At 34.8% G+C, this 72,089-nt stretch overlaps 2 protein-coding genes and 2 pseudogenes across 4 annotated transcripts; 1 reads left to right on the top strand and 3 right to left on the bottom strand.

Annotated features, from left to right (window-relative positions):
* The first annotated feature begins 27,057 nt into the window (after positions 1 to 27,057).
* LOC143558224 (small ribosomal subunit protein eS19z-like) lies at positions 27,058 to 28,581 on the top strand. Its single transcript, XM_077047105.1, has 4 exons — positions 27,058 to 27,196; positions 27,863 to 27,953; positions 28,052 to 28,235; positions 28,324 to 28,581. Exons 1-4 carry the CDS (start codon positions 27,113 to 27,115, stop codon positions 28,394 to 28,396), a joined length of 432 nt encoding a protein of 143 aa, XP_076903220.1. The 5' UTR covers positions 27,058 to 27,112; the 3' UTR covers positions 28,397 to 28,581.
* A 1,751-nt stretch (positions 28,582 to 30,332) lies between these two features.
* LOC143558222 (F-box protein At5g39250 pseudogene) lies at positions 30,333 to 31,839 on the bottom strand (annotated as a pseudogene). Its single transcript, XR_013139700.1, has 2 exons — positions 31,744 to 31,839; positions 30,333 to 31,130 (listed from the first exon to the last, which is right to left on the bottom strand). The product of XR_013139700.1 is annotated as an F-box protein At5g39250 pseudogene (transcript).
* Positions 31,840 to 35,134: 3,295 nt separating this feature from the next.
* On the bottom strand, positions 35,135 to 37,446 carry LOC143558231 (UDP-glycosyltransferase 83A1 pseudogene; annotated as a pseudogene). Its single transcript, XR_013139703.1, has 3 exons — positions 36,761 to 37,446; positions 35,417 to 36,284; positions 35,135 to 35,141 (listed from the first exon to the last, which is right to left on the bottom strand). The product of XR_013139703.1 is annotated as a UDP-glycosyltransferase 83A1 pseudogene (transcript).
* Positions 37,447 to 48,235: 10,789 nt separating this feature from the next.
* LOC143558230 (uncharacterized) lies at positions 48,236 to 53,202 on the bottom strand. Its single transcript, XM_077047108.1, has 9 exons — positions 53,003 to 53,202; positions 51,172 to 52,130; positions 50,977 to 51,080; positions 50,666 to 50,903; positions 49,862 to 50,562; positions 49,722 to 49,770; positions 49,400 to 49,635; positions 49,172 to 49,279; positions 48,236 to 48,564 (listed from the first exon to the last, which is right to left on the bottom strand). The coding sequence occupies exons 2-9, from the start codon at positions 51,979 to 51,981 to the stop codon at positions 48,345 to 48,347; spliced, it is 2,466 nt and encodes an 821-aa protein (XP_076903223.1). The 5' UTR covers positions 51,982 to 52,130; positions 53,003 to 53,202; the 3' UTR covers positions 48,236 to 48,344.
* Between the last annotated feature and the right edge of the window lie 18,887 nt (positions 53,203 to 72,089).

Here is a 72,089-nt window from a genome sequence, read left to right as displayed (position 1 = left end):
ATCGAACCAACTTCACGAACTCTCCGATAAGGGCTTTATCCGTCAAAGCTCTTCTCCTTGGGGCGCTCTTGTCCTCTTCCAGAAAAATAAAGATGGCTCGTTTCGCATGCGTATCGATTACCGTGAACTCAATAAACTCGCCATTAAAAATCGTTACCCTTTGCCTCGAATCGACGACCTCTTTGATCAACTTCAAGGCGCAACTTGCTTTTCCAAAACTGATCTTCGATCGGGTTATCATCAATTGCGTGTTCATGAAGACGACATTCCTAAAACTGCTTTTCGTTCTCAGTATGGACATTACGAGTTCCTGGTTATGCCTTTCAGATTGATCAATGCACCCGCTATAATTAGTTTTGTTTCCTGAAAGCAAGTGAAATAGATTTCATGATATCTTCATACCACTATGAAAAACCTTATCTTCTATTTTTTTTGTATGCATTTAATTTTGGATTTTTCTTTTGAAGCAAACTCTCTTTGGATAATATTATGTAAGTTGATTTGAAAGCACATGTACCTAAAGGGCAAGGTTAAAGACTACAAAGATTCTTGAGTGAAAGTAACTGATTTGTTTTTATTCTTTTTGAAATTGTTTCTAACTTTCACGTGAACCTGTTGCTAAATGTGTAAACATTGTACCACAGTGTGGAGGTAATAAAATATATATTTACATATGTTTAAATTTTTGTCTGTATGTGCACATTCAAACTATTACAATCAACGTTTTGAAACCCGGCCCGGCTTGTCAGAACCTGCTTTTTCAAAATTGATCTTCGATCGGGTTATCATCAATTGCGTGTTCATTAAGACGACATTCCTAAAAATGCTTTTCGTACTCGGTATGGACGTTACGAGTTATTGGTTATGCCTTTCGGATTGAGCAATGCACCCGCTATAATTAGTCTTGTTTCCTGAAAGCATGTGAAAAAGATTTCATGATATCTTCATACCACTATGAAAAACCTTATCTTCTACTTTTTTTTGTATGCATTTAATTTTGGATTTTTCTTTTGAAGCAAACTCTCTTTGGATAATATTATGTAAGTTGATTTGAAAGCACATGTACCTAAAGGGCAAGGTTAAAAGGCTACAAAGATTTTTGAGTGAAAGTAACTGATTTATTTTTATTCTTTTTGAAAATTGTTTCTAACTTTCACGTGAACCTGTTGCTAAATGTGTATACATTGTAACACAATCTGGAGGTAATAAAATATATATTTACATATGTTTAAATTTTTGTATGTATGTGCACATCCGAACTATTACAATCAACGTTTTGAAACCCGGCCCGGCAGGTCGGAACTTGCTTTTCCAAAATTGATCTTCGATCGGGTTGTCATCAATTGCGTGTTCATGAAGACGACATTCCTAAAACTGCTTTTCGTACTCGATATGGACGTTACGAGTTCTTAGTTATGTCTTTCGGATTGAGCAATGCACCCGCTATAATTAGTCTTGTTTCCTGAAAGCATGTGATAAAGATTTCATGATATCTTCATACTACTATAAAAAACCTTATCTTCTACTTTTTTTTGTATGCATTTAATTTTGGATTTTTCTTTTGAAGCAAACTCTCTTTGGATAATATTATGTAATTTGATTTGAAAGCACATGTACCTAGAGGGCAAGGTTAAAAGGCTACAAAGATTCTTGAGTGAAAGTAACTGATTTGTTTTTATTCTTTTTTAAATTGTTTCTAACTTTCACGTGAACATGTTGCTAAATGTGTATACATTGTAACACAATCTGGAGGTAATAAAATATATATTTACATATGTTTAAATTTTTGTATGTATGTGCACATCCGAACTATTACAATCAACATTTTGAAACCCGGCCCGGCCGGTCGGAACTTGCGTTTTCAAAATTGATCTTCGATCGGGTTATCATCAATTGCATGTTCATGAAGACGACATTCCTAAAACTGCTTTTGGTACTCGGTATGGACATACCGAGTTCTTGGTAATGCCTTTCGGATTGAGCAATGCAGCCGCTATAATTAGTCTTGTTTCCTGATCTTCTACTTTTTTTTTGTATGCATTTAATTTTGGAATTTTCTTTTGAATCAAACTCTCTTTGGATAATATTATGTAAGTTGATTTGAAAGCACATGTACCTAAAGGGGAAGGTTCAAAGGCTACAAAGATTTTTGAGTGAAAGTAACTGATATATTATTATTCTTTTTGAAATTGTTTCTAACTTTCACGCGAACCTGTTGCTAAATGTGTAAACATCGTAACACAGGTTGGAGGTAATAAAATATATATATACATATGTTTAAATTTTTGTATGTATGTGCACATTCAAACTATTACAATCAACGTTTTGAAACCCGGCCCGGCCCGGCCGATCGTAACTTGCTTTTCCAAAATTGATCTTCGATCGGGTTATCATCAATTGCGTGTTCATGAAGACGACATTCCTAAAACTGCTTATCGTACTCGGTATGGACATTACTAGTTCTTGGTTATGCCTTTCGGATTGAACAATGATCCCGCTATAATTAGTCTTGTTTCCTGAAAGCATGTGAAACAGCTTTCATGATATCTTCATACCACTGTGAAAAACCTTATCTTCTACTTTTTTTTTTGTATGCATTTAATTTTGGATTTTTCTTTTGAAGCAAACTCTCTTTGGATAATATTATGTAAGTTGATTTGAAAGCACATGTACCTAAAGGGCAAGGTTCAAGGCTACAAAGATTCTTGAGTGAACGTAACTGATATATTATTATTCTTTTTGAAATGGTTTCTAGCTTTCACGCGAACCTGTTGCTAAATGTGTAAACATCGTAACACAGGTTGGAGGTAATAAAATATATATTTACATATGTTTAAATTTTTGTATGTATGTGCACATTCAAACTATTACAATCAACGTTTTGAAACCCGGCCCGGCCGGTCGGAACTTGCGTTTTCAAAATTGATCTTCGATCGGGTTATCATCAATTGCATGTTCATGAAGACAACATTCCTAAAACTGCTTTTCGTACTCGGTATGGACATTACGAGTTCTTGGTTATACCTTTCGGATTGAGCAATGCACCCGCTATAATTAGTCTTGTTTCCCGAAAGCATGTGAAAAAGCTTTCATGATATCTTCATACCACTATGAAAAACCTTATCTTCTACTTTTTTTGTATGCATTTAATTTTGGATTTTTCTTTTGAAGCAAACTCTATTTGGATAATACTATGTAAGTTGATTTGAAGCAAACTCTATTTGGATAATTTATGTTCTAAAACGAGATGGACAACTATATTATCGTAAGTGATATATTTGTTGATAAAAAAATATAAAAATGTTGGCTTTAATGTCGTTTTAGTTATTTATTAACATATAATATGAAGGTAAAAAAAATATTATTAGAACATTTATTAAAAGTTGAGTGAACAAATTGAACTAAATTTAAAAGTTGAGTAACCTAATTGAGAAATATTGAATGTTGAGTGATTAAATTAAGACAAAATTAAAAGTTGAGTGACCTAATTGAGACAAAATAAATATAAGTAATTTAATTACAGTAAACTTGAAACTTAGTTACTATTTTACAAAGTTGTCCCCTCTTTTTTTTTCAATAGTTATTTTTTTGTTGTTTTCTTTCTAACTCCTTTACAATATATATATATATATATATATATATATATAAAAAAAAGGAAAGTGAGAAAAAGAAAGAAGAAAGTGATCAAGGCTCGACGGCTGAGGATCACTTGCATGAGAAAACCAAGAAATTAAAAATACACGAGGGTTGTGATTTTAAAGTATTCAAGGTTTATAATCCCAAAGAGTTCCATGGAGATAAGGGAGCGATAGTTACCCTCCGTTGGTTGGAGGAAATGGAATCGATTGTATTGATTAGCAAATGTACGGAAAGGGAGAAAGTTCAATATACCTCTCAAATTTTTAAAGGGGAGGCACTTGAATGGTGGAATACCCTGATTGGAATCAAGGGTAGAGAGAACCTGTATAATTTGGATTGGACAACATGTAAAGCCATGATATTAAAAAAGTTTTGCCCGATTAATGAAATGGAGCAAATACAAACTAAGTTATGGAACCATAAGGTTGTGGGAACAAACCTCAAGGAATATAACACCAAGTTTCTTGAGTACTACAGAATTGTACCTCACTTGGTCACTCCTGAAATCAACAAAGTGACACGATACATTTACGGGTTACTAATCGAAATTCGTGACTTAGTTTGTTCACATATTCCGTCTACGAAGGAATTTGCTATGGAATTGGCAGGATACTTGATGCATGGGGTGATTAGGAACCGGGATGAAAGAAAAGATATGATGGCAAGACGCCAATTGGAGGAAATGTTAGGAAAGTGGAGAAGAAGAGGGAAGGGGCGTTCGTGTATACTCGCCCTGTTTGTAAGAATTGTGGTAGAAGACATTTTGGAAGATGTCAACGACCCCTAAATACCATCGTATGTAATTTCTGTAAGAGACTGGGTCATGTTGAAGCTGACTACAAGAAAAAGGCAGTGGTGTGTTTCGATTGCGGTGAAAAGGGGCACTTCAGTACAAAGTTTCCGAAAAAGAAGCCGACAGTGGCGGTTGGTGCAAGTGGCAGCGGTACCAAGACCGATGCCAATAAAGGAAACGCTCGTGTCTTTATGCTAGACACCCAGAAGGAAGCTGATATACCGGACGTGATCACCGGTACGTTTCCTATTAATAATGTTTATGCTAGGGTTTTATTTGACTCTGGTGTGAACCAAAGTTTTATAGATTATAAATTTTGTAGCCTATTGAATGAACCCTTAGTTAAACTAGATAAACATTATGAAGTCGAAACTGCTGATGGAAATGTGAGTAGAATAACTGAAGCTTTAAATAATGCCACAATTTCGTTAGCCGATCACATCATACCTATACGACTATTACCTATGACGTTAGTAGGTTTTGATGTAGTCTTAGGTATGGACTGGTTATCGTCTAATCACGCACGTATCTTATGTAATGATAAGGCATTGACATTCGAACGTCTAACAATAAAACCATTCGTATCACCGGAGACAAAGAAGCAGGAAAAGTAGGAATCATTTCTAAGATAAAAGCAAGTAGTTGCTTAGGTAAGGGATGCCTTGCATTCATGGCCTATGTAACTAAAGAACCCGAACCCAAGAAGATAGGAGAGGTGCCAATCGTGTCCGAATTCCAAGATGTATTTCCTGATGAGTTACCAAGAGCCCGGCCAGATAGAGAAGTAGAGTTTAGGATCGACCTCATGCCAGGAAATTCACCGATAGCTAAATCTCCTTATCGTCTAGCACCTACGGAGATGAAGGAATTAATGAAACAGTTGGATGAGTTATTAGAAAAGGATTCATACGACCGAGTTCGTCACCATGGGGAGCTCCAATTTTGTTCATAGAGAAGAAGGACGGATCGATGAGAATGTGTATAGATTATAGAGAACTTAATAAGGTTACGATCAAGAACAAGTATCCACTTCCAAGAATTGACGATTTGTTTGATCAACTCCAAGGAGCAAGTTGCTTTTCAAAGATTGATCTTAGATCGGGTTACCATCAATTGAAAGTGCAATAGGAAGATATACCTAAAACGGCATTTAGAACCCGATACGGACATTATGAGTTCACCTTTATGCCTTTGGACTTACTAATGCTCCGGCAGCTTTCATGGACATGATGAATCGAATTTGCAAGCCACATCTCGACAGTTTGTTATCACCTTCATTGATGACATTCTTGTTTACTCAAGATCCAAAGACGATCATCAAGTTCATCTCAAGATCATACATGAAACCCTAAGGAATGAGAAATTGTACGCCAAAGTCTCCAAATATGAATTTTGGTTATCCGAAGTTCAATTTCTTGGTCATGTTATAAACGAAAAGGGTATTCAAGTAGACCCATCAAATATAGAAGCTATAACCAAATGGGAGAAACAGAAAACACTGACTCAAGTCCGAAGTTTTCTAGGCTTAGCCGGATATTATCGAAGATTTATTCAAGACTTCTCCCGAATAGCCGTTCCATTAAATTCACTAACAAGAGGGGACCGAAGCAAGAAGAAGCATTCGAAACACTCAAACAAAAGTTAACCAATGCACCTATTCTTGCTTTACCAAAAGGATTAGAAAACTTTACCATTTACTGTGATGCTTCGCACACGGGAATGGGATGTGTTGTAACACCCCGGCTAAAGCGGAATACGCCCGGGTGCGACGTGCAGATTGCCCAAAACACATGTAACACTATTAAGTGACAATATTATCATTAATTCATTCAAAAGCATCAAGTACACAAGTTTATCAGATGAACAAACACAAAGAGGAAGGAACAAAACAAACATCTTCTTGTTTATTATTTAAATAACCTAACTTCTAGTATCTTCGTCACTTCATCCTCTAATGAAAGTGCTTGTAGCATATATATATAAAATAAAGTCAACTAATTGAATAGCTGGTGAGTTCACACAAGTTTGGACATAACTATATAAAAATCTACAATTCCATGAAAACTCATGAAAAGCAAATAAAGTCCTTTCCAGTTGGGATTGCGCACCAACGTACTCGGATAATAGCGCAAGTAAGTGTCTTTTCTGTTGGTAAAAACCGACATACTCGGATCGGGGGTCCCTATTCCACTAATAACATCGAGGTCCTGAGTGCATAGGGGGCGTATGATCATACTTAATGAGGAAACCATGAGCACGTAATCTTTGAGCAAGTAAGCAAGTAAAAACACAAGTCCTTGTAACGAATTGTAGTTTGTAGATAATAAATAAACGAAATTGAATTGTTGATAGGATATATATGCTACCCCCAAAATATGTAAAACGTTAAAAAAGGGGTGTGAGAAAATCACCTTGATGTTAAAGACGAACTTGAAATAAAACCGTAAGTACGTAAATGAAATCGAAGCAATTGAACGTCACGAACTAGAATTAAAAGCATAAAAATTAATATTAACTAACAACTTATAAAAAAGTAGATATTCGTACAAGCACTATAAGTATTTTCTAAGAGATTCCTGGAATCCTTAGTATCCAAACAATCCCACGGATTATTAAAAGTTTGACCAAAGTTTGACTTTTCGTTGACTTTGACCAAAAGGTCCAAGTTGTTGACCATTGACTAAAAATATTGACCGTTGACCAAAATATTGAGCGTTGGCCCTAAATGTTGACTGACGACCCGTTGGTGACTTTTGACCAATTATCTAGACTTAAAATAGTCATAAGATATTCATAGTCGCAACCTAATAATCGATCATGTAACCTGCAGTTAATCATTTTTTTCATGCAACCCTATGACTAAGTCACACATTTACCAATTTCATTTCTCATAGGTAAGACTAACCACTTAGTCAAATAGTTCTAAGTTGACCCATAAAGTCAAAATTCAATTTACCACAATCAATCTATTACAAATTACAATTATTTTCACTAACCAATATATTGATCATCCTTAACAAGTTTTCAATCATCAAAACTGATTTTTCCAACCAACAAAAACTTGTGATTAAATTACCAAATAATTCACACATGTTCTTTTATTTATTTTGTATAACATATATTTTTCTTATAATTTTTCAATTCACACAAATATACAAAATATTCACACTCTACAACAACCTAATTTCAGTCTCTGTTTTAACATAGCAGTACACAAATATTTGCCAAAATTCTATATTTGTCCAATTGATTCAATACCAATTGGATTAGATTTCTACTTCAACTTATAACATTCTAGAAGTGGAATAACACTCATATCTATTTTCAATCTCAAGTTATACAATTTACAACACAGCTCAGAAAATTTCTCTTTCAATCAGGATTGCAACCCGATTTTGTAAATTAATAAACACTAGTAAAACAAAGTCCAAAAATTATGATTCTTGACTTTTTGAAAACTAGATTCAAAGTAATTAATCATAGTATCACAAATAAATCAGAAACACCAACGTATCATCAAGTTATACAATCTACAATCTAAAACATAGAATCTGTCAACAAGAAGATTCAAACCAAAAGTCACAAAAATCCTGAATCTTATATCCTTATGATCTTTAATCACCAAGGAACCATTTTTTATAACCAAATCTCATATATTTCATTATTTTACTGATTTATAAAATAATATTTATGTACAAAAGGTTTCTATATTTTCTTTTATGACAAGACACACAATTTCTTTTAAAACCATCAACTTGATCATCTTTTTATTTCTTATGATTACATGTGTTTGGATACTCAATCCCACAATCCCAAATCAAATAAACATAAATAAAATATATATTAACCATTCTTACTTACTTGCTTGATCAATGCTAGATCACTATTTGTTCCAAGAATCACCCAACTTGGTTATGATATTTTGAGAGTGTTTTAGAAAAATAAAATGTATGTGTGTCTGATGTGATATGGACGGCCAAAAGGAAGAAAAATAAAGTTATATCCTTAATTGTTATTTACTCATCATTAACACAATAATTAAGACATAATTAATTTTATTAAACTTTAGGTTATGTCATATTTTATTACATGTGACATGTTACATTCTATTATAAACATTTTATAGTAACCGTTTGTTGTGTACTAGTCTTTTTGTTACTTGTCATGTAATATATCGTAGGTTATGTTATTTTAATTATTCACTTCTCCTACAACATATAAGTATACAACAACTAATCATGTAGCATGTAACACAATTTCACCCACCACATATAATACATGTAACATATCATGTGTGACAAATTTATTATAATCTATCATATATTATAACATGTGTGACAAGTTTATTATTCTAGTTATCAATAACTAGTTACTCTCACTTAGATCACCAACGACACCACTGACTCAATGTATGCATACATGACACTATATGCATGGGAGTTCATTAACTTAGTTAACAGAATTAACTAAGTTTACTAACACAGTCAATAGGATTTAACTGAAAATTCCGGGTGTCACATTAGGGATTAGAAATGTTGAATGTATATTTTATTATAGAGTTGGATATTATAATATGTTTTTATACATATATTTATAAATAAAAACCGAAAATTTAAAACGAGTCGGATTATCGAGTTTGAAAAGTAACGAATGTTACATGTGTTTTGATGCAAGGAAAGAAAGTAATTGCTTATGTTTCGAGACAATTAAAGGTTCAAGAAAATAATTACACTACACATGACCTTGAATTAGGCGCTATAATTTTCGCGTTGAAGTTATGGCGACATTACTTGTATGGTGTTAAGTTCATCGTATACACTGATCATAAAAGTTTAAAGCATATATTTGATCAAAAGGAATTGAATATGAAACAAAGGCGTTGGATTGAAACGCTTAATGATTATGACTGTGAGATCATATACCATGAAGGAAAGGCAAACGTTGTGGCTGATGCCTTAAGTAGGAAGGAACATGAGAAACCAAAGAGAGTCCGAGCCCATAGATTGGAACTTAAAGTAGATTTAGCTAGTCTAATCAAAGAAGCTCAGAAGTTAGCATTGGAAGAAGGAAACATTAAAACCGAAAAAGAAAACGGTACAATTGATCAACTAGTCAAAGGAAGTGACGAAATACTAAGACTTGGTACAAGGATTTGGGTACTAATGGTCGGAAATTTAAGAGAAAAGATTCTTGAAGAAGCTCATAAGTCGAAGTACATAATGCATCCGGGAAGTGACAAGATGTATCACAATCTAAAAGATGATTACTAGTGGATCGGTATGACGAAAGATATTGCTCTGTATGTAGCTAAGTGCTTGACGTGTTCTAAAGTAAAAACTGAACATCAAAAGCCATTAGGATTATTACAACAACCAGAAATCCCAATATGGAAATGGGGTATGATAACCATGGATTTCATCATGAAGTTACCCAAAACTTCTCCCCAGAATGATACAATCAGGTTTATTGTAGATAGACTTACCAAGTCTGCTCATTTCATTCCAATTCAAGAAACATGTAGCATGGATAAGTTAGCACATCTATATGTCGAAAACATAGTATCTTTGCATGGTGTGCCACTATCCATCATTTCCGACAGAGATAGCCGTGTCACTTCAAATTTTTGGTCAAGTTTTCAAAAAGCCATGGGGACACGACTAAACCTAAGTACTGCATACCATCCCCAAAATGACGGCCAAAGTGAACGTACAATTCAAACTTTGGAAGATATGCTTCGTGCCTGTGTCATCGACTTAGGTGGAAGTTGGGACACTCATCTTGCTCTAATGGAATTCTCGTACAACAATAGTTATCATACGAGTATCCAAATGGCACCATTTGAAGCTTTGTATGGGAGAAAGTGTAGGACACCTGTATGTTGGTCTGAAATAGGTGATAGTCAGTTGTCAAGACCCGAAATTGTCCAGAGAACTACTGATCAAGTTATATAAATCCGTGAACGATTAAAAGCATCTAGAGATAGACAAAAGAGCTATGTGGACGTTTGTCGCAAGCCATTGGAGTTTAAAGAAGGTGATAGAGTATTACTGAAAGTATCACCTTAGAAAGGTGTGGTAAGATTTGGGAAGAAAGGAAAATTGAGTCCACGATTTGTTGGACCATTCAAGATACTTGATAGAATCGGACCAGTTGCTTATCTTGTAGAGCTACCCGATGAAATGAAACACATTCACAACGTGTTTCATGTATCCAATCTACGCAAACGTTTAGCCGACAAAACTCTTGCCATGCCATTGAAAGATGTTAAAGACAATGAGAAGCTTAAGTTTGAAAAACAACCGATTCAAATAAAAGATAGCATGATCAAGTTTCTCAGGCACAAGCGACTCAAGCTTGTAAAATTCAAATCGGATTCAAGATGAGTACCCGAGAATACGTGGGAGCTCGAGTCAGAAATGAAGAAGAAGTATCCATATTTATTCCAATAAATCTCGAGGACGAGATCATTCAAAAGGTTGGGAGGATGTAACACCGCGTCTTTAACCCTATAAGAATTCAACAAAAGTAACTAACTTATAAAATATAGGGATCAAAATGTAAAAATCTGAAACCTTCATCCATCGCGATACGCGATGGGGCAAGTCCATCGCGTAGCACGATGGCCTTGCACACAAACCCAGTTTTGGGCGGCGTAGCGATACGCGATGGCACACCCTATAGGACAATCGCGTAACGCGATGACTAGGTTAAGTAACCGTGGACACGTGTCCAACCACGTATTAACACGTGGCACGATATGACAGGCCACGTGTCATGAACAGATAAGGCGGTGTCAAAATGCGGCGTAGCGATACACGACGGGTGTGAGAAAACCCATCGCGTATCGCGATGGGTCCCAGAAATCGCCTATAAAAAGGGGGTGACGGGTTTAGATCTATTCTCATCCCAAAACACCTCCACATTCACACACTTAACCTAGAAAGGCGTGCCCTATTGCCGTGTTAAGCCGACGTGCTATTTACTTGAAGTTTGTGCAAGTAACGAAGTCATAATCAAGTAGCAATCACATAAGCGAGTAGATCAAGATCCTGCCTTTTTCTTATTATCATTCTAAGTATCCGATCTAAGCTAGGAGTTAAGTTTAAGTTATTTGAATTATAGCTTAGACAATCAATCAAGGCTATGGACTTTAACCTTGAAAGTATTTTGTAAACATTCACATTCATAAACGAGTTTTCAAAACGTTACTTCATAGCAAAGTAATGTTAACCAAAGATATATTTTGATGGACATGTAGTAAACTGTAAGGGTGATATCACTAGTAGTAAGTTTCTTGCCCAAGGAAAAGTAATTCGTACAAATCCCAATCAATCGAGGGACCCGTTTACTTACCTGGAGAAACTTACCAACGTGTTATAACCTATTAAGCCAAAGCATGAACGTCACATAAAAACAAAGTGTTTTCATTCAAAATCAAAGATAAACGATTTCAAGGTTAAGCTTAGCAATCATAGTGTAACATCCTAAAATTTTTATAATGTTAAATAAAAGAAAGTTATGTTTAGTGATTTCACGTTTTAGTTATTTAATGTCGAGTAAGGAACGGGTCATGGGCTTAGATTACGTAAGATGGGTTAAATGAGAATGGGCCTTGGGTCCGTGGGCTTGAGAGATATAAATACCCATCCCAAGCCCAAGATATCATTTTATTTCCATCTTTCTCTTTTACACACTCAAAAACACACACATACTAACCGATCAAGATTCGAAGCCGAGACCGAGATTTTGTTGATAGATCTGAGTTGGTAAGGTAAGAACAAATCCACCAAAGCTTATATTACTGAAAATGGTTAGGATTTGATGGGTTAACCGAACCCGAAACCCAAACTGCCCAAATCGGACCCCTAAAACGTCGATTTTAGGCCGATTTGATGGTTGGGATTTGTAGGCGCCGATCATACGATTCCGTGGGTACCAAAATCGAGTTATTTGGCTAAGAAACGAAGGAGTTATGGGCAAACAGATCTGCAGCGCGACAACTTCGCCTTCATCTGGGCAACTTCGCCTTCAAGCGATGAACTTCACCTGCAAGCTAAGTTCGCCTGCAAGCCAAGTTCGCCTGATGATAAGTTCGCATGAAGCCAAGTTCGCCTGATGGCAACTTCGCTGAAATGGTAACTTCGCCTAAATGGTAACTTCGCCTAAAAGCCAAGTTCGCCTGAGGTTTAACTTCGCCTAAAAGCCAAGTTCGCCTGAGGTTTAACTTCGCCTAAAAGCCAAGTTCGCCTAAGGTTTAACTTCGCCTGAAGCCAAGTTCGCCTAAGGTTTAACTTCGCCTAAAGTGAAGTTCGCTTAGAAAATAAATTAAAAACCTAATGGAAAATGTGTTAAGGCAGTTATCGAAAATAAAATTTTTCCAAGCTGACCTGGCAGCTTAACCCCAGCCAGGGGCTCTGCCCCTTGGACCCCGCTAGGGGCTGCCGCCCCTAGAACCCCGCTGCCAGGGGCGCTGCCCCCGGACCCCCGTTCGTTGTGGGTCATTTATAGATAGAAATACAAAACGAGTAGTAGTAGTTAATTGATATGTGTAAATATTATACAGTTAGCCGAGCCCAGTTAAAGAAAGGAATTACGATCAACGGCGAGCGTAACAGGATCCAGGTGAGTTTCTAGCCCCATTCCTTGTTATGTTTTCGGGGCTGTGTGCATACTTGATGTGTTGTTAATACATTTATCCTAAGTGATAAGTGTATGCCATATGTGATATATGTGATATGTATGAATGATTGCTTGATGGTACGTGAACGATCTTCGGATATTGCACGTACTGTCAGGTTGTAACGTTATAAATATGGTAAGTATGATATGTATGAATGATTGCTTGATGGTACGTGAACGATCTTCGGATATTGCACGTACTGTCAGGTTGTAACGTTATAAATATGGCAAGTATGATATGTATGAATGATTGCTTGATGGTACGTGAACGATCTTCGGATATTGCACGTACTGTCAGGTTGTAACGTTATAAATATGGCAAGTATGATATGTATGTTTATGTGTATGAACGTAATAAAGTTAATAGAAGAAGGAAATGACGGTTGTATGGTTGTATGGTTACGAAAAGGGTACCGAGCCCTAATAATACTCGAGGTATGATGTATGGTTGTATGGTAACGAAGAGGGAATTGAACCCTACTAATATTCGAAAACAAGGGACCAGACCCTAATAATATCTGTGATGTTAGGGACCAGACCCTAATAATATCTGTGATGTTAGGGACCAGACCCTAATAATATCTGTGATGTTAGGGACCAGACCCTAATAATATCTGTGATGTTAGGGACCAGACCCTCATAATATCTGTGATGTTAGGGACCAGACCCTTATAATATCTGTGATGTTAGGGACCAGACCCTTATAATATCTGTGAGGTTATAGGGCGAAAGGCTCTTTAAAACATATGATTATGAATGTAAAGAAAGTATGTAAGTAAGAAAGAAAGTATGTAAGTAAGAATGAAGGTATGAGTACTTATGTGTGTATGAAAGAAAGTTATGAGGTTAAGTACGTATGTATGTAAGAAGGTATTGTATGATATTGTATGATTAACTAGAACTCACTCAGCGTAGCTGACTTTTAGTATGCACGCAGGTGAGTAGGATGAGACAGCTGGCTTGAGTGGAGGACACATGGTAGAAGACTAAAGCCTGGCATCTGAAGATCTGATATGTTTTATAAGTTATGTTTTGATTTTGAAAGACAAGAGGAATGTTTTAAGACATGATTATGAATTGATATGTAATGTTTTATGAAAGTTTTATATTCCGCGTAAAGTTTTAATTAACTCTGATATTTAGAACTGTGTTTATGAGTAAATCCAACACGAAAGTAGGGTTACCGGTGACGGGGCCTTACACATAGCTTAATCAAAACACCATTCAGATATTTATATGAACCTATTATGTATATGTTAAATATCATTCTCAATCAATCAGTCAAGGTTTTCCAACACCAACGGTACAGGTGAATACGATAATCTTTTCAATCAATCAAAACATATTTATACTCGATAAGATGAACAAGTGTTTGTCTTAACGAATCAGTCAACGTTTACATGAGATTATGTGATCTCTAAAAACATTATAATACAATACAGAAAATAAAAGCAACTCAGACCGAGTACACATGTGTCTGGATCCATACATAATTGTTCAGCCTAAACAATCTAAGGCTAAGTGGCCGCGGGCTAACAGTCATAACTAGTTCTCCTTTCAGGGGCTACCATGGCTCGGGGAACCCTTGTGTGTGTGTAGGATAGTGGTACAAAGCCCAAAAATAAGTGTACAGAATACTATAATTGTATTGTAATGTCATTCAAATGTTTTATAGAGTCATACGTGTTCACCAGCATATAGCTGACGTATTTTTTCCAACCCATTGCAGGTAATTAAGCATAAGTAGCAATAGCAAGGATTGGAGTCTATATGAAGATAGAAGCGTGTTACGAGATGGCTCCATTTTGATAAACTAATCCTTGTAATATGAACACATATTTTGTAAACCGAATACTTGGGTATTTAATTCCCAAGTAAATTTTCAATGTAAATTATTATTATATTCAAACCTAAAGTTTTCCGCTAAACTTAATCCATAACTCTGATATATTTACAAAACAGGTACCAACTTTTGGTCACACACCCAGGCCCTAAGTCGGGGTTTGACAACACCCACGGAAATCCAATCTTTCCTTGGTTTGGCCGGGTATTATTGGCGTTTTATTCTAAACTTCTCTAAAATCGTGTTACCCCTCACCGCACTAAATCATATAGGAAAACCTTATGAATGGGGACCGAAACAAGAAGAAGCATTCCAAACTCTAAAGCATATGCTTTGCAATGCTCCCGTTTTAACCCTTCCCGATGGAAACGACGACTTTGTGGTATTTTGCGATGCATCCAATCAAGGTCTCGGTTGCGTTCTCATGCAACATGGTCAAGTTATCGCATATGCCTCAAGGAAACTTAAGGTTCATGAAAAGAATTACACGACTCATGATCTCGAACTTGGTGCCATCGTTTTCGCTCTCAAAATCTAGAGGCATTATATTTATGGCCCAAAATGTGTTGTATTCACTGATCATAAAAGTCTTCAACACATCTTTGACCAAAAAGATCTCAACATGAGACAACGTCGATGGGCCGAATTACTTAGTGATTACGATTGCGAAATCGCTACCACCCCTGAAAGCGAATGTCGTGGCCTATGCCCTTAGCCGTAAGTGAATGTAAAATCCGTTCTGCTTCATAGCATCATCATCCAAACCAATCTCCATGACCGTATCTATCTAGCCCAATGCACCTCCATTGATGAAGGCAATATGTATTATGAAATGTCATGTGGAGCCGAATTTCAACTCGAAATCAAACCCGATGGCTTGCTTTATTTTCTCAATTGTTTGTGGGTTCCCGATCTTGATGAACTTCGTACTTTCATTCTCTACGAAGCTCATATGTCGCGATATTCCATGCATCCCGGTGCGGATAAAATGTACTTCGATCTTCGATCCATTTATTGGTGGTCGGGGATGAAAAAGGACATGGCACTTTATGTCTCAAAATGTCTTACTTGCTCAAAGGTTAAAACCAAACATCAAAAACCTTTTGGTTTACTCGAGCAACCTCATATCCCCGTTTGGAATTGGGAATTCATTGCTATGGACTTTATCATCAAATTAACCCCCCCCCCCACTCAAAAACAAAATGATAGCATTTGGGTCATCATTGATCGATTAACCAAATCGGCTCACTTCATCCTGATCCGCGAGAAGTACTCTATTGAAAAACTCGCTCAAATCTATGTTCATGAAATTGTATGACGCCATAGTATTCCGTTGACCATTATTTCTGATCGTGATGCTCGTTTCACCTCCCGTTTTTGGAAATCGCTTCAAGAAGCTTTGGGCATTAGCCTCGATCTTAGTACCGCTTATCACCCTCAAACCGATGGCCAATTCGAGTGTACAGTACAAACCCTCGAGGACATGCTTCGATCTTGTGTTATTGACATTGGTGGAAATTGGGATTCCCATCTCCCGCTTATTGAATTCTCATACAACAATAGTTATCATTCTAGCATTGATATGGCTCCTTTCCAAGCTCTTTATGGTCGTAAGTGTCGTTCTCCGATTTGTTGGAACGAGATTGGTGAAACCCAAATCACCGGTCCTGAGATGGTCCAAGATACTATCGATCGTATCGATCAAATTCGCAAAAATCTCCTCGCTGCAAGAAGTTGCCAAAAGAGCTATGCCGACAAACGGCGAAAACCCCTCAAGTTCAATGTTGGCGACCTTGTCCTTCTCAAAGTATCCCCGTCGAAGGGGGTAGTCTGTTTTGGAAAGAAAGGAAAACTAGCTCCCTGTTTTGTAGGCCCATTCAAGATCCTCGAAAGAATCCGAAAAATGGCTTATAAGCTCGATTTACCACAAGAACTTGCCAGTGTTCATCCAACCTTTCATGTCTCAAACCTCAAAAAGGTGCTTAGCCGAAGGTAATCTTCACAAACCTCTCGACGAAGTACGTATCGATGAAACTGTACAAATGATCGAAAACCCCGTTGAAATCGTAGACCGCAATGAGAAACGAAACAAACGTAGCCGCATCCGTTTAGTTAACGTCCGTTGGGAATCACGGCGTGGTGCTAAATTTACTTCGAAACGAGAAGATGAGATGAATGAAAAGTACCCGCATTTTTTTATTACGAATTCATCTTAATTTCGGGACGAAATTTTCTAAAGTAGGGAAGACCGTAACATTTGTCATTTTTCGGTTTAAATTGCATTTGTATTTGTATCAAAAACCCGACCCGTATTGATCTTGCGGATTCGTCGTTATTAATAAAATGTTGGATTTTATATTCGTTTATGTTTCAAAAATGTCCGGTCAAGAGAACATCCTTTTCGGTATGTTAGAACACCTCTTTATGATGAAAAATGACTTAAAACAAACTTTAGGGACTATTATTGTCAACTATAAAAAGCTTGTTTGACCATTTTAATCAATCACATGATTTTCCCATATGAATGAACCATACTCTTACCATTATAAAAGTAAGGTTCCATACACCACTTTGGTTGTTCATCTTCTCTAAACTCTCTCTCAAATCCAAGTATACTTTCTTCAAGGTTCTTAATAATCAAACAACAACCATTCTTTAATTTTGTTTTGTTACTTAGTAACTGAAGCTTGTGGTACAACATATATATAATATGCACCCCTTGTTTCCTTCAGCTTTCACCTTCTCCGGCCATGGTCGGTTGAGGTGATATGCTACAAGGCAAGGCTACATGGAGGACTCATTATAGTCGTTGATTATACTATATTTCCATTAATGCTTACTAGTCTTGTTTATATTGTAAGTAGTTTAGTTTCTAATTCATGTTTAAAGAGTTCCATGGTATTGGGTATGAAGTCACTAGCCTCGGTTTTATCCCGAGTTGAGAACCGAATCAAAACCGAACTCTTGTTTACTAGTTTTGTTTAAATAGTTAAATAAACATGTTTATGTAAGATTTGAATATTATAACTTCTAAAATCATTTTTATAGTTCTATGGTATTTGGGTATTTGGGTATGTGGCAACCATCCTCAATATCATTCCGAGTCAATGACCGAACCAAAACCGAACTAAACCGAGTTCACTCGCTTAAGACACACAAGTGTGTTTTGGGGAACCGAAACTCATCTTTTATTCAAGAATGTATTTTAAACTAATTTTAAGTTATTTTCTCAACATACTTGGTGTGTCGGAATCCAACTTGATCTTATAACAAGTTTGGACCAGTGAAACCAAATACTCTCTTAACGGACTTAAGGTTCTTCACAATAGAACTATATACTTGGTTAAGTCTTTTAATTTTTATTGAGTTATCTCATAACATTTATCACTTTAGAAAGTTGACTTTGACTTTAGTTAATTATCTAGACTCAAATTGACAAATCCGAACACTCGAATAAATCCACGTTTTGGTATTTATATGACCAAGGTTTTTGCAATAGTGCATAATAATCCACATAATTACTTGACATAGGTTGAGTAATATTTATGAATGGAATACCAAGACCCGGTTTCGGGTAAACTTATTTTTTTAGAACATCTCTTTAATTTCTCAAATATTTACATTTTAAACCATAAACTTAATTTATTTACTTTACTTGTTATATTTTACTTTAAACCCTTTCAAGACTACCTACTAACTTATGACCCGTTTAATCTAGGTTTTGCTCATTAAACCGATCTCCGATTATTCACGAATCAATCTTTCAAGTTACTTAGTTAATGTGAGTACATTTCATCCTCCGTTTTCACTTTTATATTTTGGGGGTAACATGCATACTTATCCAAAACAAGAACGATTTATAATACTCTATCTTCAAACCACAAACTTTAGGGTGTATGATACTTAGAATACTTGCTCTATTGTGTGTTATATGTTTCATATGCTTTAAGTGCACAAGTGTTTATTTTTATGTTGTTGTGGAACGCTATAAGTATGATCATACGCACCCCTAGCTACTTAGCCTTGTGCAAGTAGCATAGGGCATCATTATCCGAGTATGTCGGTTGTTACCTATTAGAAATGATCCTCATTTACATATGTTTTATATACCACGATCGATGCTTTTATTTATAGTCTCATATACGTTTCTGGATTTTGCTCATATTATATATACTCAAAACTATGAAATTTCTCACCAACATACGTGTTGACAAATATTATTTTATGCATTGTTACAGGTTTGATAACTTGACTTGGAGCTTGAAGATGTCATTCTATTTTGATACCGCTAGGTTATTAGAAGAATGAACAATATTTATTTCTTGCATTTGATGTTTATTTGTATGAACAAGATGTGTTATTTTGGTAATTGAATGAAATTAATGAGTTGTTTAAATATTGTCACTTTAATAGTGTCTTGTGTTCTTGAACAATCTGTTACACCCCGACATGTTTCGCCGCCTTTAGTCGAGGTGTGACAATTTAATCCCCAACATTGATAACAAGATCATTTACTTTGGTGAATGATTCATTTATCATGAAAACCAACTCATAATACTGCTAAGAGAGTAGGAGTTGAACCATTTTAAAAAAAAAAAAAAAAATTGTTCGTGAATACGATCAACTTTGTGAGATTATCATAATATTATCCTCATCAATATTTTAGGTTCATATACTTGATTTAAAGAAAACCCACCACTAATGTTTTCCTGATCGTTATTTGCGGTTATAAATTTTCGCAATGTTTTTTTTAACTAGGCATGTTATTATTTATGTGCAATAATTTATATTATATTATTAAGCATAAGTGATGGACGAAAGAGTAATTTCATAATTAGATGACGATGATAGAAACGATATTTCACAATTGGGCAGAAAAAGTAATTTGCCGTTACCTCGTTTCATTCTTCAAGCGTATCGTACAAGTTTACGAAGCTTCATGTTTACTATAATTACTCTTCTATCCTTTGTGGATGAAAATGCTTATCTTTAATTGTCCATTTAATTGCTTAGAGTGGGATGCAAAAGGCTACTCATAATAATGATATGAAGGACCGATGGATGTATGTTGTGTTTAGACCTTTCAATAGTTCTTAATTACTCCTTCAATTTTGTTTCTTCAATTCACATCCCTTCAACTGCATTAAAGAATTGAAACCCCTACAATCACTCTGTAATAAAACACTGCAATTAATGGCTGCATTCAATTGCCGGCCATTATCAATTTTGTTGTTTCGGTTTTATGTTGGATGCTTATAAAATTGTGCAATGTCTTTCTTGCTTCTCATCATTGCTGCTTGACTTCACACATCCTCTCATGTAACAATTCTGTGCTCCTCCTTTTTCAGTTTATGTGATTCTGTATTTTCATGTATTCGTAATCAATTCATGTATTGAATTGATCCTCTTTTTTTCAGTTTATGTGATTCTGCAATTTCGTTTTATGAAGAGCTTTCAAATCAAATGGTCAACCAGGGTCGTGTGTTGTGTTGGATCTTTTTGCTTCTGCACATCATCAGGTTCAAAAGTTATTAGCAGACTTTGATCATTATTCATGGGTTTATCCTTTCAAATAATAACATTGTTTTAGTTTGATCGGGTAAAATTTGATTCTTGACATTTTAGTGTTCTCATTTGCAATAGTAGAAGTTGATGTTATTTATATAAAAAGATTAACAAGAAATAGACAATAAATAATTAGCTTAATTGTTCTAGCTTTTTAATTATGCTTTTCAAACTTGAGTTTCACGTATTTGTAGTTGGCTTGCACATTTTTATGCTATTTAAGCCATCTATAAAACTGAAACATGGCAACAACAATTAATATGGATATTTCCTTTATTTTTTTTATCTTGGCTTTCTTAAACGGATCATTTTATATTTAGGTATTATATTTGATTCCCCAATTGTAAGTTTTTACCCTATTTAACACACGTATTTCATTTCATTTATTAAAACACTGCTTTTTTTTATGTTAATTTATATGGATTAGAGTCATTGTTTCTCATATCATGTTCGGTAAATGACGATGTTTCCTCTTATTATCTATTTACATAGTTAGTATAAATAATTGTCACACTTTAAATTTGCAGTTTTAATAAAGCTACAAAGAAAATGGTTTTGGGTCACTTCAAGTATTAGTTGCTTAAAGAATGAAAATAACCAATTAATTACATTAATATAACTTCAAATAATATAAGGTCATTCAATCAGGTTTCTTATGACGTATTCGATTGTTGCCAATAAAATAACTAATCATTTTGTAAGTAATTTCAATATAAATTTTGTGTACAGAAGGTTGAAGAGCATATGACACCACCTGCAGTATGACATAAAAGGGGTTGTAATTACAAAAAGTCCACATGCATAAAAACAAACCTAGGGGGTGTTTGGGATTCCTTATTTTCATTAACTTATAACTTATAAATTTTTTGAAAAGTTAATAAGGTGTATAAGTTGTTTGGCTAACCATAAGGCCTTATGGATTTTAACTTATGGTGAAGGCAAAATAAAGGGGTTTTGAAAAGTTAGGAATCTCTAACTTATTAACTTAATGAGTTTGATTTACCTATTATACCCCTCTATCCCTCAAAACACATTACACTCATTTTAAAAAAAGTGTCCATTTTAGTCATTTTGGTTTTCCCAGCTAATCCAAACATTTTTTTAGAAACTACTTTTCAAAAATTAATAAGTTTATAAGTCATTTTAACAAAAAAGTCATTTTTCACTTAAATAAGCAATCCCAAACACACCCCTAGAATGCTATCAGGTGAATATGGATTAATTCATGTTAGGTGCTCTTTTGTTGTTTTTATTTCCTGATTGAATTTATTTGTTAGGCTAATGTTCAATGCTCTGAAGGATGCCAATATGAAGGATGGCAAATTATTCAAGGCATAAGAGGAGGTAACAAATAAATATTTGTGTCAAATATGATAAAGGCACTACTTGATTGATGATATGAAACAAATATATGAGACAATTTATGGATTACCTAATATGTCAGTTGAAACTTTACCATATGAACTTTGTTTTCACTCAGTTATGCTTTAATGACCTTTATGTTATCACGTCTCCTGCAGATTTTAGTGCCTAAAGGGCTTGCTTTTATGAATATAGCTTCGAAGTTTAGAAAATGTATCATGTTGTTTGTAAATAGTTATCATATAGATTCATTTCATTCTTAAAACATTAAGGCCAATTTTAATGGTATATGTGTAAATTGTAACTTCCATTAAGTTGTTTTTTATTGTTTTGTTTTGTTTTTCTCTTTTCAAAGTTAGAGTACTCTCTAATTTCAGTTCTTTGGCATTTCATATACGACACTAGCACTGTTAATACTTTGCTGTTAACTTAATGCAAATAATTGCATTATAAGCCACTCACAATTTCTATGAGAGAAGACTTATCCTTGAATTTTCTTTTGGTATAGTAATGCTTATTTTTGGGATGCGTTAATATTTGTTGGGAACGAGTCAAAACAATTTGAGCCCGCCAAATTCTATTTTTAATGCGTGTAACCCCTAGATCATTTTATTCAAAGATTTAGATTATTATTTACAACATTCAAAAAAGAATTAACTATCTAACTTTTTTTACAACCTTTTGTAACGACTAATAATTAATTAAACCCATTAAATATATTAAAAGAATTGTAATAGTGAATGAATTGTTGGGTTTATCTATATGTATGTTACCATATAGTGTGGTTAGGAGCGACAAAATGGTCAATTCAAGGACAAAAATAAGACACTGCCACACAAAGCCATGTAGCCGGGCTCCATTGATCAATTCCACGGTCTCATTCCCTTGCACTTAAATTCCTATAACCAAAAGTAGCATGGTCATATTTCAACCCGCCGCGAAGCGCGAGCGCCCTACTATTTTACATGCATTACCCATGTATTATTTATTGCTTTTTTTTTGTTACATTACTAAAATAGTTTTGTTATGATAACGCATAACCAGGTTGAACTTTGAAGATTCTTGACAATAGTATTCTTAATATTAATGTTTTTATTTAGGTCGATGTAATTGTTCAATATAAATTAATATATATATATTTCAAATGCCTACACCTTCTCTTGGAGGTTTTTTTTTTTTTATAAAACTCTATGCAATCTCTTCAAAAGTTAATGGGACCTGAAGACCCATGGATGGAAATGTGAGAACTATTGATTTACATAGTTCTAATATGATTCAAATATGTGTTAACTGATGAAAATCAAATCAAGTCAAATAGAAGAAGAATGATAAATTCCTAACAAATTTGCCAAAGTGGGCCGCTCAAGCAGGTTCGGGTCACTGATCAGAATGATTTCAGGCCAAAATTGGTTTTGGTCAATATGGGTTATGGGTAAAATGAGTTTAGTTTAAACAGGTCAATTAAAAAAAACTTCAACTTGATTCGGGTAAAAACGGATTCACTTAAATTCAGTTTTTAGAGTTCTGACCCGTATCATTTTTTATAAAAGTTGTTTTGATATTAATCAACATGAGGTATCTTAGTAATGAAATCCATTTTAAGGTATTCCCACTTCCAAGTTCCAAGTAGGAATATCAAGAGGTTATATATTTGTCGTATGTTTCTTGTATTCAGCCTTAACTTGTAAGCAAGTGTAACCCTTTTCAATATATGTAACTATGTCATATTTCATACCGGGCTACCAATAGACGTTTTTACTCTCTTGTTTGTATACCTTTATCTGAAAAATGAAAAGACTTAAATGAACATATTTTCTCTTTCTGTTAAATGAGGACCAGTGATGAGTGTGATGGTTTCAATGGTTTTTAATTTTTAGGTTGCATTGATCTTATATACCACATGTTAGTTGCAGATGGTATTTTGATGGTTAATTAACTTTATGAATGGTAATGTTGGTTGGGAGTGTGATATCATTTTGTGAGTTAAGTTAGAATAAATTGGTAACAATCAATTGTTCGACTTTTATTAGTCAAAGTGTATCTCTTGGAAAATCTGTAATTCGCTGCACATTAATTGTAATGGACGTTTTAGTCATACTAAAGTTTGTTGTTTTGTTAATTTTGGATTAATTTGTCTATGAAACAATGAGTTACGGGTTTTTTTATTGGTTTACACGTCAAGTTCATGGTTTGCGTCAGTTAATTTCGGGCTTTTTGGAGTAGTTGTTTTCGGACAATTTGTGCAAGGACAATATTGGAATATCAAGTATTCGATAACCGCATGTGTATATTTTTAAACTCTTTTGCAGCATTACATGTTATATTTTGATTACTAATTAGTCAATAGGGTAATTTCGATTCCACAGGCCATTTAATTTCGGTTTGTTTCGAGTCGAAACAATGGAACAATTTCTCCTGAAAACTGTTATGCGTCAACAAATTGAATCGGGTTAATTCTATTTTGGTTCAACAACTAAGTTGTTAACATGTCAATTCTGTTTTTCCAGTTTAGTTTAACTTTGTATCGAGTTACAAAATATTTTCAAGTGTATAAACATGTGTACAACATTCCTTGCCTCTATAACTTCCTGTAAGTACACTTTAAAATATTAAGTTGTTTTGAATTGCATTTTTTTGCTTAAAAAAACTCTAATAATATTCTTTTTAGATTGAGTCTTTAATAAAATCAGTTTCTATGCAATTTCATTTGAAAAAAAAAATTCTTTCTTATCAAATAAAAGGATAGATAAAATTCGTTTTAATCATTTTATATATAATAATTAAAGAGTCAATTGCAACAAATTCATATATTAGATTTTTTTTCTTTTTCAAATTGCAACAAATGTATGAAGAAGATGCAGAACAAATTGATTCACATGAATCAACACCGTCTCTAAGAACTATTCAGTTCAACAAAGCATACACTCATATGCATCATACAAACTACTACTACGATAATTTTTCGATCGATGGAATAAAGTGTTTAAAACCAGTAATGGATTGACTCATAATACACAACCAAATTGAACTTAACATAAGTTGGAAAATCCGCCGCAACGTGCGGACACTTATGGTAGTCATATAGGTAATTGAGTGGTGAAACTTATTTAATTGTTTTGTTATTCACATAAGTAGGATCATCTGATGCTATGGAACCGGGTATGTGAAAGTATGTATACACACGTAATGACGTAAATGAGTAAATTGTTATTGTAAATGAGTAAATTGTTATTGTAAGAGATTAAAAGAACATGGTGTTTGGTTGTTAAATGAAACGAATCACCTACTACATAACAAATCTCATTTCTTTAAACACATCAAAATCATTCATCAGCGGCTCTACTTTTTTTCTTCATTCCATTCTCTTTTTTACCGTACTTTCTCAACATCACCACCTAACCATCACCAACTGGCAACCACCACCACCACTACTGCTATTATCATTTTCTATTTTTTATTTTTTGTAAATCTTAGAGACAAAAGGTTTACGAATTAGTCACTCTAAGACGGAGTACCTCACTTTGATTTTGGTGAGGTAAATGACAATGAGGACGTTCAGATCACCATTGAAGGGCAAGCGGTCCCGCAGGTAACGAAGTTCAAGTACCTAGGATCATTTGTCTAGTGCGATGGGGAATTAGATAGTGATGTGGCACATCGAGTTCATGTAGGATGGTGTAAATTGAGAGCAACCACATGTATATTGTGCGATAAGAGATTCCCAACTAAACTAAAAGGAAAATTTTATAGGGTCGCAATAAGACCTACAATGTTATATGAAACAGATTGTTGGGTCATCAAGAAGACACAAGTGCGGAAGATGGAGGTAACAAAGATGAGAATGCTACGCTGGATGTGTGGGCACACAATGTTAGACAAAATAAGTCAGGAGAGATTAGGGGTAGCTAGCATATCCGACAAGATAGGAGAGTGGAGATTGAGATGGTTTGGACATGTTAAGAGAAGACAGACAACAAATCATGTTAGATCTGTAGAAAACATTACTATAGAGAGGATGAGGGGTAGAGGCCGACCTAAATTAACTTGGGAGGAGAGAATTAGACATGATTTGCTAGACCTAAACCTCTCTGATGACATGGTTGAAGATATGAATTCTTGAAAACGTAGAATTAAAGTTAAGGATTTTTATGGAGAAAAGAATACATTAGATGCTTCTCTTTACCTTATTTTTTGGGTCGCACACCATTATGTTATTTTCTTTTCTTATATTATCTATTCTTATCTATGTATGTATTCGTATTATTTATTTGTACTATGTCTAATTATATTATTGTTGAACTTTGATTTCCTCTTATATCACCTCATACATGTTTTTAGAGCCGATTGTCTCTTTGGAAGTCACCTCTCTATTTCATTGGATAGAGGTATAGTGTGCCTACACCACCCTTCTTAGACCCTACTTATAGCTTTGCTATTGGTGGGATTCTACTGGGTATAATTGATTGATTGATATTTTTTTATAAATCTTCTTTGTTTTGATGAAACATGGTGGGGGGGGGGGGGGTAATAGTGAAAGATGTAGTATGGAAAGTAAAAGTACAATTATATTATCCATGGTTAATGAACTTATTTACTTTTGCTAAATCACCACAACTTGAATGATGAAGACGGATCTGGCCTCGGTTGATTGTTTTAGGATAGATCAATTCTTGTAACATGTTTTTGTTTTGTTGTGTATATTATATAATATATAGTTACCCTATTTCCTATGCATTATGAAATTTTAAACTTACTTGACTTATCAATACTTGGGATAAATCTATACAAATAATGTGAATTACATATTTTGTATTTTACAAGGATGAGTTAAAATAATAAAAGATCGTCAATGAGCTTTAGCTTAATTAGCATTGACGTGGCAATGGAGATTTGTGTCAGAGACTATAAGGTCTCAAGTCCGAATTCAATTCAACATGCTACCTAACTATGTCTGCTACCATGGGCGTACGTACCATTGAATTACCCCGATGGCGATAGCCAGGTTATATTCAAAAGAAAAAGATAATAGAAGATTATTATTATTATTATTATTATTATTATTATTATTATGGTGTTAAGCCTATAACTTGGCTGAAGATGTTGGGCCACAGTCTAACACCGGCCCAAATTCAGCAACAATAAATAGTAAAGATTGAAGCAGCATAGAAACCCTAGCCAGTTGGTATATCTTCTTGTTCTTGCAGGGGTTCAACGCAGCAGCAGCAGCAGCAATGGCGACGGCGAGAACAGTGAAGGATGTTTCACCTCATGAGTTTGTTCAGGGCTACGCCGCTCACCTCAAGCGATCTGGCAAGGTTATATCCACAGCTTCAATCTATAATCAAGTGTTAAGCATATTTTATACTAACTCTGGTGTTGTGTTTGTTGCAATCTAGCTTTATTATTTTTTATTTCAAAGTTAGGGTTTCTTAGGTTAGAGTTATTGATCTGTTTTATTTAACTAATTAATCAAATTGTGATACATAAATATGTGGTTTTTGGTGTTCTGTAAACAACATAATAGTTGCATTTATTTAAGATAATCAGTTTTTTGAATAATTATGGTTGTTTGTTAAGTGTGTTGATTTAACTTTAAAAGTTATTCTCAGAAATGCATTGTTTGTAATATTTATATAATGTAGACATTCTTAATCGATGTAGTAGGTTTTTTATATGTACAACTGAATGAAGAACACTGGCAAGTCGAAAGCCAAGCGATGTAATGTTTAGCGTTGCCTATGTGTCAGCTTTATGTTTATCTATGACAATTGAATGTTTTTGCTCTTGAAAGCATATAATTTGTGCTGGAAAATGAAGTTAGGTTTCTATTTTAAAGTGTTTTTGATTATTGGCAAGTGCTTATTGTTATTAATCATGGTTTGTCATTTTTAACTTCTAAACATTATAAATACTAGCTACCAAGACATGTCAAGTTTTTTAATAATTGAAATATGCTATGTTGATGATTTTATATTTTGTAGATGGAGCTTCCTGAATGGACTGATATTGTTAAGACCGGTACATTTAAGGAACTTGCTCCCTATGACCCTGACTGGTACTACATCAGAGCTGGTGAGTTTAGCTTATACCAATCTATAAAAAACCTACTACATGTTTGATCTGTCTATGTAAATACTTGATTAAAGACTATTGCGCTTTTCATTTTGCAGCTTCTATTGCTAGGAAAATCTACTTGAGGGGCGGTCTAGGTGTTGGTGCTTTCCAGAGAGTTTATGGTGGGCGCAAGAGGAACGGAAGCGCTCCACCACATTTCTGCAAAAGCAGTGGTGGTATCATTCGCCACATTCTTCAACAATTGGAAACCATGAAAATCATTGATATGGATCCCAAGGGGTAAGTAAAAAACTAGTGAAATGATTAGTACTTGGTTTTAAAATGTTGGTTTGGTATTTTAAATTTTTTTTATTTTGTTGTGTTTTAGTGGAAGGAGGATCACTTCCAATGGCCGAAGGGACCTTGACCAAGTTGCTGGGCGTATCGTTGTTGCACCATGAAGAGCTGAATCATTTGATTCTGGTTATTATTTTTGATGTTATGTAGCTTTTTATAAACTTAGCAAAATTAACAAGTTTTGGTAATTTTTATTTCGAATTGTCTCTGTTTGTTTTCTTGAATTGGTTGGTACTGATAATCTTGAGTTGATCTATAAACTTGTTTGAATTGATTGCTGTCTTCATTTTAGGTGTAGTTTTAAAATTTTCTAGTGGTAAAAAAGAATTTTTGTTACACAAAATATGGGTTGGGTTGAACTATAAATCATATGCTAACTGCTAAGACCAATTGTTGTGGTTTTAACCACCGCTAAAATGTTTCATGTTGCCGCCGTGCCTAAGCAGCATGATCATTAACAAACCAATCTTTTCCTAAGGTTTGCTGATATGGACACTGTATATAGTTCTTGTTTGGTTGTGTAACGTATTGTTTGTGTTGTGGGTTGAGCTATTTGCTTGTCCCCCTTTCAGTAATATTGCTTTTGAAAAAAAAACCTTCAAACATTCATGCCCAAAATTAAATTACAAAAAAGCCCTTGGTGCCCTTTGTTGGCCACCGTGTGGTGGTGTTTTGTGTCGGGGCAAGCTGAAGTGGCAGGGCAATAACGCCCGTTACACTTGGTCTTAGTGCTATTGGAGTGAGCTCAAAAGTTATAGCATTATAAATTTATTTAACTTAAAAAATAGGACATGCATTTTTACTATGGTTTGGTGGGTGTTTGGTCTAGTGTGAATGAGCCCGAGCTCGACTTGTTTTGGCTTTTAAGAGCTTGAGCTTAGCTCGTGGGTTCTTTTTACAGGCTCTAACTTGGCTCGTTTATTATTTATTAATGAACTTATATAAGTTTCTAAATATTTTAGATATTTTGAGAAACCCTTAAACGAGCCTAAGCTTGACTTGAGCTCGTATAGTACCTTAAATGAGCCAAAGCTCGGCTCGAGCTCGGCTATGTAGTGTGAAACTAATATAGAAGTCCAAAGGAGGTAAAAACTTATGAATTCACAAGGCTCTTGCTCGGGCTCGATACCTAAATAAGCTTTATTTAAGGCTCGGGCTCGGCTCGGCTCGTTTCGAGCTTTCTATTGATATGAGCTCAAGTAACTCGTGTGCAACTCGGCTCGTTTGCACCCCTAGTGACCGGATTATTTATTCTCGGGTATGAATGTAACTATCCTAGTGCAGCTGAACTGCTTAAGCATATGAGCGAGTAAACTGATACTTTTGCACACATTTGTTTCATGTTTCGTCTCGGATCTTCTCATTCTCAAGAGAATAGTTAAATACATAACATTTATTAGACTTGATTCGCAGCCGAAGATCAATTCAGCCAGTGGGTTCATGAAGCCAGAAGCCTTCAAGCCCAAACTATTCTCCTTCCATTCCCTAAATGGCCTCTCATATACTACACTATAGTCACACTTCTAATTTTAGACTTGAAGGATCACTTAAATCCGGAAGTAGATTGAGATTTAAACAACTCAATGAACAAACAACCTATTAATTTCCTCTAATCAACATGCAATGATTCCTGGCTACGCAGTACACACGTCTTATGGTTACAACACTATACTCACCCCAGCCGGTAAAAGATGGTTAGATCAATCACTCTTTTTTTTTGTCAAGACTTTCGCACCATCTAAAACATATAAGAAAGCGATAAGGAGAAGAGCCTAGTGACTCGAAACATGAATCGTCGCTTGACACCAAAGCGACCATCCTGCAACACCTCACAGTCTCCTTATTCAACAACTTGCCTCGACTGCATTCAGTCGGGAACATATATGTAATTTAAACAAAAAAACCCAAATCTGTAATTAACTAACATTTATTCCACACCATTGCACATTGCCAACAGAACCAAACATTAACAGTTAAAAAACAACACAGGTTTTAATTTTTAAACAGCAACAACATATACACGTCCAAGATACAAACTCGAAACCTACTTTACTTCCAATCAAGCATATCCAACAACCAGAGTACTTCCTCCTCAGAATTCGCAGCATCACGGAAATCCATTTCTATCCCAAACACATCAATGTCACCGTCATCACCATCCTCAATAAACAACAAAGCAATCCAAGCACGAATCCCCGACACAAACGGGTAAGCAGGTGAGATCACAAGATAATCATATGCTAGTGCCCGACACGATGACCGCTCAATATAGTCAAATGTCGCGTCATGAATTACAGACGCAACTTTATTAGTATCTTTTCGTGACACAAGCACAGAAACACTAACCGATTGTGAATAAGGAACCGAAAACTGCGGTTTCACAGGCAGTGTTAGTTTGTACTCTGGACCCTCTAAATAATACTTCATAACCGGACTGATCCCAGGTGGCGGGGTCCAGTTGCCCTTCTGGAGGGCGGGCCCCGGGACAACTTGTGAGAAAAGTAAATTCCCGTCTGCCCAGAAGTCGATGTAGAACTCGAGGTCTTGTAAGGAGATTCTTGGAGGAAGGAGGGTTCGGTTGTTTTCACGTTTGTAAAACGTTTTGAATAGTTTGTGATAAGTTATTGGTGGCGGTGAGTTTTTGCATGTTGATGGCCATTTTTTGGCACATACATATTTCCAAAGGTAATCATCTTGAGCTATGTTTTGCCATTGTTTACATACTGCCATACACGCAGCTAAATCAGTGCCTTCAAGTAACGGGAAAACCGCCTTTAGTATCTCATCAGATGCCATGTTAGCGGAGTTTGTGAAAAATCATGAACTCGATTGTTCTTCCTGCAATTATATATACACTTCATGAAAAAAAATGTGCAGAGAGACAATACTGTGTGACATTTTAGAAGCTAAAACTTATATTTAACTGTAGCTGAAAGTTATGACTTATATCAGTAATAATTAACTAGCTACTAAGCAAACATGAACCATACCCGGATGACAATCAACTTTCATAACAAAGAAAGGCTCACAACATTAAAAAGAAATAAAAACTGAAGAGAATAGAAAGTCAATAAGAGCATAAATTAAAAAAATAGGTGAAATGATTTGAGTACAATAATTGAATTAACAAACATCTGGAATCAATGGTGCAAATTTTAATGATTAAAATCGACAAGACAACCTAACTTATTGATGAGTATATATAATTCACAAAATTTGATGAATTGAAGGATACTAAAATTAGAGGAACAGTTATAAGATTACAATCAGCATCGAATTGGGTAGCATATTATTACCGGAGTATATTGGGATCGTAGACAGAAAACCCTAGAATGGCAATTAATCAGAAAAATGGAATAACTATTTTGATACAATAAAAAAAGAAACCTGAAAGAAAGGTACTAGTTATTTATTATTAGATCAATTTCAATTTCATGAGAAGCGATGGAACCTTAGACGAAGAAGATGACGACGACACACCAGACGGAGGAGAGTTGATGGTGAAAACGCCTAAAACTTTAATAATAATAATAATAATAATAATAATAATAATAATAATTTTTCCATAAATAATTATGCAGCCGACGCAAAGCGGCCCGTTCTGTTTTATTATTATTATTATTATTATTATTATTATTATTATTATTATTATATTTGTACATAACTTGGTTAATATCAGTCATTACTAATTAATGTTCTTTGTCACAATTTTTTTTCCCAACGCAAAATACATACGTGTATGCTTCTTGGGGTGCGCAACAAATCGAAAAAACTAATTCGAAACTATAAAACTGAAAATTCAAACCGAAAAACCGAACCGAAACAAAAACCAACGGTTTCATTTTATGTTTTCATAAAAACCGCACTAACGGTTCGGTTTTGGTTTTAAATGTAATAAAAACCGAAAAACCGAACCGAATTCCTAAACTTTTGATTTTTAGATTTTATATTAAGTAAATTATAAGAATTTAATAAATATTTAACTCCAATATTTTTTATCAATTGTATAATAGTCTATTATTTTACAATTAACAAAATTATTTATACCTAAATTCATTATTTTTTGCCAATTTTTTTACAGCCCAAAATTTTCAAGCTCAAATGAAAAAAACCAAAAAAACCGAAACCAAAACAAAAACCGAACGGTTTCAAAAACTCCAAAAACCGAAGTTTTGATTTTCGGTTTGCTTTTAGCCAAAAACCACACCACACACATCCTAATGCTTTTGTTTGTTTGTGTGTTACGTGTGTGTATGATGTGGAGTATATATAAAGACGGGGAGAGGGAGGAGACTTCTGACTCAATAATTCAACTTTTACACAATACGTCACGAAAAGATCTCTCCGTGGGGCATAGGGTACGCGTTGACAATTGATTTGCTACATGCATGTTGCCGTATACCCTATCAGCCACAGATAGATCTATCAGCACCTATGTGTGGATAGTATGGTCAACGACAAACAAATTATATGTTAGATTGTACCCGATACGTCATAGATAGGACTATTTGTGGCGTACTAGGCGGTGCTTGGGTGTCCCTGACACTAAAGTAAAATGGTTGCTATTATTATAGGTGCAAAGTTAATTACTAATTTGTATGTTTTCGGTCTTTACGATCTAACTGATAATATAGAAAAGTATCGATGGCAATGGGGCCATGATAATAGCGACATGTTTACAACTAGCTCATGCATACCGCTTTCCACCTGAAGAGATTCACCTCTAGAGGTAACCAATTATTCCAATCCATAACCAAACTTGTTTAGGTGGATTTGAAGCACTACGTAAAATATCGACATCGGATACACTACTTAAAAGAGGAGTACCGGAAGCACTCAACGTATTGTTAAACGTGTCCAACACCAAATCAGATTGATGGCTCCTAATATCTCGGAGAATATTTAATATAATAATTAGTTTATTATTATAAGATAAGTTAGTCTTATTTTATTTAATCATATTTGTTTTGGATTCAAATTATGCATTTGAGTTAGTATAGGATTAGGAACCATGGGTTTATATATACCATTGGTTCAATGTGTTAGTTAATTATTAAGTTTTTCTCGTTAGTTGTTTTCTTAATAAAAGAGTCGATCGTGTGTTAATCAAATCTCGTGTTCGTGTTCTTGATTCACCCACTAAAAGTTTAACACGTATGTCCATTATGTGAAGATGCTCTTGAATTGGTGGAGCACCTACTGATTTCATGTTATGTTGCCTCGGTTATCTGGCAATTTATAAGTAATTGATGTGGAATTGCCCAAATTTTCGTTTTCGAGGTGAAAGATCTCATGAAAGAACATCTTAATATGAGGACCCAAGACGGGAAGAAGAAGGTAGTCCAATCATTTATTCTCACGACATGTTGGTGTTTGTGGAAGACAAGAAATCATACCTTATTTAACAATACAAGAGCATCAATCGATAGATTAGAAAAAGACATAAAACACGATGGGAGGAATGGTGTAATTTTCGCTTTTAATTTAATCTTATAAATAGGTGGGCGAAGTGATGTGATTGTTGTATTGGTGTTTCTATGTTTTTTGAGGCTAGTTACTTGCTAGTGTCGTCGTGTTTTAATATAATCCGGCCATTCACAAAAAAGTTATTTATATGGATCAGTTAAATACACATAAATAACAAATTAACTTATTTCTATCTAACAACATTTCTTTGCAATTTATGGATTATAGAGCCCATTGCACACTGCTACCTTATAGCCAAACTAGAGTGATCATTCAATAAATTATTTAATACATTGAGCTTATAATATATACAAAACAGTCTTTGAAGTCCTCCAATTATTATTAGAATGATACTCAAAACAATGCATCTCATTCCTGTATCCAGTCAATGAAACTATTGAGATTTATATCAGAGTTAATAGCCATTTTCGTCCCTGTGATTTGCTACTTTCGCCACTTCAGTCCAAAGTTTGAAATTTTGTCAATTTAGTCCTTATAGTTTTAAACATTAGCCAATTACGTCCCCACGTCTAACGGCATCCAACTATGCCGTTAGATTTAGGGGTATTATTGTCTTTCTCCTATTTATATTTAGTTAATGGTCAGTTTCGTCCATGTAGTTTGATACTTTTGCTACTTCAGTCTAAAGTTTGAAATTTGTCAATTTTATGTTTAATTTATTCAGTTTTTTTTGTTTTTTTTTTGTTTTTGCTACTTCAGTCCATGATGGAATTCATTGGTAATTTGGTAAAGTGGTCAAGGTAATTCCCTAAAACCAAACTATATCGAAAAAACCAAAATCGTTTCTCTGATTAATGCATAATAGTTAGGGTTTAGAGATTAACATATCGTAGCAAACATTTGGGTCGAAATCAACATCAGGAGGTCGAATATCCTGTATTTCCATGTTTGCTCAAGAAATTAATGCACTAAATCGCACGTGTGTTCTTCAAATCGTGTATTGTTCTTGAATTCGTCGGATTCAACCCTAGAATTGTAGTCGATATGAAGAATTCAAGAACAACACCACGATTTGAAGAACACACATGCGATCTAGTGTATCGATTTCTTGAGCAAACATGGAAATGCGGGATATTTAACCTCCTGATGTGATTTCGACCAAGATGTTTGCTACAATATGTTAATCTCTAAACCGTAACTATTATGCATTAACCAAAGAAACGATTTTAGTTTTATCGGTATAGTACGGTTTTAGGGAATTACCTTGACCACTTTACCAATGAATTCCACAATGAGGGAGAGTTTAGAAAATGTCTAGAAACTAAATACGAGGGGGGTATGATTATTGTTATCGACAGAGTAAACGTAAACCTGTTTTGGTCGATGCTTGATGGTTTTGGGCTTGGCTTATGCTCTTAAAGGCTATAGACAAAAAAAAAAGAAAAAAAAGCTGAATAAATTAAACATAAAATTGAAAAATTTTCAAATTTTGGACTGAAGTAGCAAAAGTATCAAACCACAGGGACGAAACTGGCCATTAACTAAACATAAATAGAAGAAAGACAAAAATACCCCTTAAACTAACGGCATAGTTGGATGCCGTTAGACTAGAGGACGTAATTGGCTAATGTTTAAAACTATAAGGACTAAATTGACAAAATTTCAAACTTTGGACTGAAGTGGCGAAAGTAGCAAACTTTGGACTGAAGTGACTCTTTATATCAGAATGACCACCTTTGCTAACAGCAACTTTAACCTTTTCTCTAAGATCAGTAGCTCTAAATTCACATTCCTTGTTTCCCAAGAGCCGCTCGATTTTATTCCTGATTTCTTCTCTTGAAACAATACCACTTTCATCTTTTTGTAACTCAAATCCAGTATTCCAAACTCCACAAATGTATCTCTCGTTAATAAACTGATCAGCAAAGTAAGGCCAGCACATAAATGGTATGCCACTACTGACACCTTCCAAAACCGAGTTCCAACCACAATGGCTCACAAAACAAGCCACAGAAGGATGGTTCAAAACCTGTTGTTGAGGCGCCCAACTAACTATCCGCCCACGATCATGCTTTCGGCTCATATATTCTGTTAGGTAGCTATTATTCATCTCTCCAACCATGCCATCGCGTACAACCCACAGAAACGATCTGTTGGTCAGTTCAAGTCCTAGTGCTAGTTCATGAAACTGGTTACGGTCCATAAGTGTGAAGCTGCCAAATGCAACATAGATGACTGAGCGGGCTGGTTGTCGGTCGAGCCATGTGAGGCATGTCGAGTCCTCTTTCCAGAAGTAGCCGGTTTGTTTGGCTAGTCTGTTGGTTGCTAATAAGGGGCCTATTGGTGTGATCTTGGGAAATGTGGTTAATGTTGCAGGCTCTAGCTCGTAAGCTGAATTGCAAATAATGCAATCTACGAGTTTTATAAACTCATTTGCTTTTACCATCAAATTGAAAAGATCATTTTGTGTCTTCAGGTCACCAATGCAGACCCATGAGAAGTGTGCAGGGTTTATCGCGGGCATGGTTGGTGCTAGATGAACCATCTCTTTTTTAACGGGAGTACCTGCAATCGACAGGGGTGTCAATGGTTGACCATCTTTTTATAAATAGGTTGGGTCGATTTGGGTCAACTAAAATTATACAAAGGGTCAATTTGGACTACTCAAATTTAAGGCTCGTTTGTAAACAAGCCGACCCAAGTTGGATCGGCTTGTAAACAAACCAAGCACGACTGCACGTGCCCACCCTGGTTTGAGCATCGTCTTCTCTCGACTCGTTTACAGCCCTACTCAAATTATACAATGGATCAAAACGCGTCAACCTTATAAAACTTGCTAACTTAAAATGCCCCCCAATGAGTCAAAACCACCCACGGAAACTGCTTTGTCGTCACCGTCACCAACATATTGATACTTTTTGAAAAGACTTTTTTTGACCCATTACCCAATCCAACCCTCCCCACCCGTTTTTCCAGGCTTAGTGATCACTTCAGATCATCATTTACTTTCTTGAATTAATTTTCTTTCAAATGAAGCTCACCCTTGCTGTTAATGATTCCATCTTCTAGTAACTTGGGGATGCTAAACAATGTTGCCATGATTGCAGCGGCTGCGGGCCAGAAGGCTGCTCTTCTTATATTCATTTTGTCGGCGACTCCAAAAGCCCAGCCCATACAGTGGTCAGCAACAATGCACGTAACATTATTACTATTACTTCCATTAATCTTTTCAATTAGCTCTTCAAGCTTCGCAGGCATGACTTGGAATATTGTATCCGTTAGCTTACCAAAATCGTTCCTATCTTCTGCAGCTTCCACGCCATCCGGAAGTGAAACAAGACTTACTAAATCATTAACACGCTCATCATTGGACGCTGCATTAGTGACTAGGTTGTGAGCGAAATCTGTGTTAACAAAAGTCACTTTGACTCCATGCTCGACCAACCGGTGCATAAGCTCCATCATTGGGATGACATGGCCTTGGGCTGGATAAGGTACAAGTACAACATGTGGTTTCCCCATCTCTATATTTATTATATGTTGTATGTATTCATTCATATCTACTGCCATTTTTATAACTAAGCTCAAGTTTGTCCTGCCTAACGCCTTTTAGATTCTTGTAGCAGGCTTACTCAGTTTGTATCATTTTCTTTGTTTTATCTGTTTGTGTTTATACTTTTTTATTCATCTTGTTCTTGTCACATTGTCTTGTTGTATTTGCCACATTGGGTTGTTTTATAAGACTAATTCTAAAACATAGATTTCGAAGAAGTGATTTATGCCTGCAAGTACAAACAATGCCACAATACTATATTGTATATGTTGACGTTATAACCTTAATGACTGACATTACTCGCATTACCTGCTGGTAGTTTACTACTGTCATTATTATTAATACTTTTATATGGTTATCGCTTTGATCCTCTTACCTACATTCATTTTATGCTATCTTAAATACTATATTGTACACATTACAATAAAAAAAGGTTTTTAGAGTCAGGGTCTCAGAGAGAATAGCCTCTCTATCCCTTGGTATATAGGAAAGGTTTTCCCTTATCCCACCCTCCCTGACCCTACCATTAGCTCTACTATTTGTGAGATTTTACGGGATACGTTTCTTTGTTTGTTATAACCAATAATCCATATTCTCTCCCCTTAATGTTAATTTTGACCCATTGTATATGTACTTTTGAGTGACTCATTTCGTCCCGTTCTAAGTTACCTAGTTTTATAGGAGTGGCCCATTGTATAATTCGAGTGAATCAAATTAATCCATTTAACCAATAAACATTTATCCAAATCAACCTATTTTTATAAGAATGAATAATTTCAATAGTTTTATAGGAGTGGACTGATTGACAACATCTTTGGAAATAGAGTAAACGCCCCGGACTCCAGCTCCATATTTGAGTTGCAAATTGTGTGTGTGGTCTGATGCTTCTGCAGTTCTGCTGCTTCCTTACCATCATGAATCATGATATCAAAGATAATTTGGGGTCGCCTACACACGCCCATGCAAAGTTTGCAGGGTTCATGGATGGCATGGTTGTTGACAGTTGAACCATTTGATCCTTCAAAGGTAGTACTCCTGAATGAATAATATTTATAGTGTATTGCATATCTGAAAACCAGATCTTTCTATATACAGAGATAACCAATTTACGATGAAGAGGATGATAATGATAAAACTTATTCATGTAAACAAATCAAAGGTTTAGTTAACCATCTGGCGCGAAGTGCGTGTAGGTTCGTTTATTTAATAAATGAACATAAACAAATGTTTTTGTTCATATTGTTAAACAAACGAATACGAACAAACATTAATGTTAAATTAGTTAAGCGAATGAACATAAACACATGTCTCATTCGTTCACTTATGTTAAAGCTTGTTCGTTAATGTTCATTAGTTTACGTTTGTTTGAGTTCATTCCTTAACGTTCATTCATATAAGGGAAAATTACCAAAATAAACAAGTTTGAACCAAATTTTACCAAAATAGACATGTCTAATTTAGCCTAGATCTCTCTAATCATTGAGTGTTTGACCAATACACAAGTGACACGTCAGCGAATCCGGCTAAGGCGGCGAAGCTTTAGCCGCCACTTTATGGACACGAAATTTTGTGAAAAGTAAATGCGACCCATCTTTAGCCTATAAAAGTTCATCACGTGTCAAATGCGGCTAAACTTAGCCTACATCTCTGGTTATTTAGCCGGCATCTTTGACTCTTAGCCGGCTTCGGGATATGTGTCTATTCACTTAGCCGGCTCCATATATTCCTTCTTAGTCTGCTCCAACTCGGCTTGTAGGCTAAAGCTTCACTTAGCCGCCTTTTTTTTCCCCGTCTATTTTTAGCCGCCAAAATTAAATAGTTTGCCAACCTTACCAACCCTATTAAATACTTAGCCGGCTTCTATCTTTTTATCTCTTAGCCGGTGTAAATTTAGCCCCCAAAATTAAATTTTTTACCTACTCAATTAAATATTTAGCCGATTTCTATTTTTTTTCTCTTAGCCGTCAGTTTTTTTCTCCTAGCCGGTATGTTTTAGCCATCAGAACTAAATATATTTACTTACCAAATTTAATATTTCACCAACCACTCTTATAAAATTATCCACTTTATTTTATTAAACCATCTTCACCGTATCAAAGTTTTTTTACTTTCTTATCACACAAGATCCTTTTTTCCTTATTTTTTAAAAATTATGTTTGTCAACGTTATCGTTTATTTTTGGGCTTTGTTGGTCAACCTTCACTACTGGAGGAGGTCAGGATGGGAAGAAAATTTTTTTGGGTTTGATAGTTCTGACTTCTGACAAATAGTTTGATAGTTTGGGAGTATTTGCTTGTATGCTAATGAAATATTTATGTTTTGTAAAACCGCTTAGTTTTGAAGGAGATTTTAAGGAGAAAATCCTTAAATATCGGAGGTTTATGGCAGAAAAAAATTACGTTTGGCGTTGTGGGCATACCATCGGGTAGATTGTAATCGTTATTTAGTATGTTTTCTTCATATTATGTTTCTTAATTTTCATTATTAATGAGCATTCCTGTTTATTACTTTTATGTTAGTATCTACATACATAAAATAATTTTAATAAAAAAACCGACTTCATTCATTAAAGCAACTTTATTGATAACATAATTCAACTTTATTGGTTAACAACTCTTTTTTTAGATGAAAAAATAGATATGGTGTAGTAAGAAAGTAAAAACCTTTGGTAGGGTGAAGATGGTTTTATATCTTTAATAAGATAGGGTGAAAATGATTTTATAAATTTTATAAAAATGGTAAGTAAAAAAAAAATAATCCCAATAAGTACACACATATAATACAGTGACTAAAATATGTCGGATAAGAAGGAAAAGGATAGAAGCCGACTAAAAATTTAGCTGCGTAGATAAAAGTATTTAGTTTTGACTGCTAATCTACCTATACTATTAAATCAAAACATTCTTTTAAGGCATCTCCAATGGTGAGTTTTTGTTAGGTTTTTGTTTGTTTGAATCCTAGGTGGCTCCTAGGTGGAAGAGAGAGAGAGAGAGAGAGAGAGAGAGAGGAGAGAGAGTGAAAGAAGTTTGGAATTTCAATACACTTGTTAGGGTGTATGTGAGTGTGAGAGGGTGAAGGAGAGAGAATGAGAGTAGTGATTTTATGTAGTTTGTATTTCAAAGCTCTCCAAACATTGGAGCTCTTAGATGTCATTTTACTAGATTAGCCAACTAATACTATTAATATTTATAGAATTAATAACAAAGTTGCATTTTTTTAACCACCCGTGTATTAAACAGGCTATATCCCAGTAGTAAAAAAAGAATGAAAGTGAGCCAGGTGTTTTATTAGGTAAGTAAAAGTTATTTAACTTTGGCGGCTAAAACATGACAGCTAAGAGAACAAAATGTGAGCTGGCTAAATATTTAATTTGGTAGTTAAGTATTTCATATGGCGGCTAAATGAAAATGGCTAAGAAAAACAACAAAGTCGACTAATTATTTAATTGGGTTGGTAATATTTTAAATTTTGGCGGCTAAAATTAGACGGCTAAGTGAAGCTTTAGCCCACAAGACGAGTTGGAGCCGACTAAGAAGGAATATATGGAGCCACCTAAGTGAATAGACACATATCCCGAAGTCGGCTAAGAGTCAAGGATGCCTGCTAAATAACCAGATATGTAAGCTAAGTTTAGCTGCATTTGACACGTGTCGAATTTTTATAGGCTATAGATGGGTCGAATTTACTTTTCACAAAATTTCGTGTCCATAAAGTGGCGGCTAAAGCTTAGCCGGCTTCGCTGAAGTGTCACTCGTTTATTGGTCAAATACTCCATGGTTGAAAAGATGTAGGCTAAATTAGAGGTGTCTATTTTGGTAAAATTTAGGTCAAACTTGTTTATTTTGGTAAAATTTAGGTCAAACTTGCTTATTTTGGTAATTAGCCCTTTATATAAACATTAATTTTTTTAGGTTCATTCCAACTTAGTCTAGTGTTATGAAATTAAAGTATAATGTACAGTTTTATTATATTTTTAGGCCCAAAAAGTTGTTGTCTTCTCAGTTATTTTCGTTCGTCCCTTAATTATGTTCGTTCCTTCAATTACATCATATGATTAACTATTAGTGAAATAACCTAAAAGTGCACGAACAAACTCATTTTCTTAATGAACGAGTACGGACATGAAAACCTCATCGTTTTTTTTATCATTTATTCAGTTAAAGTCGTTGTTGAGACCGAACCAGACTGGTCCGACCGGGATTCGGTCTACGGACCATTCCGGTTGTAGTAGTTCGCTTGGTTATCATAGAACCGACCGGTCTGAACCAGTCCGCTCGGAAAACCGGACCGGTTGAAACGGTTTTACTATAAAAATAAATTTAAAAAAAAAATATTTTCAACTCTAACCGTTAGTCATTTTTAGGCGAAAGTTGCTCGACCGGTCGAACAGTTGAACAGATTACCCGTCTGGTTCAGTGGCGGGTATGCCTTAGGAGGAGGGGTAGCCTCCGCCACCCTCAACGTTTCGCCGATAGTGTAAAAATATAAGTTTTGGTTGGCTTTTATGTTACGTTACCCCTGAAAAAGATTAACATTACCCCTAAATATTTTAAGCCTAACCAATTTAATACATAAAAAAAAAACATACTTAAATTATAAAGCCCCAACCCAAATAATCCTTTTAATTAACCATTAAAAAAAAACCGATCTTTGACTTTCAATTTTTTGAACACAACCTAGAGGTCACAAAACACCACACCACCACTGTCCACCGGTTCACACTTCAGAACCAGTCACCACAGCTGCCGCTAGCCCGCCATGTCCACCACCAGCCATCTTTCCGGCCACTCCACCTCTGGCCTCTCCATCCTTCCGGTAAGATTTATTGTATTTAGGGTTTTAAAGTTATGTTTAAATTGGAATTAATTTGGGATTTAGGGTTTATGTTTAAATTGGAATTGATTGGGTATTTAGCTTTTAGTTTTATGTGTAAATTGGAATTGATATTAGGTTTTTGGTTCAAATTTGTTTAGGGAACTTGAAGATGAGTAAACAACCTCTTATTAGCAACATTTTTAAACGTCAAAGAAAAGAAAACGATGACATCGGTGTCGGTTCATCACCAGGTTTAGATATTCCAACTTCATGCTTTAATATGGTTGATGATTTGCAAGAAAATGAAGATATCGGTCCAAGTTCAAATATTCCTTCGGCTTCAAGTCCTTCAATACGCTCAAAAATCAATTTGGATGATCTTCCTTCGGATCCCGCTGATAGACCACCTATGGCTAGTTATCATCCCAATCAAATAAATGACATACGAAGAGCATATCTTGTTAAAAAGGCTTTTCAACCACGAGGTCATGACTTTAAATGGACAAACTATTGTAGTGGTCGGAGACGTTTTAATGCCAAATGGTATGATAAATATGATTGGTTGGAGTATGGCATTAAACAAGAAAAAGCATATTGCTTATGTTGTTACTTGTTTAATGGAAGTGTTGGTAATCAAGGTGGAAGAGGGGCTTTTGTTAGTGGAGGCTTTTGTAATTGGAGTAAACCGGGTGCCTTAAAGCAACATGTTGGGGAAGTTAATAGTGTTCATAATAATTCGGTGCAAAAATGTGGCAATCTTTTGAACCAAAAGCTATCTCATGAGGCGAATGTCAATAAGCGTAGTGATGAAGAAAAGATTTCAAGCTTTAATGTAACAATGCTTTAATTTGTGTGGTCGAAAGAGAAACATTTGATAAAGTAAATGAAGAAGATGCAATGGCTTGATTTCAAGCTTTCAAAAACCGAAGAGGAGAAATTTACAGCCCAACCTAGATCTGCCGCTATTGGTTCGTTAACCCGGTTAGTTTAGATTTATTTGTTGTCGTGTTTTTTATATTTGTTTCGTTAACATTGTATGAAATAATTGAGGGGGGGGGTTAGCGCTACCCCTATGTTTCAAGTCTAGGTCCGTCACTGGTTCGGTTCACTGTCCGATCCGGTTATGAAAACATTGGTTAAAGTTAAATGAACGCACATGGGCATGCCTTGTTCATTGTTCGGTTTGTTTGCACACCTAATAACTATCCTAATATTCAAACTAGAGATAAACTAACTACTTACAAACAAACTTGAAGATAAATAGCAAATCAAATAATAATAACTATCACAGATAATTAACTCGTTAAACAGTTTATACGCCAGTAACAAGTTATCTTACCATTACTGTCAATAACTTCATCTTCCATCAGGTTCTGAACGCTCATGGTCAAGGCGAGAACCGCAGCCGAGCTGGGACAGAAGGTTGCATGTTTAAGACACATCTTCCTTCTTAGCAACTCTTATGAGTTATGACCCATCCCATGCAATAGTCAGCTACGATGCACAAACTCTTCACATCATCCGCTTTATTAGTATCTTCTATATTAGCTTTTCCAGTTTGTCAGGACCCGCTCGGGACAATGCTTGGTCAACTTCCCAAAAATCGTTCCTGTCATCGCATGGCTCTATCCCATCTGTGATACCAACCATTTGCATTGGACCACTTTGACTGTCTCTGAGTCGAGGCACTCATAACCTGTTTGTGAATAAACTCGGTGTTCACAAACGTGACCTTGAGACCGTTGCTAGTGTGCTGCTTCCATAAGAGGATTGGCATGGATAAGGTATCACCAAAACATGTTTGTTGTTCACTTTTGTTTCTTTGTGTTTTTAGAAAGGCTGTTATGTTTTGCACTTGTAGTTGATGACTTGTTTCTCAATTATATTGACAGACTGGTCATTTATGTTAGTTAGTTCATATTAGACATAAATGATCATGTAATCGATTTGTACGATCTAGCGTTCAAATTAAATCAATATTTGATTGTATATTGTAACAACACTAATTGGCTGTTGGTTTTAAATCAATATTTTTTATTTACATAATCAAAACTTAACACCGTAGGTGTTCGGTGGAATAGAGAGGCATTGAGGTGAAATTCTTTTGAAAAATATCGATTGCGACGAGAGAGAGTATTCTGGCAGGACAAGTTTCTTGTAAGCACACAAGAACACCATCTAAAAATCTATTAACATCACCAAGAAAGTGCTTGTGAGAAGGTGGGTGGGTTACCGAACCAAAACCAATAAAATCAAAAAATTCGAACCGAAAAAACCAAACCGAAATAGAAACCGGTGGTTCGGTTTTGAACTTTAGCAAAAACCGAAATATTGGTTTTGGTTCGGTTTTGTATTTTGTTAAGAACCGAAAAAACCGAACCGAACCAAAATAACCATAACATCTTAACCATAATCTTTAAAACAAAATCTACCGATGAATATTTGTTTAATTTTAACATATTGTTAATACAAATATATTTGGTTTGCAAGTATGATTAAAAACCAATAATAGGTACTTTCGGTTTTGATTTTGAATATTAATTTCAAATATGTCTTTTATTATATTTTAATATTTTAGTCCAAATATTCAATTTTCTATTAATCATTAGTTTAAAGAAAAAATAATGGCATGCTCGATTTCAATATCTTGGGTCAAGTGTTTTTTGCCCAAAAAGTTTTGGCTCGACTAGCAAAACCGAAAAAACCGCATTCAAAACCGAACCGAACCCAAAAACCGAAAAAACCGAAACCGAATGGTTTTAAAAAATCATAAACCGAAAGTTTGGTTTTTGGTTCGGTTTTAGTCAAAAACCGCACCACGCACACCCCTAGTCGATGTGGTACACAAAACACCCTCTATTCTCTATTGTTGATGATATTATAGTGGCCTGGTGTATCTGTTGGTATTATGAATAAACATAAATATATCTTAACGATGCACTTGGTACTTTTGAAAAAAATATATAAATGAGTTACTCTTGGAGTCCTCCTCTATCTTCTTGCTTAATATCTATATGAAATTTCAATATGGAACCATGAACCCATACAATTAATTGGTACAATCCGAACGATTCCAATGTTTACCACCCTCAACTTCATTTTTCAAACCTCACATTCTCCGGAGAGGTTAAAAAGAAAGAAAAAAAAATGTAATTCTCAAAGGAACCATTCGAAAGAAATGCAATATGAACTCCTGAAGAACTCGCATTGGCTTGGGCCTGGGTAGACGTCTCAAGGAACCAAAAACCGTTAATAACTTTTCTTGTTATTACAATTTTTGTTGTTACTAAGTTTATTAACTTTTTAGGTTGAACTCAAAATTCCACAACATATATTTGCCGCGTTCTCAAGAAGTTTCATTTGGTGATGGGACGAGGAGGGCATGAAAACCTTGAGAAGATAAAATCGAAATGGAGGGATGGATTTGGGTAACGTTCAAAAGGGATTCAAAGCAAAATGAGTCATGAACAAAACTATATGTTAAAAAAATCAGTTTGGGTGTGTGTGGCAGTGGCAGCGACAGTTGTGGTAGCAAAGGCAACGGCGGGTGGAGGTGGTGGTGACGGCAACAAAAAGTAGTTAGTGGAAATAAACTATGATCATGGGTGCTAACCCATTGAAACCATTAATAAGTTTACTAGATTTATAGTTGTCCATTGTTACTAATCGACTAATTTGGGTAAACCCGAATTGACCACACTAATATGAGATGACTCAAATAAACTCATGTATAATTTATTTTTACCAATTCAGCCTATTATTTCATAATGTGTGTCATGACTCATGATTGCCACTCAAAGTCACTTGGTAGGTAGGTAGGGATGAATGATAACTTAGAGAACCCGTTTTGATCTTGCAGACTATTTATGGCGAGCTAACCATTGACAATATTGAGTTGAGGCATCCTCTGTTCAGAAATAGGTATACCTATCATTAAGTTTGCTAAAGATAAAAGGGCATGGTTTAGATGTCTTGATTAGTTTTAAATAGCTTAATGCATTGGTTTAGTCATCTCAGTTAGAGCATGTTTTGAGTTTCAAAACAGTTATTGACTTATTTGTTTTTTTCAAATGTTATTTTGAAAAGACAGGATTTGTGTCTTTTAAAAAACATGTTTTTAACTATTTTAAAAAAACTAAAATAAGAAAGAGTTTTGTGATTATCAAACATTTTTTTAGCTTATTACTTTTTGAAAAACCAATAAACCAATAAGTCGTTTTCAAACACAATAAAAAACATTCTCTTAGTTTTAAAGAGTATAAAAACAGCGTGTATGATACTAAGATGATACACATAACTTCACTACATCTTTAACTCTTTCTTATTATATCATAGCACCACATCGCCACCAACAACCTCACCGCCCACTCTCTCTTTCTCCGACAAAATCTTGTTAACCCGCTATCAGCTTCACTGCTGAAAACCCTCTCTCTTTCTCCGTTTGATTTTTGGTGCAACGGCCCACACTCTCTTTTCTCTGGCAAATTAAGGTAAATTTATTTGTAGATAAATATTGATTGATTTGAAAATGAAAATGATGAAAGTGCAGCCATTATTTTTGACAAATAGTTTCCGTATTATGGTGTTAGGTATGAAATGGACGTGACAAATAATTTTAATATTTAGTGTTAGGCGGGACCATATAATGATAAGTTGTTGATAAGTTAGGTTTTAATATTAAATTCATATGACATTCATTAGGATGTGTCAACAAAACCCAACTAGATGTAAACAATGAAACTTTTGAAGATTTTTTTTTTATCAGTCTTAAATACTCGTGTATTAACACATTTCATATTAAACTATTTTATTATATTTTAAAATTCTTTTAAACAAGAACATGCATTTCTGTAGTTTTAAATGTTAAAGCGTCATCTCACTGTCACATAAGCAGTGGACGTTACCTCACGTGTTGTTTTAACTAGGTATTATATAAAAGGAAAAGGGTGTTATTGGTTATTTGGGGGGTGATCCTCTTATCAAGCTTGTTCTCACGTTAACATCCCAACCATAACACCTAGCCCTTAACCTGTCTGCGTGATGTAGCCGGCGTTAAGGGTCAGCCATCTAAGCATAACGCCGTTTTAACAAGTTTCATAACGAGCAGCCTTATAATTCAATGGACCAAGACTTAGTTTGGACATTGAGGTGACCCTTAGTAGTGGAACAGCTTCAGTTTATGGAATGTTTATCAGTTTTAGGAGGAAATGGAATGACAAACTAACCACTACTCTTATTGAACTTGGTTTTGAATAAAGTATAAATGGTTACTCCTTGCCAAGTCTTCTGGATGATAATTTAATTACTAGAAATAGTGAACATGACAGAGACACATTAACTCTTCCTTAACTCAAAGCTTTATGATAAAAGATTTAGGAAAACTTAACAAAAAAATTTTGAGATTGAATGTTGAACTTATTTGATCAAGTGAATCAAGAAACGACACCCGATTTGCATAAGCCTTATGCAACTCTTTTTATTAATAATATACGAGAACAGAATATTAACAAAACAAATACACTATATCTTATTTATAGGTTGCATGAAGCTTAGAGAGCAAGACATGCTCGAACTAAGAAACCTAAACCACTTCTAATTCTAATTATAATAACTTAGCCACCAGTTATTCAACTTGATCCCTGAACTTTCACCACCCTTTGAGATCACCCGTACTACCGCTATATACTTTTCGTATTAATCATTCGGGTCCTCAAGTTTTACATTGAAGTTTCCACGTTAGTAAAAGACAAAAAGTGTTAGAACTCTTGTCTAACTTCGGAATTTTAAGATGTACTACAACCATTCATGTTGAACAGAATTTTGTTGTTACTGATTGGGAAACAATAGGCCTCTCATATGGAGCTCTAAAGCTTTGCTTGGATACAAAGCTTGCTAATTATACATGCATTTAAAAAAAACAAAAAAAAGGGCACACACACCTGATTGGCAGTATCGATCGCTATGTGCTAAAGACGACATATGACCAATGACCAGTTGACATACATTCAAAACACATAGCAAATTTACTAATTTGACCTCTATTAAGGTCCACTGTCACTGTCAGAAACCTAGTACCATAACTTTATTACTAAGTTAAATGAAATGCATACCTGTCTTGAGCCTTCAACGCAGCCTTCAAACGCTCATGTGCACAAAAGAACGTTATATACTATGTTGTCAAAATTAGCTAAAGATGGGCCAAGAGTGCAGTTAGACAAGCAAAGATAAGGCAAAAACAAGACTTGTAAAACTAACTGTCAGAGGGGAAGACAATTATGCCCTTGGGGTACTATTTTGGGCATTGGGCTAGCTGTGACGTATCTTTGAGGATGTAACTTAGGGGCACCAGAAGATGACGGGTCGGGTGCAACCATTTGAGGCCGGGTATGGAACTTTGCAAATCGGTTGATCACTGAAAATCTCTCAAGATCTTGTGACTCCATTCTTATTTCCACTACCGATCCTCCATTCTCCACCCTTCACCAATTTCATGTAAAAGAAAATTACAAGCATGCCCTTCACAACAGCATGATTAACAATATCCCATATTCTATACATTAAATCTATGTAAACTAGTATCAATTTTCTGATTCTTTTTTTGTGTTTAAGTGAGAGTAGCCTTTCTATCTCCTTGGAAAGAGGATAAGTCAAGCTCGAGCCAACTCGTTGCTCATCGAGCTGGCTCGCTAACTTTTTTATTTTAAGAAATAATTCCACATGTTGATATACAAAAGACCAAAAAAAAGTAACCTTCTAACATGCACATAATATAAAATTTATAAATTAGAGAATTCATAACATTATATATATTATTTTGTTTTTCTTTTTTACAAAGATTAAGGCAGATTCAAATACTATATGTATTATGTTTGTTTTTTTTATCAATATTTTATTTAATTCTATTATTGTTATTAAATGTATTAAAATATCGAGTAAATTTAAAACGAGCCATCGAGCTAGTTATCGAGCGAGCCAACACAGGCTTGGCTTGTTTATAAACAAGCTATTTTCAAGCGAGCCATGAGCTTTTTTAACAACATTATTTGTTTGTTAAGTATTTCAAGAATGATGATTGTGTTTATACCTTAAAAGCTCATCTTCCAGCTTTTTGGCTCGGTCAATGAAGTTTTCAACAATTTTGGAGAGATTTTGGTCACCACTGCCCTTGGATATTTTGCCCTTCTCTGACAACCTGGGCCGCAAAGTTGAAAAAAGAATCTAATTAAAACAATTGATGGTGCTAAAGTTTGCAACTTTATTGTATTTCTAACAAATGAAAGAAGGAAAATGAACTTTGATGTGTAATTCTTACGAGTCAGATGTATCAGAAGGCGCGTGAGAATGGTTTGCCAAGCTACAGGCATCACCAAGTGCTAATCTGGCAGCAAAATATGATATGGTATTGTAGCATGTATAAGCATCATCTGAAAGAATTGCTACTGGTGCGGGTCGAAACAACACTTGCATAAGCTGAGTTGTTAATATTATTCTTTTCTTTGAATGGAACTTCCAAGATGAGTCACCTAGTGATTCAGCTTCTTCTTTCAACTGTTATAACACAAGTAGTAACAATTTAGAACAAGTGTCAAAAGTCTTCTAGATGAGTCAATTTTTCATAATGCTAAAAATCACACCTTTTCAGGTACTCGTTTGGCAGCCTGTGCCCATTCTAGTTCAGCAATGCTACATAAGAAATTTGTCACAATTAGGTCATAATCAAGATGCCACATGTGCAACACATATACAAAATTTAGTAATAGACATGTGGGCCCACCTTGTATTGTGAGGCCTTGAAGAACCTTTTGTGGCTTCTTTGTGCCACGGCAGAAGCTCGTACGTAGGAAATTTACGTTTCTTTGATTGAGAAAGAAGCAAATCTTGATTAACAGCAAGTGAGCTGGTTCCAGTTACTGGCCAAACACTCCCATATTGACTTGTGCTGGTTAGATTCATTTGCATAAATGAACTGTTTCTATGCAGTTGAGAACCGTCTTGAAGAAGAGGGTGAGATGCGTGTTTTCCTAGTTGACTTTCTCTAGATGATGACCCAAGCATGGTTTTATAGTTTTCATATACTGAACTAAGCTGTGACATGGATTTTAGTAGAGGAGCTTTAATGCCCGAATCAACTTTTTCATTCTTCATTGCACGTCCTGAAAATGATTCCTCCTCAAAACGGATTTTACCTTCTTGTCCTTTTGTGTAATCAAAACCTTGAGAATTCAACACATGTCCACTAGCAACTTCTAATAACTCATTGCCTCCTTTAGCACACATCTGGTTGTCTGACTCCTTTAGAGCTTCAGAAGCAGTTTCTATCCTGCTATTTGCCACGTCAGACGTTGAAGGGGACCCACTTGGAGCTTTTTGCAATCCCATACCAGAAAGATTCTGCTGTGAAGGTATATCCACCCATGTGTTTGACTGCCTTGTTGAATTAGCTTCAAATACTGATGATGTTTGACCATCTTCGCCCTTTAATGGAAAAATAAGAACGAAACATTAAGTGTTATACATAATAATAATAATAATAATAATAATAATAATAATAATAATAATGTTTCAAAGTGTTATATACCGCTTGTTGGGAGAACTGAGATAAGTCAAAGTAATTCATAGGGGGCCTTTGACTTGGTGGGCCCAACCTCAATCCAGAGTATTGAGGAGTAGAAGAATTGCTGGAAGGAGTAAATGCATCTGTAGTTTCAGTTTTAGGCGTCTCGTTTATTGGAGGCGAGCCTGTGTATGCTGACTGTGTACCATGCTTATACTCTTTGAATTTATTCACCTTGTGAAGAAGCTCAAGCATGTGGCGACTATCATGATAAACCAAAACATATTATTTGAAAAGTAGTTTAGATAATTGACAAAAGGGTGAATAATACACACCTAGTCTGAGAATTTAAATCAGCTGATCTATCCACATTCGCAGACATACTATTAAAAGTTGTCACATCTGATGCAGATTGTCTCTGATTGTCAGGCAAGAAACCCTATAAAAAGATAACAGAAAAACAATTTATTAAGTTTTTTGGCATTGTAATGTAAGTTATACTATACACATATCAAATGTTGCTTATTTACCTTTTCAAACTCTCCACTCAATCCTTGATGCATTTGTAAAGGTCTTGAACTTAAAGACGGTGTGTTTTGAAAAATGTTATTCTGCCATAAAGATGGATTTTTTCCATTTTCGATTAAATTAGATGGCTGATTATTATTATCATTTGATAGTTCTGGATTCTGAAAACTCAAACCGCTCCATTCTTCTTGCACACCTGTATCAGTACTCGAGGTTTCTTCAAGCGCAGACTGCATAAGTGCACTCCAACTGCCACTTTGAACCGAAGGAAAACTTTGCGTATTATCATTATCCTCAAACATACTCCCAAAACCTCCCACATTGTCATCATCTGTAAACAAAAATTTCTGTTCCAATGGATCCAAACTAGAAAACTCCTGAGATTGGTTGATAATGTCTTGTTCTTGATCAATTCCTGTTTGATACGAAGCATTAAACTGATCATTCACCTGTTCGCCAGTGGGTTCACGATTTGGCCCTTGAAAATTAGAAAACCGGTTAGAACTAAGTCCATCAACTGGCTGAGATGGAAGACTCATTGACTGCAGGATTTGACTTTGAGCCTGTGAATAAGGTGATCCGTTTTGAAACCCGTGTACCAAGTTTGTATTACCAAACATAAACATTTGGGATGGATCACGAACCGGTGTTCCATTAATTAAAGGTGCGTACTGAGCCCCGGAAGCTTGCTTATTTTGTAACAAAGATTGTTGATTTAAAACATTTTGTTGTCTCGAGTCATTTAACTCTTGAAGTTTCTTTTTCCGCTGGAGTTCTTCTAGCTGCTTAAACATAATTTGCCGCTGCAACATTTGAATTTTAATATAACGCAGACTGGTGTCTATTAAACGCTGCTTGTAATGAATAATCAAACCCTTCCTAAACTATCTTATGACAGAAGTTAATGTTTATGTCGCGGGTCGTGTATACATCTTGGATCAAGAACTTGTGGATATAACTTCTGCAAAGAAAAGCAAGCATGATGACTGGTATAATGAGAAGTACGAATAATAAAAGTGAAATCCAGCCACATTAATGAAACAAAATTTAAGCTTAATGATGCTAGTAGAAACCATCATTGTAAGCTAAAGAAAGAGCAATAATTACTAAAGCACATACTAAAAATCATAAGAATTTTTAAGCTTACACAGAAAGGAAAACCTCTACTCATAATCAAAAGATTCAAAGCAAAACAAAACAAGAAACCCCCAACTGCATTCAGACATACTACACCCGATCAGAATCGACCTTTTTGACCATGGTAGCTTGCTTCTTACTTGCAAAATCATAAAAAAGAAGCACCACATCATGATTAAATAGCCACTTTTGGACAAAAAAGTCCAAAGTACCATAACATCCTTTGCATTTACATTTTCACACTTAAGTCAAAACACTTTGGTTCTAATTTCTCACAAACAATATGTCACAAAGCATAAACACTCAATTTCATTCACTGTTTACTTCAGTTGATATTCAAACAGGTAACAACAATAAGCACAAATTCATTTTACAAAACCCTAATTTCAACAAAACTCTATGCAACTATACACAGCCACAAATACACATTACAAACAAACTCCACAACCTAAATCACCACCATAAATCAAAAAACAGGTGAATTTAGACCTCAAACCCTAACATGACACCTACCTCCAAAATCCACCAATAATGCAAAAGCAATAATTACCAATTCCACTAATCAAAACCTAAATTGACGTCACGGCATAAAGCAGATCAAAAATCAGCTCCATTAGAGGCGAATTTGAAGCTAAAACTAAATCTAAGGGTTTCAAAACAGTGATGCAATTGAAAGCTAAAGACACAATTACTTACTTGTAGTTTATGAAGATCACAGAGAAGAAGCAGGAGTAGTAGTAGTAGTTGAGTCCACCTTCTTCCTTACACTCTCTATTATATATATGGATAGATACATATTATATATGTATGTATACATGTATAGCTTTCATAACTTTTTTCTTTCTAACTACAACACTCTTTCTCTCACTAAAACCGATGAGCGAGAAAGATGGACTCTTTTCATCTCACATATTATTATATTTTTATTTCTTTAGGTTCGGTCACGAGGCTGAGGTTTGGAGTTGGAGATGTGTCGGTGTGGTTGCGGCTCAGTTGTGTGCAGGTGTTTGTGGAATGTGATTCGTTGGTTTGTATGAATAGATGGATCGGACGGTGATGGGTGGTTGTAGCTGTGGACGTGAGCCGTAGGGGATTGGGTCTTGAATGAAGACAAGTAGAACTAGTGTGGGATGGATGAACGCAAGCTATTGTGCGCGTGGGGTAGTGGGAGGAATCTTTTTCCTTTTTTCTAAGCCTCTTTTATGAAAATTTTACATAATAATTAATTTATTTATAAATTATCTTTACCGCTGCTTTAAAGATTTATATTTAATAGAGGTTAGTGTTTATATACCTTTTTAACGCCTCCGTTGTATGGGACATGATAAATTAGTCGTTGCTCAATGGTAGAGCACTCATTTTACAAGTGAGAGGTAGGAGGTTCAAATTTCACTATCATCAATTTATATGAGAGATATGAGGGATGACCCTGGCTTGCCAAGGTTCGAATCCTGATCTCACCCTGTTTTATCGGCTCCTCGCTGTCGTGCCATTTGGCGGGCGTGGGGGTCGGGTTTTATCCGGTGAATCCCTCAATAGGTGGACCGCTGGGGGCTCCGTTCGTCCAGACTAGTGGCCGGCTCGGGCTACCTTTAGCCAATGGAAGTCGCGTACGAAGTATCCGGCGTTACTTAGTTGGTCGTTCAAAAAAAAAGAATGGGACATGGGTCACACTTACAGTGTGCTCCAGAGTTAAGTTATGGAAAGAAAGGAAAGTGGAAGGAATCATGATGAAAAAGGGTGTTCCTGAGTATTATATGGGAAAGAAATGAATGGAAAGGAAAAGAAACAAAGTGTTATTTGTTTTCTCTCCAAATTGGGCGGAATCAGAGGAAAAGAAAAAAGAAAGGATTTTGATTACAATATTACCCTCAACAAGTCTGCTCTTCTCTAATCCTCTTCTTCCCATAACAACTTACGAATCAAACCCCAATCCTCTTCCATTAACTGTTACCCTAGCTTCACATTCGATTTGTTTCTACATCCAGTTGAGCATTATTTTGAATCTGATTTACCAAACGATGATGACTTCATTTATGGATATGAAGAGTTAGGGATTTGGGCTCATATAGGGTGAAGAAGAAGATGGATAAACACAAGTTGAAGAATCTCAGAAGCGTCTGCTGAGTTGTTTTTGATATCAGCCTGGTGAGATTAATTGATTTCTTATGGAATCTGACGAAAATTTTTAGTTTTATTTACGTAACTTTTGTGTTCATTGCTCGAATTGAATGGTTCATATAGTTATTTGATAATAGATATCAAGTTATCAATTAATTGGCCTCCCATCCATTGGTATCTGGAACCCTATCATTGTGAGTTAAAAATATTGAACTGTTTTTGTTTTTGGAGTTTTTAAAAATATTTTGATAAAATTGAAGTATTATCTTCTCTTGATGATCCTTTCCTTTCCATTTAAATGGGGAACACGACGTAGTATTACTTGTTTTCCTTTCCTTTCTTTTTCCTTTCCTATATTTACTCTCTTTAAATGAAACTCGGGAAGAGAGTGTTAAAATGATCATACACAAAATGAAATAATGATTATTGTGAATCTTAAGAATATTGCACAAGAATATTGCACGACGCTAATAAAAAGTAATTCCAAGATGAGTTGTATCAGTATTGTTTAGATATTTTTAGAACAATGTGATGTGTACATGTGAAATGAGACAATTAAGGTAAGTTGGAACATGTTGTGGATGATATCATTAGCATAGGATGTCGCTTAAAATAACATGTTGCAACATTTGTAAAGCGTGATCCGCTTGTTGAATGTTTGTCATTCCATGTTATAGTCGTATTGCATAAAGGGTAATGTACTAACTCGTCAGGTATTATGGTCATGTGTCTACAGGTGAAAGTGTTGCCATCCATAGTGCACATGTGCATGATTTCGGTGGTAGGACAAATGGCAGGTGAATGAAGAATCCAATACATGATGAAATCGGTGAACATCGCTCATACGCGGAACAGTTGACTAAGGCTCACCCTTGTAGATCACTAGATTTCAAGGACAATGCAATGTGCTTGTAAAGATGTGTTCGTGATAGGGAATTAAGTATTGTTTTGGTTAGAATTCAAAAGTCAAAACTATTATCAGCTAACTGTTAGAAATTCACCCACCTTTAGTTAATTTGTAATCATTTGCTATTATCAGTCTTTCTTTGTTCATGTTTTATGATTAAGTTAATTAGCGACATTTCAAAAATTATTTTAAGTGTTCCAAGTAGTTTATCATTTAAAGTGTTAACCTTTTATGAGGTACTAAATACCGTATAGTTGCTGAATGATAAAACTTACGTGTGTATGTAGGCGCGCACCGATGTCTGTGTGTTCGCATTAAATGATATAAATAAAAAGCACACCTACATCAACACAAAGAAATCAAATATTGAAGAAAATAAATGTAGGATTTCTCATGGGAGGACGGTTGATACTTGGATTTATACCCAAAATTTTTTTAAAGATCAACAAATTCATTCCAAGACTCTAGCAAGAAGCTAGAAAAGTTTACAGAGAAACAACATGCTGGAAACAAACCAGCACCCACACCAAATATAAATTACCAAAAGACATTGTACCATTAAAAACTAAAACAACACCATTTATCTCACGTAAGATTGTTTCGCCTACTTTTATTCTTCACCCACAAAAAACACATTACTTTTATTTCTTCCACAAGTCCGGCTAGGTCGATCCGCCCCCACTATGAACCAATAAATTGAAATGTTAAGTTTAATTTAAAAGTCAACTTATGATATTCAATATACATTCAAATTAAGATTAAACTATGAGGTGTCATTTGTTTTGCTGAATTTCATAGATTTGGAGCATTTTCTATTGATAATCATGTTTGGTTGACGCTTTTTAAAATCAGAATTGAAATGTTTTTCTATAAATTCTTTCATTCCATGAAAGTTACTTTCCTTCCATTTGATGATGAAAAGTTGATTTTTCCTTTATAATTCACTTGCACAAGTTATCTACTCGTATTGGTTTGTAGTGTTTGGTGTGTAATGGGTTATTACTGTAAGTGCGTTGCTGCATGTGCACATAGTTTGTTGGATGTTGTTTTTAGTGGAGTGTGTGTATGTGTGTGGTGGTGGTGGGGGTGGTGGTTTGGGGGGTACTAAAATATTAACGTATGCATATATACTGTATATATATCATGTTTTGTGAATTATTTATTAACAGTGGCCTTTTTTATTTCGGTTGGAGTAGAAGATATAAATAACTTTTCATAATCATTCTACGACATCTGAAACAAATGTTTTTCAAAATCAAATTGGAAAATGTATGATAATATTTATTGGTTTTGTGAAATAGTTAACCTAAAATTGTTTAATTCAACTGATTCTTATTTGTAAAAGATTTCGTTACTCCACATATTTTACAGTTTTACCCTAAATGGCCAGGTGCAAAATTTAGTCAAGTAAGTTGACTCGTTAGGCGCTGCTAAATGAAAGTTTGACTTTCAGAAAGTCCAACAATTACAATATCTAAATGACTTGAAATGAAATTTACCAGCAAGGCAACAATACACAAATTTTCTATAATACGTCTGACGTGAAACTAAATCTGTTTATAGCATAATTTCCATTGTATGTAGTTTCACTTTTGGAGTATTCCCAAAGTACCCTTCTCACAAATCTAGCTCGTATTAACTTTTTGTCCACTGCAAATCCTTTTTTTTCATACTGTTTCTAATAGCTCGAAACAATTAGCACCGAATACAAATATTGTTTCTGGAATTGCTAATAGTGTAACCCATTTTAAACTTTTTCAAACATAATACAAAATAAAAATAATAACAAAAAAAACACTCTTGAAGCTAATAGAAGCAAATGATCTTAGTAAAATTATTAGCAATAGAGCAATAATTGTATATGTTGGTGACTCATATTATCTATTTCCCTTGACCTCGTTTCACATTAAGCACCGGTCAAAGTATTAAGTTTAGGCTTCCAAATGTTAAGCATTAGCATGGTCTTTTCACCTTTAAATTTACCTAAGGCTTAAGTAGTTTAATTTAGAAATTTTAAGCTGATACCTCAACAATTATTTCCCTCTCAGCAGTCCTAGTGTCTTGCAAAATCGAATAGAAACTTTGCCACTCGTCAAACACCATAAAGACTAAATAGAACAAAAAATATGAGAAAGCAATATTTACTTCTTTACTTATAAATGATCCAAATTTGGTATTTTTTTTAACCTCAAATATAACACCCCATATCCTGTGCATAATCATTACCACAAGCTTTTCACCAAATTTGAAACAAATGAAGTAATCTAACATAATTACACGAACCACAATAATAGTACAATTTACATAAAATTAGTATGGTTCAACTGAACATAAAAAACATCCAACAATGCTAGGCGGCGATGCTCTTATTGTTTAAATTTGGTTTATACCACATAAAATTTACAAGCGATTAGAAGCTAGACACACCATCGATCTAGCTACTGACATCACATGAGGAAAACAATTGATTCGGGCTCAACTGCACTTTCAAAAGGTGACCCCCTCATCAACGTCTTTAACATGCATAGAGCTGCTTTAGGTTGATCCATAGGAACCATATTCCCAACATCATGAACCTGTTTCATAATCTAATGTCAACATTGACTCTTATAAGTCAAAAGCCATTACTTCCAAAACCATATTTCTCACAAATTACCATACACTTTTTAACAACCTTTTTTAAAATTATAGTGCCTTTTAACTTTGTAGCCTAGATACCATAATCTGTAACAAAACTTTAACAGGCTCTTTACCAATTTGGTAGTTGAAAGTATTATGTTGACTCAAAATTGATATTTAATCTACCTTTAGAAAACTGAGTGGACCATGGGTTTTAAACAAACCAACTCAGGACCACCAACTTCAAAAGAAACATCAGGAAATGCGCTAAACTCTTTTTGACCACTCCATTCCATTGCATGAACCCTTATTAAATTACCTAAACTCATAAATAAAAAATTTAATGATTTGAACTCGGGCCAATGAACACTAATGGAGCCAGTTGCAGATAAGATCATATTCTCCATCTTAAACAAGCAACTTAATGCCACCTTTTAGAATGTGAGGATACCAGCTTCATAACTTCTCAACCAATCCATAATCATGGCCTGATACACAACCGGACTGCATGAAACAAAATCTATACCTCCACTCCAAGAGCATATTTAACCTATTTCTTACTAATAAGACTCTCCATGTTTGAAAAGTCATAGCATAAGTTGTCCTCACACTCCTATCTAATATCATAGTGCTTCAAATCATTAGAAGCTGATTATCTTATAAATGTTCAAATGTTCATGTTAAAAATATTCAAAACAGAATATGATATAAGATTTATTTATATTAATAATATTGCTAGCAATAGATTTGATTGAGCTAAAAATGACATTGCAAACCAGTATGCACCCATACAAGATATCGTTCACAACTGCCTGACAAAAAGAGCATAAAATAGTAATATTAACGATTGATACAATAACAAAACTCTTAATATGTACTTGGAACAATAATAGTTACCACAAAGTTTAATAGTCATATTACACACTGGAAGTCGTGTTGATGTTATTGTAATCAATATATGCGTTGTACTTAATGAAACAAAAAAATGTTAGCGGTCGAAAGTTTACCAAAGTCTATTTAATGTGTACAACCTCTAAATGATGTTTATTGATTTAGATCATACATATAATAACAATTTTTTGTTTCCATTGTAAAGTATATTAAAAAAACTAACATCTTACAGGTTCACTTACCATGTTTATACCCAACCCAAGGCCGCAAATTCTGTGCTGGATCTAACAAAAAAGAACTTGATTAAGGCATGAGCCATTTATAAAAAGTTGTGATAAAAATTTGATTCGTAATAAAAGTACCATATTAAATGTAACAAAAGTAACCCAAACTACCAATTTCCCAATAATTTCCATGTTTAAAACCAAATTTTTTAATACATATCTAGCTACTTATGTATTCGAATTATAGTAAACAAAGTTAGCGTAAGAACCTGCTAAGTTCAGATTTTTTTCCTTATGACTCCGTAGTACATTAGGTTTAGCCTTTTTAACTGATTTTCTAAGCATATGGTGGAGGTTCATAATCTGCTCACAAAATAAGACAATTTCAAGACGCACGATACATATCACCATCGAAGGCTATGCGGCGTGTTTTTTCATTCTCCCTATCCCAAATAAGCCCTCCCGTATTACCATTGCAACCCCACCTTCCTAACCATCAAACATTCACTTTCACTAAACAAGCAAATTTGACACAAATTGTTGCCCGAATACAACTTTCTAAAATGTTCTTGTAGCTTGTAATCAGTGCCATAGTATATTGAAGGGGAGATCCTAGTTATTGTCTGCCGGAATGCCACTTGTGAGTAAGAAAGTGAGATACTTCGGCCGCATCTCAGTACAAAGCGTCTTAGCTACCATGCTCAATACTCCGAGTCAAATATTAGTTACTTAAGACACTAATATTGTTACTTATGTTGTTTGCCCTTGATATTTATACTCTGCAAAAAAAAAAATGTGTAAAAAATTAGACCATCTTGTTTTTTAATTAAGTAAACTACAAATCTGAGCTTGTAAACATTATAAAGAAATGGAATAATAACAAAATCAAGAGAATGTCACAATTTAATAGTTTGACTCTTTTAAATTTTCCGGAATAACAAAGACAAAAGGATAGATTCATGCTAAAACATTAGATCCGGGAAAGTGATATAATTAAAACTCCTCATGAATAATTTGTGAATTATTTCTAGGCGAGTCTTCAACCTTCAAATTATAAGTGACATTTGCAGTTGACTTAAAAGTCAAAGAAGACATATATGGAAAAAATGTAAGTCAAAGGCTCGAGAACAATATTAGAATACTTTTACTTTTGTGAAGCTTTGTAATCCAACAAATCCACTATTCACAAATACAAAGAAAAATATAATAAACTTACAAAATTTGACAAAGTGTAGCTTGAGATTTTTTTACCAAAAGGTGGATCAAAAGAACAATATCCAGCTTCTCAAAAAACGTGTTCTCATTATGTATCGGTAAAAATACATTAAGCAGTACCGAGGAAAAATTAAGTTGGATAATATAGTAATACAAGGTATAGTTTAAAACGGGGCATGTTTTAAAGATGTTTAATAATCTTAATAGTAATAATATAATAATTTGAAAAATTGTTCTCAGTTTTTGTAAATATTTGGTAATAACCCACATCAAGTGATAGACCACCATATGCTAATAGTTACAAGGCTCCCTATCGACTAAGCCCACGCTTCGCGACGGATATGTAATTTACTAATTTACAAACATAAAAAGGGTCAAAACAAAAGTTGAATTAAATTACATGAAAGACCAGTTTTATGTACATATTTACATACAAAGAAACAATTAAACCATTTTCTATCTAAAGTCTAGACACCTGAAGACCTTGTACCGTGCAATCAGAAGGTATCATCTTCCCCACCCAACAATCACTTGCTTCCTGGTTGTAGTTGCAACATACACATCACTGTTATACATTCCCTGAATATATTCCTTGTAATCTATTGTCGTTTTGTCTGGTATCCTTGGTGTTAACTCAACCACGTCTCCCATTTTCAGCTTGCAACTCGGGTCGGTCACAGGCGCATGGTTCAACCTCGGCCTTAATTCTTTTTTTTACAGGAAATTGGTATGGAGAACAAATGGAGAGTGCTACAATCACCTAATTTGCATATGCAATTAGCTACAAACCTAAACATAGCTTGTGAGTTCATCCATTGTATCATAAGTAAAATTAACTAATTGCAGAAAATTGGTTCCTTAAATTGTACATAAACACAACTTGGAGTAACAAAAAATGACAAAATCTTTACATTTAGGCTTATTTATGTGAACTTTATACTTCCTAGGTATTTCAGGCCACAATTAGTGAACAAGTTACAATGTTTTGTAGCAGTCCTTTTCATTTTAACAATTAAATGTAGCCCATGAATATCATGAATTTCATCCATGGACCAGCTTTGTCTACAAATAAGTGCATAACCAGGGGCGTAGCCAGCCTTAAGGGAATGGGTTCGGCCGAACCCGTACAAAATTTTGTTTTAGTGTTATATATTAGTGTATTTTGACATCGAACCCGTAGAAATTTCAACATCGAACCCGTAGAAAACCCAAATATAAGTGGTAAACAGTCGGTCTTTTGTCCCTTAAAAATTTTCGAACCCGTAGGAAAAAATTTCTAGCTACGCCACTATGCATAACATGTCAAATTCATAACAAAAACATAAACCGAATACCATTTTCCCTAACTTAACTATAAAATACATTAGAGACTCCATCCATTCCAACACAAATATTCTGAAACAGAAATTGAAGTTTACGACAAGTGAAATAGTAGTTGATGTCTATCATCATGAATCACCACAAAAATCATGTAATTTAGAACCTCAATTTTGGATGCATATGGTAAATTACTATTCAAGCTTAATAATGGCGACGATCACAAACATACAAATCGTAAAGGGTATGAAAAAACAGCTTTCTTATAATGCACAAAAGCTTATTGAATTACTTAATAAATAAACAAATAAGTATAAATAAAACAAAACAGTGCACGATATGTTATTAAACTATAGCAGGAAACAATAGATTAAAAAAACAAACCATAGAATTATTAGAATCTGTATAATCAAGTGGTAACATGGAATTGGTGGTAACTAATAATAGGGATCTTAACAAGAAATCTTTACAGCCTCATCAACCATACCAACATGACAAAATCCCCAAATAAAGCTTTATGAGTGACATTATTAGGAACAAATTTCTTTTATTTAATTATTTCTTGATATAAAGTTCTAAACGAACCGTTTTCTCCAAATGGCCCTTTGGCCATCCTGTTAATCAAACTGTTGTAACTTATCATCAAACGTGGAAGGGTGTCACTTTCTTTTATCATGATGGTGGTTTGTAACAGGGGTGAATCATTAAACAAGAATAAAAAACCGACTCCCATCACACACTTCATTAATCAACTAACTCTGTTTGAAAAAAAAAATGAAAATATTAATTGATTTGTGTATCAGATCCAGAATCATAGATTCAAGAAAACCTAGTTGGTGATGTGATTACCAATTCAGGGGATGGGTCGGGTTTGTCGTCAAGAACATTCCGTTGATGGTTCCACCACCGTAGTGCATTTTTAGCAAAATGCAGGTTGTAGTGCTGAAGCTCGCAAAGAGTAGCACCTAGCTTTCTAGGAGAAACCCTAGTGTTTTCCAAATCCTTATGTTGCACACCACCCTTGTTAGCCTTTCTTTATTCGCAGGGTAAAGAGAAGAGAAACCCTACAAGGGAATCTTACAACGAGTTTGAATGGTAGGTAATTGTTTCTTTAAATAGTCAGCGGTTGATTCAAAACCCTCTTCAATTATGAGGTAGCTGACGTTATTAATAGCAGATATTGCAATGCAAAGGAGATGGCCATAACCCTTCAATGAATGTCATCAATTTAAAAAGACAATGCATGCCATGAATACATAGTGTGATGAAACCCTTCATTCTATCACATTTAATTGAACAAAAGACATGTTTACCTTAAGCACCCTTACATCAAATGTTATAAAACATGTATAAATAACTTATAAAACTCTTAAAAAAATATATGTTTTTAACATGCCCCTCCTTCATACTTTATAATATAGGATCAGATATATATAGATATAGATTATAATGATATTCGGATGTTTTTATTATCTATATTAAATATTAATAATTAATATTATCATAAAAAATGCATTATTATATGAACTTAATATAATAATGTAATCAATTAATTGTGTATATTATATGTACTTAATGTTGTTATCAATTAAGAATTATTATTTGCTAAAAGATAATAAACCTTTTGCATTCTTAAAAGGATTAAAGAGTAATTCCTAAAGTTTATGAAGTTTCATGAACTTGTACCAAATGCTTAAAGAACGGATCAAGGTATTGACAAATTACTTTTCTTGCCCTATTATGAAATGTCGGTTTTGTCATTCGCATATTATGAAAAGACGTCTGTGCCATTACTAAATTGTCGTCTTTTTCTCGTAATATTTTTAGTGTCCTTCGTTGCAATCCAGACCAAACACAAATCACAAATCAGAGTCATCTTGACTGAAACAATCAAAGAAAAACAAATGTGGGAGAAGGAATTTGAAGTGAGAAATCTCCACTAAATTGAAAACATGTGAAGAATTTTGAAACCATAAAACTACTACTATAAACTAAGGCTAATGCATAGGCCTAGAAGCGGTTGCATTATATATAATACAACTTTTTTTAATATGTTGAGTTTATCATTCATCAATAACTTTTTTTTAGTATGTAAACTTTTTACATTATAATATAACAACTTTTTACTTGGAAATACAACCTTTTTTTACTCAAAATCTCAAATGTAACTTATACATACTTAAATACAAACCCATAACCTAATGGTATAGTGATATGGTGTCCACCCTTTTAAAATGAAGGTGATGGGTTTAAATCCTTACAAGTGCAAGGTTTGCGGGATTTTATGTGAAAATAAAATTTGATGTTCACAATATATATATATATATACTAGCTTTTGAACCCGTGTATTGCACGGGATTTGTCAAATAATAAAAATAAAAAAATTCATTATCTAAAAGAAATGAACGGAATTATAGGTAAAAAAAAGATAAAATATATAGTATAAACAATAAGAAGTCTAAAATCTCAAATTTACAAATTTGATTTTTATATATACAACATTTGCAAAATTTGTTTTGACCAATTACCCGTGGATAACTATGATAAATGAGATGAGAGATTAGACCACCCATACTGGGTGCGTTATGGGTTGCGTTTTGGAGGAAAACGCGGGGGGTACACCGCCCCCCCTGCGTTATATGATTTTTTTTTGTTGCGTTGTATACAAAACGCGCAGGAATGGCACACAAATCAAAAAATGACCGTTGCATGTTACCGTTGGAGAATAAAAAAAATTATTTCTTTATATATTAAACCAACTAATTCCCAATCAAAACTCATCAAATTTATAAAAATTCTCTTTCAACTCTACAACTCTATAATTCCTTTACACAAAATTCACTATATATGGATCCTCCATCTATATATAAACAGTTTTTTGGACCCAACCAACAAGCCGAGGACGTGGAGGAGGAACAGGCGGTTACGAGTGCGATTATGCTCGCGACAAAGTATATTAGTTCCGTTACGAGTGCGATTAGCTCTCCACCCCCCGTTTCAAAAAGAGCATAGATCGAACGAGATCGTGCCGAAGCCAACAACCGGTTGATGGCGGATTACTTCTGCGACTCGCCGAGATACAAGTACCTGAAGACCTTTAGGCGTCGTTTTCGGATGTCTAAAAATTTATTTATGCGCATCACCAATGATTTGGAGCGTGAGTTTGATTACTTTCAGCAAAAGCCTGGCGCTCGAGGGACGCTAGGATTCACGGCTATTCAGAAGGTTACGTCAGCCGTACGCGTGCTCGCCTACGGAAACACGACCGACATCAACGACGAGTATTTAAAGATGGCCGAAAAAACAACTCGGGACACCCTGGAGTATTTTTGTTACGGTACGTTTTGTTTTTTTTTTTAAATAGTTTATCATTTGTTTACTGTGATCATTTATTTTATAAAAGTTTTGTAAAATATAGGAATATTTAAACTATATGGACCACATTATCTGAGAGAGCCCAACGTTAACAATCTACAACATCTTTAAGAGGCACATACAAGGGTGCATGGTTTCCCCGGCATGATAGGGAGTGTAGATTGCATGCATTGGGATTGGGCTAATTTTCCAACTGCATGGCCAGGTCAATTCATACGAGGTGACCAAAAGGGACCAACGGTCAGCCTTCAAGCGATCGCTTCATACGACCTTTGGATTTGGTCGGCATTCTTTGGTGTTCCCGGTTCCAACAATGACATAACCGTCTTAGAGCAGTCTCCTGTGATGGAGAGTTACATATATGGGACCGTTCCCGTCGCTTCGTTTTGGGCTAACGATAACTTCTACCATCATGGGTACTATCTGGGTGATGGAATATATCCAGAGTTCGCGATATCTTTAAAACATTCAGAGACCCGATGGATGAAAAAAGACAGTATTTTAAGAAAGTGCAAGAGTCTGCGAGAAAGGATATCGAGAGGTGTTTTGGTGTTCTTCAACAACGATTGCATTATGTTAAAAATCCTTGTCGTCTGTGGTCTTTAGAAAGAATGAGATGTGTTATGTATGCGTGTATCATAATGCATAACATGATCATCGAGGACGAAGGAAGAGCAATATGTCCAACTTTCATACCGGACCCGGATCCACCACGGACTCCGGAAAGTATGGAGCAACGACTCGAAAACTCGGATTTCGTGCGGTCAAGAGAGATACATAACGCACTAAAGGAGGATTTGGTCCAACATCTTTGGATGTATCGGCCTCTGCCGGGTGAAAACGATGATCAAAACGAGGGCAACAATGAAGACGATGATGAAGACAACGGCGACGATGGTGAAGACGATGAAGACGACGAGGACGACGACGACGAAAAGGGCGAAGACGACGAGGGCGACGACGACGACGAGGGCGAAGACGATGACGACGACAACAACGACAAATAGTTTTTTTTTATTTTCATGTAATATTTATTTAATAAAATATTATTGTTATTTGATTATTCTTATTTAAAAAAACAAAAAGTGTAAAAGTGACTGGGCGCCACGTGGCGCATAATGCCTGGGAGTGGAGAGTTATGACTACAGCCTGTTTTTGTAAAAAACCATAACTCTGACTGGGTGCCACGTGGCGCATAATGTATGGATGTGGAGAGTTATGACTACACATGGTCTTAGAGAATTAAAAGAGAAATTGTAACCCATTTCTCAAAACTGTTTTATCCCATGACCCATGGATATGTGGGATAAATAAAATGAGAAATTAGATTATTGGAAATGAAATTATAACCCATTTGTCAAAACTATTTTGGCCCATGACCAATGGATAGTTAAAATGAATGAGATGATAAATTAGAGAATTAGAAAGCAAATTATAACCCATTTGTAAATATGGTTTTACTCCATAACCCATGGATACTTGGATAGATAGGATGAATGAGAGGAGAGATTAGATCGAGAATGAATGTGGAATTGCCACATCATCCTCATTGTTTTCTTTTATTAGTATATTTAGATATCTTAAAAACAACATTTATCATAGCCTAGTTAGAAAAATGCATTTTTTTAGATTTAATGCAATTATTATTATCTTCTTTAATAGAAAAGTGTAACTTTAATTAAATTAAAAAAAACTATATTTTCTTTTTCATTTTGATTAAATTAAATTTGTTTATACTTTTATAATTATTTTCCTCTCTATTTCACTCACAATTACTTTCAAAAAAACATTAAAATATTTATAAATGGTGAGTAATGTTTCTCCAAATTTACTCATGAACAAAAGTTTCTCTATCTCTTCTACTCATAACAACTTACAACTACCATGTATTAGGGATGAGATTTTTATTTCGAATACCCGTACTCGTACCTGTTTAGTACTCATACATGTACCCGTATGTGTCTAGTGGGTACGGGTATGTGTACTCAAATTTACTGATTATAGGTACGAGTACTTTCAGGTACATGTACGAGTACAAGTACGTGTATTACGGGTACTGGTACCCGTTTAGAATATGTAGGGGCTTTTATTAGGTTTCCAACACTCATGACTTAACTTTCAAGTATATATAGTTGAATAAGTTCATTCTAAATATACATGTGTATATTCATATATTGTATATTCGTATATTTTTATTTCATATATGTGTAATTGTGTATATTATTAAATAACAAGTTTAGCTTTCTCTCTTGTTGTTCTATAAAAATTGAGGAAACAATACACAAACAAAATGAAAAAGGAAAATAAAAAGATGTATAGCGAATATTAAATAAATGTTGACTTTCTTTGTATAAGTTAATTTTGTTTTAAACAATTAGATAATTTTTTTTATACTTTGCATTTGGTATTCATTACTCGATTTTGAATGGATTTTATATTATGGTTGATTTCTTTCATTTTTAGTATGATGTTTTGGTTGAGGTATTACGGTTTTAGTATTGTAGATAATTGACTGTCGGTACCGTATCGTTACCGATATCAAGCTTTGTCACACCCCGATTTAGGGCCTAGGCGTGTGACCACAAGTTGGTACCTGTTTTATAAATATATCAGAGTTATGGGTTAATTTTTAGCGGAAGACTTTAGGTTTGAATATAATATTAATTTACATTGAAAATTTACTCAGGAATTAAATACCCGAGTATTAGTTTACAAAAGGTATGTTTCATATTACAAGGATTTTAGTGTATCAAAAACGGAGCCATCATCTTCATTAAGACTCCAATACTTGCTAATGCTACTTATGCTTAATTACCTGCAATGGGTTGGAAAAATACGTCAGCTATATACTGGTGAACACATATGACTCTATAAAACATTTGAATGACATTACAATACAAATATAGTTTTATTGACAATCTCAGCGGAAGCATTTCTACTTCTGGTATATCTGCCACTGCCCTATACATATAACGGTATTCTCCGAGCCACAAGGCCCTGAACAGAGAACTAGTCATGACCGTTTAGCTCGCGGCTACCTCGCCTTTGATTGATGGATTGAGCTTAACAGTTATGTTTGGATCCAGACACATGCATATTCGGTCTGAGTTGATTTTATTTTCTACTTTGTATTATAACGTTTTAGAGATCATGTAATCTCATGAAATCATTGACTGACTCGTTAAGACAAACACTTGTTAATCTTGTCGAGTATAAATATGTTTTGACTGATTGAAAAGGTTAGCGTATTCACCTATACTGTCGGTGTTGGAAAAACCTTGACTGTGATTGATTGAGAATGATATTTAACCTATACATAAATAGGTTTGTATAAATACCTGAATGATGTTTTGATTAAGTTATGATTGCTAAGCTTAACCTTGAAATCGTTTATCTTTGATTGTGAATGAAAACATTTAATTTTTATGTGACGTTTGATGTAGCATGCTTTGGCTTAGTAGGTTATAACACGTTGGTAAGTTTCTCCAGGTAAGTAAATGGTTCCCTCGGTTGATTGGGATTTGTACGAATTACTTTTCCTTAGGCAAATAACTTACTACTAGTGATATTACCCTTACAGTTGCTACATGCCCGTCAAAATATATCTTTGGTTAACATTACTTTGCTATGAAGTAACGTTTATGAAAACTCGTTTAGGAATGTGAATGTTTGTAAAACACGATTAAGGTTAAAGGCCATAGCCTCGATTGATTGCCTAAGCTATAATTTAAATAACTTAAACATAACCCCTACCTTAGATTGGATACTTAGAATGATAATAAGAAAAAGGCAGGATCTTGATCTACTCGATTATATGATTGCTAGCTTGATTATAACTTCGTTTATTGCACAAAATACGAGAAAAATGGCACGTCGACTCGTTACGGCAATCGGGAACGCCTTCGTATGTTAAGTATGTGTAAATGGAGGTGAGATTGGGATGAATGGGTTCAATGCCCGTCACCCCTTTTATAAGCGAATTTTGGTACCCTTCGCGATACGCGATGGGTTCCTCTCACCCCGTCGCGTATCGCGGCGCCGCAATTTAACGCCGCCTTACCGGTTCGTGACACGTGGCCTGTCATATCGTGCCACATGTTGACACGTGGTTGGACACGTGTCAAGTGACTCAGCATGGTCATCGCGATACGCGATGACCGCTATGTTTTGGGCCATAGCGTATCGCTACGCCGCCCATTTCTGGGTCTGTGTGCAAGTCCATCGCGCTACGCGATGGGCTTATGTTTGCCCCGTCGCGTATCGCGATGGGTGAAGTTTTCATAATTTTCATTTTTGGTCCTTATACTTATTAAGTTAGCATATTAGGCTAAAATTTTATAGGGTAAAAGACGAGGTGTTACAAGTTTAGTGGAGATTTTTTTTATAAAAAAAGATCAAAGGTGTACCAAAGCGAGTACCGTACCCAAAGTACATGTACCCGTACTCGTACCATAAAATTCGGGTACAGGTATGGGTACCTAGATTTACTGATTTTAGGTACATGTACTTTCGGGTATAGGTACGTGTACGGTCCTGATCTCATCCCTACTCTGTATAACATAGGGAACCACTCAAGAAAGTACAACATTATAGAATAGTAACAAAGTTTCAAATTTCTTTCAGTTAAGTCACTCATATTTTATTGTTTAAATTATCACTCAACTTTCAATTTGTCTCAATTAGGTCACTCAACTTTCAATGTGTCTCAATTAAGTCACTCAACTATCAGTTTTAGCTCAATTAGGTCTCTCAACTTTAATAAATGTTCTAATGTTATATTTTGTACCTTCATATTAAATGTTCATAACTAAATAAAATGTCATTAAAACTAATATTTTTCTTATTTGTTATTAGCAAATATATCAATTACGATAGTATAGTAGTTGTCCCTTGCGTTTTAGAACACAAATTGGTTGCTATTTTATAGTATTTTCCCCTTAAGAATATCGAGGATCTATTGGGAATGCTCTAACATAAGGGGGATTGAGCATTCATGGGTACTACTCATGTGTCTGTCACTCCTACACGACCACCATATGTCTACCCTTAAGTACTCACAAACCACAAAATTACTACAACACACACCCACAAGCATGGTTGCAAAAGTCGCTAAGCGCTCCCAGGGCGATCGACTATATGAGTACTCGGTCTAGGTAGAGAGTACTTGTCACACCCCGACCAAAGACTGCGGAACATGCCGAGGTGTAACGATTGCCCATAAGCACATGACACTATTTAAAGCGACAATATTTAACAAACTCATTTCATTTCACAACATCGAAAATGTCACACGACAAATATTCATAACAAGATACCATAAAATATAGCAAATCAAATATTGTTCATTTTACTAATATCCTAAAGATCTTGACACGTTTTCTCCACAAGCTCGACTCAACCAAGATGCAAACCTGTAACATTTCATAAAATAAAATTTATCAACACAAAGGTTGGTGAGCAATTCATAAGTTTGAGCATATAAATATATAATAAGAAAGAGCCACAAAACTCGTATACGAAACAATAAATAAGAGCAACAATTTGGATAAAATCGCTAATAGAATTACGTTAGCGACACCTAACTATAAGGGGATGCCTAATAGTCTAGGATTTTATAGTTATCGTTAATTGCATTACGTTAACGACACCTTGCTATAAGGGGATGCCAAATAGACTAGGATTTATAGTTCCATCAACCAAAAGCGATAAACACATAGGCACATAATCATAGAACACCAAATCGAGCAATTATTCAAATAAAGTATACAATAACGTTTGTGGTTTAAGATTCAAGTATAAAACATTTAGTTGAATAAGTATGATATGTCACCCCCAAAACAAAATATGGAAAACGGGGTATGAAAGTACTCACGTTCAAGTAATAAACTTGAAAGATGATAATCGGAAGATTTGCCGGAACGATGGGTTTAACGAACAAAGCCTAAAAGGAAAGAAGTTTCGGATTTAGAAAGGTTGTCTTGAAAGTCTTTAAATAAAATAAATGTTGAGAAATATAAACAATTAAAGTTCAAAGTTTAAAATGTAACTATTTAAGAACTTATAATAATAACCCTTTAAAATGCAAGTTTGCTCGAAACTGGGTTAAAGTATCTAACCTTAATGTTTACTCAACATATGTTAAGTAATAAGGTGGGTAAAATGCAAGGATGCAAGTCCCTTTGGAATAAAGATACTAAAACGGGTTTTAACGAGTGTTCGGGTTGTTGGTTCGGGTCTTGACAATTTGGTCAAACCCAAAGTCAACTTTCCAAAATATTAAATGTTATGAGATAACTTATAAAAATCCAATAATACTTAACCAAGTATGTAGATCTATTGTTTTAGAACTAACAACGTACGTTAAGCGAGTGTTCGGTTTTGTTGGTCCAAACTTTGTTATGAGATCAAGTTGGATCCAACATTTCCAAGTACTTAGGAAAATAATTAAAATCAGTTTGTAAACTATTTTTAAGGAAATATACAAGTCTTGATAGCTAAAAACACACTTGTGCGTCTTAAGCGAGTGAAAATCGGTTTAGTTCAGTTTGGTTCGGTTTCCATCTCACAATAAGTTCATAGATGGTTTCCACATGCCCAAATATCCAAGAACTTGTATAATAATGTACAAATGAAAATACTTAAGTTTTACAACCAAAAAGTTAACAATAAAGTCTTTAAACAAAAGTTCGGTTTTCGGTTCGGATCTAGTTTCGGGTTAAAACCGAGGTTAGAATCTACAAGCCCATAACCATGGAACTCATAAAAATGGTTTTATAAACTGAGATCTATCATTAAACATGTTTAAACAAGCATTTAACAAAAACTAGTAAGCAAAGTTCAGTTTACGGTTTAGAGCTATTTACTGTTAAACCGAAGCATAGACCCTCAAACCCATAACCATGGAACTTGTAAATAAACTAAAATGAGCAGACGTTAAGCATGGTTAGTATGTATAAACAAGTTATATAAGAGTGTGTGTATATATATATATATATATATATATATATATATATATCAAGAACACGAAGTTCTCCATGAAGCCTTGCCTTACAAGGTCCAAAACCTCACAGACCGGAATCGGAGAAGCAACTACCAAAGGTAACAAGGGGTATTA

The sequence above is a fragment of the Bidens hawaiensis genome, unplaced genomic scaffold, assembly GCF_021521415.1.
Source record: "Bidens hawaiensis isolate Kalapana, Puna unplaced genomic scaffold, B.hawaiensis_p1.1 tig00019363_1, whole genome shotgun sequence".
Classification (NCBI taxonomy): domain Eukaryota; kingdom Viridiplantae; phylum Streptophyta; class Magnoliopsida; order Asterales; family Asteraceae; genus Bidens; species Bidens hawaiensis.
The sequence above is the reverse complement of the archived record's forward strand: the minus strand, read 5'-3'. Positions and strand labels throughout refer to the sequence as shown.

Bases quoted from the DNA above. Each gene is read 5' to 3' on its own strand.
- LOC143558224 (XM_077047105.1), top strand. From the start codon at position 27,113: ATGGCGACGGCGAGAACAGTGAAGGATGTTTCACCTCATGAGTTTGTT. The intron at 27,954-28,051 runs GTGAGTTTAGCT...TTCATTTTGCAG, and splicing joins CTGGTACTACATCAGAGCTG to CTTCTATTGCTAGGAAAATC. The intron at 28,236-28,323 runs GTAAGTAAAAAA...GTTGTGTTTTAG, and splicing joins ATTGATATGGATCCCAAGGG to TGGAAGGAGGATCACTTCCA.
- LOC143558230 (XM_077047108.1), bottom strand. From the start codon at position 51,981: ATGTTGCAGCGGCAAATTATGTTTAAGCAGCTAGAAGAACTCCAGCGG. The intron at 51,081-51,171 runs GTAAATAAGCAA...ATCTTTTTATAG, and splicing joins TGAGTGGAGAGTTTGAAAAG to GGTTTCTTGCCTGACAATCA. The intron at 50,563-50,665 runs GTATATAACACT...TTTCCATTAAAG, and splicing joins CTCAGTTCTCCCAACAAGCG to GGCGAAGATGGTCAAACATC.